At 44.5% G+C, this 72,089-nt stretch overlaps 4 protein-coding genes across 4 annotated transcripts; 2 read left to right on the top strand and 2 right to left on the bottom strand.

The window, feature by feature from the left end:
- The first annotated feature begins 31,056 nt into the window (after positions 1 to 31,056).
- On the top strand, positions 31,057 to 32,514 carry LOC123405776 (GDP-L-galactose phosphorylase 1-like). The gene is given in 6 exon segments (XM_045099337.1): positions 31,057 to 31,365; positions 31,415 to 31,657; positions 31,741 to 31,926; positions 31,966 to 32,118; positions 32,120 to 32,215; positions 32,314 to 32,514. Coding segments are annotated over 6 exon segments (1,188 nt in total).
- Positions 32,515 to 34,934: 2,420 nt separating this feature from the next.
- Positions 34,935 to 36,275, top strand: LOC123403575 (beta-1,3-galactosyltransferase pvg3-like). Its single transcript, XM_045097498.1, has one exon. The coding sequence runs from the start codon at positions 35,038 to 35,040 to the stop codon at positions 36,115 to 36,117; it is 1,080 nt and encodes a 359-aa protein (XP_044953433.1). The 5' UTR covers positions 34,935 to 35,037; the 3' UTR covers positions 36,118 to 36,275.
- A 3,060-nt stretch (positions 36,276 to 39,335) lies between these two features.
- Positions 39,336 to 43,279, bottom strand: LOC123401440 (26S proteasome regulatory subunit 7A-like). The gene is made up of 10 exons (XM_045095256.1): positions 43,089 to 43,279; positions 42,478 to 42,559; positions 41,936 to 42,027; positions 41,755 to 41,832; positions 41,605 to 41,666; positions 40,869 to 41,013; positions 40,532 to 40,750; positions 40,235 to 40,416; positions 39,855 to 40,030; positions 39,336 to 39,735 (listed from the first exon to the last, which is right to left on the bottom strand). Exons 1-10 carry the CDS (start codon positions 43,173 to 43,175, stop codon positions 39,578 to 39,580), a joined length of 1,281 nt encoding a protein of 426 aa, XP_044951191.1. The 5' UTR covers positions 43,176 to 43,279; the 3' UTR covers positions 39,336 to 39,577.
- A 741-nt stretch (positions 43,280 to 44,020) lies between these two features.
- On the bottom strand, positions 44,021 to 51,962 carry LOC123401439 (pyrophosphate-energized membrane proton pump 3). Its single transcript, XM_045095255.1, has 15 exons — positions 51,517 to 51,962; positions 50,619 to 50,821; positions 49,684 to 49,887; positions 48,721 to 48,872; positions 48,497 to 48,644; positions 48,270 to 48,402; positions 47,394 to 47,566; positions 46,878 to 46,998; positions 46,394 to 46,581; positions 45,654 to 46,091; positions 45,328 to 45,492; positions 45,086 to 45,241; positions 44,889 to 45,000; positions 44,555 to 44,774; positions 44,021 to 44,361 (listed from the first exon to the last, which is right to left on the bottom strand). Exons 2-15 carry the CDS (start codon positions 50,706 to 50,708, stop codon positions 44,262 to 44,264), a joined length of 2,400 nt encoding a protein of 799 aa, XP_044951190.1. The 5' UTR covers positions 50,709 to 50,821; positions 51,517 to 51,962; the 3' UTR covers positions 44,021 to 44,261.
- Positions 51,963 to 72,089: the final 20,127 nt, after the last annotated feature.

Genomic DNA, 72,089 nt, shown 5'->3' with positions numbered 1-72,089 from the left:
GGGGGTGGGGCCGCGCTTGGCAGTCTTGTGACCAATCCCTAAGGCGGTTGGGGCCATTTTTCGCCGCAAGAAATATAATACCCGGAAGAAAATCGTGTTAAAATTTCAGCCCAATCGGAGTTATGGATCTCCGGAATTTAAGAAACGGTGAAAGGTAGAATCTGGGAGCGCAGAATCAGAAGGACACACAGAGAGAGATCCAATCTCGGAGGGGCTCTCGCCCCTCCGACTCCATGGAGACCATGGACCAGAGGGGAAACCCTTCTCCCATCTAGGAAGGAGGTCAAGGAAGAAGAAGAAGAAGGGGGGCTATCTCCCCCTCTCTCCCGGCAGCGCCGGAACGCCGCCCGGGACATCATCGTGTGACGGCGATCTACACCAACACCTCCGTCATCTTCACCAACACCTCCATCACCTTCCCCATCTATATTCAGTGGTCCACTCTCCCGCAACCCGCTGTACCCTCTACTTGAACATGGTGCTTTATGCTTCATATTATTATCCAATGATGTGTTGCCATCCTATGATGTCTGAGTAGATTTTCGTTGTCCTCTCGGTGATTGATGAATTGATATGATTGGTTTAATTTGCTTGTGCTTATGTTGCTGTCCTTTGGTGCCCATCATATGAGCGCGCGCGTGGATCACACCATAGGGTTAGTAGTATGTTGATAGGACTATGTATTGGAGGGCAAGGGTGACAGAAGCTTCAACCTAGCATAGAAATTGATGCATATGGGATTGAAGGGGGACCAATATATCTTATTGCTATGGTTGGGTTTTACCTTAATGAACGTTAGTAGTTGCGGATGCTTGCTAATAGTTCCAATAATAAGTGCATAGAATTCCAAGTAAGGGATGACATGCTAGCAGTGGCCTCTCCCACGTAAAACTTGCTATCGGTCTAGTAACGTAGTCAATTGCTTAGGGACAATTCCGCAACTCCTATCAGCACTTTTCCACACTCGTTAAAATAACGTAATTGTTTATTTACCTAAACAGCCCCTAACTTTTATTTACGCGTTATTTCCTTTCTTGCAAACCTATCCTATCACTCCTACAAAGTACTTCTAGTTTCATACTTGTTCTAGGTAAAGCGAACGTAAAGTGTGCGTAGAGTTGTATCGGTGGACGATAGAACTTGAGGGAATATTTGTCCTACCTTTAGATCCTCATTGGGTTCGACACTCTTACTTATCGAGAAAGGCTACAATTCATCCCCTATACTTGTGGGTTATCACCTTCCTCCTCCCTCCTATATATAGTGGTGTTTTCGGGATGATTTGAGACAACTTTTGCCACGTGCAACTCAACCCTAGAACACATAGTTCTACCTCTAGATCAAATTTTTACGGAGCTCGGGCGGATCCCTACAGGAGTAGATCATCATCACCACCGAAGCATGGTCATGCTGCCGGAGAACTCATCTACTTCTCCGTCTTGCTTGCTGGATCAAGAAGGCCGAGATCATCGTCGAGCTGTACTTGTGATGAACGCAGAGGTCCCGTCCGTTCGGCGCTAGATCGGAACGGATCGTGGGACGGATCGCGGGACGGTTCGAGGGACGTGAAGACGTTCCACTACATCAACCGCATTACTTAACGCTTCATGCTGTGCGATCTACAAGGGTACGTACATCCAAATCTCCTCTCGTAGATGGACATCACCATGATAGGTCTTCGTGTGCGTAGGAAATTTTTTGTTTCCCATGCAACGATCCCCAACAGTGGCATCATGAGCTAGGTTCATGCGTAGATGTTATCTCGAGTAGAACACAAAAGGTTTTTTGGACGGTGATGTTCGATTTTCTGCCCTCCTTAGTCTTTTCTCGATTCAGCGGTATTGTTGGATTGAAGCGGCCCGGACCGACATAACTCGTACGCTTACGAGAGACTGGTTTCATCGATTGACATGCAACCTCGTTGCATAAAGATGACTGGCAAGTTGATACATCTCAAACGTATCTATAATTTTTGATGGTTTCACGCTGTTATCTTGTCTTCTTTGGTTGTTTTATGTACCTTTTATATCTTTTTTGGGACTAACTTATTAATTCAGTGCCAAGTGCCAGTTCCTATTTTTTCCGTGTTTTTGACTCTTTTCATATCTGATTTTGGAACGGAGTCCAAACGGAAGAAAAAACCCGAAATGATTTTTTCCCGAACAGAAGAAGATCAGGGGACTTGAGGGCCAAGGCAGGAGTGCCACAAGGGGCCCACAAGCCCTCTAGCCGCCACCAGGGGGGCCGGCGGCTACCAGGCTTGTGGCCCCCCTGGAGCTCCCCTGCCCTAGCTCTTTCGCCTATAAATTCCCTAAAATCCCAGAAAAAATCAGGGCATCCACGAAAATACTTTTCCGCCGCCTCAAGCTTCCGTTTCCGCGAGATCTCATCTGGAGACCCTTCCCGGTGCCCTGCCGGAGGGGACTTTGAAGTTGGAGGGCTTCTACATCAACATCATCGCCTCTCCAATGACTCGTGAGTAGTCCCTTTTTCTTTTCTCGTTGCGAGATCGCGCAAAAACTTGGTTTTCTTATTTGCCTAAAAATAGTATGGATTCTTGGGATAAGTGCAAATATGCTTACATATCCAAGTACTTTCCGCCGGCTAAGATCATCTCCTTACGTAACGATATCATGAATTTCAAGCAACTTGATCATGAACACGTTGCACAATCTTGGGAGAGGATGAAGCTTATGATTAGAAATTGTCCCGCTCAAGGCTTGAGTTTGTGGATGATTATACAAATCTTTTACGCTGGCTTGAATTTCTCTTCTCGCAATATCTTGGACTCCGCCTCAGGTGGAATGTTCATGGAAATCACGTTAGGAGACGCTACAAAACTCCTAGACAATATCATGACCAACTACTCTCAGTGGCACACTGAAAGCTCGCCTGCTAGCTAAAAGGTGCACGCTATAGAAGAGACTAACTCGCTTAGTGCTAAGATGGACGAGTTGATGAATTTGGTTGCTAGTAGAAACGCTACCGTAGATCCTAATGACATGCCACTATCCTATTTGATTGAGAGTAGCAACGCTAGTTTGGACGTGAATTTTGTTGGTAGGAACAATTTTGGCAACAACAATGCTTTTAGAGGAAACTATGCTCCTAGGCCTTTTCCTATAACTCCTCTAAAAATTATGGCAATTCCTACGGCAACACTATTGGAAATCACAACAAATTACCCTCTGATCTAGAGAGTAATATGTCACGCCCAAGATGCGACCCTATCCTCAATTTGGCAAGAGGGCCTCGTCAGGGATAGAAGCGCATCTCGTCGTGTCGCAAGAATGGATATCGTTACAAGTACATGTACTGAAAAGAAGAGATATATAGAATTGGCTTACACTCGCCACAAGCTACATCAGAGTCACATCAGTACATTACATAATCATCAAGAGTAAGAGCAGAGTCCGACTACGGACGAAAACAAACGACAAAAGAAGAACGGCGTCCATCCTTGCTATCCCAGGTTGCCGGCCTGGAACCCATCCTAGATCGATGAAGAAGAAGAAGAAGAAGCAACTCCAAATGAACAATCAACGCGCTCACGTCGAGTAACCTTTACCTGTACCTGCAACTGGTGTTGTAGTAAACTGTGAGCCACAGAGGGGCTCAGCAATCTCATTTCCAAAGGTATCAAGACTAGCAAAGCTTAATGGGTGAGGCAAGGTTAAGTGGTGAGGTTGCAGCAGCGGCTAAGCATATGTTTGGTGGCTAAACTGACGAGTACCAGAAATAAGAGGGGGAAGATCTACGCATAGCGGACGTGAGCTACAAATGATCAAATGAATGACCCTGAACACCTACCTACGTCAGTCATAACCCCACCGTGTCCTCGATCGGAGAAGGAACTCACGAAAGAGACAGTCACAGTTACGCACACAATTGGCAAGTTTTAATTAAATTAACTTCAAGTTATCTAGAACCAGCGTTAAACAAAGTATCCACGTTGCCACATAACCGCGGGCACGGCTTTCCGAAAAGATTTAACCCTGCAGGGGTGCTCCAACTAGTCCATCACAAATTACCACAAGCCACATAGAAATCCTCAATCATGAAGCTCGCGATCTCGTCGGATTCCCTAGTGGAAAACCTCAACTCTGAGATTACCCAAAGCATCACCGGAATCCCGATGCACAAGATATCTCGTCAAAGGTAAAACTAATCCAGCAAGGCCGCCCGACGTGTCGACGATCCCGATAGGAGTCGTGTACCTCGTTCTCAGGACACGACGGATGAGCTATGGTTACCACGCCAAACGCCGAGTTGCCCCGGGTAGCGTTAATAAGCTACTCTGTTTTGGACCAACACTCATGAGGAGCACTGGCCCAGGGGTTGATTAAATTATCCTCGGGGTCCGGAAAGTCCCTATGCAATTTTATTAGGTGATTAGGCAAATGTAGTACCAATGTTGGGCCTTGCCAGACCAGCTTTAATCTAAAATGAATTATCAAGGGGGTCCCCATAACAACCCCGATTGTGTTAGGAGCGCTCAGTTACGGAACATAATACCGGTAGCCGAAACTAAGGGGGCAAAGGTGGAACAAAACACCAGGCTAGAAAGGCCGAGCCTTCCACCTTTTACCAAGTATATAGGTGCATTAAATTAAATAACATTTAATATGGTGATATAACAAGGAACCCATGTAATCACATGGAAGCAACTGCACCTGCAACTAGCAACGCTACACAGGGTTAAGCAAGCGATAACATAGCCAATCAGTGGTTTGCTAGGTCGAACAGGTTGAAGGTTAACATGGTATTGTTGAGAGGCTGATATTTAACAGGTGGTAGGCAACGATACATAATCGATAGAAGCGATAAAACTAGCATGGCAATGATAGTAATGATATCTGGGGAAATGATCATCTTGCCTGAGATCCCGCTTGGAAGAAGAATGACTCCGTGAAGCAGACGAACCGACGTAGTCGAACGGGTCCTCACAATCCGACACGCTTGCGGAACTCTATCGAGACGGGGAAACCGGAAACAAGCATCAACACACGATATACACCACACAATGCAAGGCACACATGATGCATGAACAGCTCAATGATGCGAGGCAAGACAATCACAACATCCAAACACTACACATTAAGTGAAGTTCAATATTCACGAGTTGCATATTGACGAAACTCCACGTTAATTATTTAGTTCACTCCTGGTTATCTACACGGCAATGTTAATGTTGTCAAACATGCAAGAGGTGGAGCGGAAATTAAACTACCTATCTAGGCATTTTAAATGAGGTCGAAAATGACATATAGCACCTCCGAAACGACCTCACATGTTAATTTACAATTCTGTCCAGATCTGAATTAACACATTTAATTAGTTGTTAAACAGCAAAACAAATAGGTTCACGTGATTCTACGCGTCAAGGCAAGCAATCTACACATAAAGAACATCTCCAACGGAGCTACGGTTCAAAAGATACAGGCACCGCAAGATATGATGGCATGAATGCAATATGTGTGCAACGACGGCTACGAGCGCTTCAAAACAAACAACCAACAAGATAAAATGAAACTACACAAGATTCTAAGCAAGTTTCATGTACGACAAGATCGATTCGGAGCTACGGTTTAACATCTACGAGGAAATCAAGGAAACACTACAATCTGCCAAAATCAGCCACATAGCATATTCTACGCCCCACAACTACGGCTACACAACTCCGATAAACTCAAGCAAGGCATGGCACGGAAGAGGTCAAGAAGCACTACTACAAACAACTAACATCAACTAGCATGGCAGCAAGGAGCACTAGGAAAAGAAGACACAAAATGGCATTCCACACACTATTTCAGACTTAGTGAAAATTACACCTCATGAAAGTGCAATTTTCGATCTGAAGCAATATTGACAGCAGCAAAAACTATATCTACAGGACTCCAAATGGCATGAAACTTTACAGCATGCTAGAGAAACACAAGGGGTACAACTAACTCCATTGGACCAACCTCAAAAGAGCTACAGATCAAAAGATGCAAGCAAGACAAGACAGCTACAAAATATAACAGATTCCAGACTTAGAAATATTTCAGCACGTCTAAAACAGCACTATTTCTAGCAACTTGAGGGCTATCGAAACACACCTATACATGCATTTCTATTGCAACCAAAAATACCAGGGGCTAGTCTAAACACCCAAGATCAACTCTCTAGTTGACAACTGCGTCAAACAACGCACGGATTAAATCCTACGAATTAAACAAAAGGGCATCACGGTAAAATATCTCGCGAACTAAATTGCTCTAATGCTAAAACTAATTACACAGGAAAAACCATGGGATTTTTCTACCCCGGAAACATATAAAATATGTGGGGTTTGCAACACAAGATAATGCCACACAATAAAGCGGGAGAATAACCTATATACGGGAAAATAAACTAGAGGCAATTCCCTACACGTAAAAATACAATTGACCGCTCTAAAATGCGTGGATTAAAGGTCCCTAAAACATGGGCATTTATCTAAGGCATACGGGCTGTCCGAACACGCGCGAAAAATAAATACCGGACGTTCCCCTATTGGGACAGCACGCTAAACAAAGTATTTGGCACGTTAAACTACGTCAAATTAATATGCAAGTTGTAAAATCGCGTTCTACTCGCAAAACTACCCCAAAACGATATAAAGATCACCTCGATCCGACTAACGTAATAAAAGATATGTCGTTTATAATATACGAATATTTACTGGAATTCATTAATTCCTAAAAAAACATAATAAACCTACTGGGCCGAACAGGTGGGCGCAAGATAGCAAAAGGGTGCACGGGGCGGGGGGCAGAAGTCGGCTCACCTTGGGCCTCCAATTGGGCCGGCCTGGAGCTGCTGGCTTGGGGAAGTCGACTGGGCCGGGGGGCGCCCAAGCCGGCCTGGGGCGAGAGGCCCAGGCGCGCTGGAAGGGGCGGTCGCCCACGTGGGCCGCGGGGAGCGAGGCGGCAGCGAGGCCCAGGGGCGCTGGCGAGCGCTGCGCCTGGGTCGCCGTTCCCTTGACCAGATCGGGAGGCAGGCGGCGGCGCCAGATCTGCTGCGGCGGCCGGCGACAGCACGGCAGGGGGCGGTGGCGCGAGGCACGACAAGCTCTTGGCGCGGCGGTGCACGACTTGCACGGAGGCGAGGGGGTCCTAGCGCGGTCGTGCGAGGCTGGGATCCGGCACGGTCAACGGGGAAGAGAGAGGCCGCGGGCACGGGCTGGCCTCCGTCGACCCGCCGGCGACGCAGTAGGGCGGCGCACTGCGGGACCGCGGCGCCATGGCGAGGCGGGGGAAGAACCGGGCGACGGCTCCGGCGAGCTGCTGTCGGCGGCGGGGCACAGGGAACCCGGAGCGGCGCGGGCAGGGTGAACAGGGGCGACGACGGCTCGGGCCCGGGCGGCGGCGCGCAGATGGGCCCGGCGGGCCCCGGATGGGCTTCGCGGGCCCGGCGGCTGGAGGGAGGAGAGAGGCTGGCTAGGGTTAGGTGTGGAAAACGAGGAGGGATTAGGGGGAGGCTCTCCGAAAATTAGAAGAGGTCTATATATAGGCAAACGGGGGGGGGGGCTCGGTTAACCGGAATTTCGTTCCGGATCCAACCGCGGGGTCGGATTCGGACGATTCCGAACGCGGGAACGGATACGTGGCCGTGTAGGGTGGTTATCCGGAGACGAGAGGGAGAACGGGCGGCGCGGCAACGATTTTTAAAACATCGACAAACGTCCGACGGTAGACCGAATACGGTGCCGCTACGGGCGACCGTTCGGGTACCAGACGGTCTCCGATCGCGACGAAATTCGACAGGCGGCCTAGCCAGATTAAAATAAGACCGCACGTCAAATCTCGACCCGATCAGAGAAAGTTTTACGCATGCTTAAAAAACAGGGTTTCGACGGTGCCGCGGGCGCGTGCGAGTGCAGTCGGGCTCAGAACGGTCAACGACGAGAACCGACAACTAACAACGGATGCAAATTTTGAAAACGGGCGGCAACGGAGACGCCGATGCAATGCAGATGATGCGCATGATGCGATGATGATGCGACAAAATAAACAGACACACGACGAAAACGGAAAGAGAGGGGAACCTTCTGGAACGTCGGCATCGGGCTGTCACAACTCTCCTACACTACAAGAGGATCTCGCCCCGAGATCCAAGAATGAAATGGGGGAGAGGATGAGAAAGCAAGAGGTAAAAATTTAGTCGCTTCTTTGACAAACGAGTGAAACCAACGATCCTTGAAAGTTGCAAAGAGATGAGGACTGATATGAGAAGGAAGCAAGAATTCACGGAAAATTTCGGCAGCACTTCAATAGGAAAATGGGACAAAAAATTCGATAAGAAGAGAGAATTAGACAAAATTCACAACAAACAAGTAAATAGAACAAGGGAACACCATGAACTTGAAAGAACAACAAGATAGACCCAAAAGAGCAACATCACAAAGCCTCCGGAACAAGAGAATATGGACTAACTCATACGGAAGAAGAGAATGAAGAAACGAATGACAACTACCATCACAATAGAATTGAAGAGCCTCCGGATAGGGAATTGACATAGTAGTGGTTAGAAACCCAACAACAAAAAACAAGATAGTAGTGGACTTGTGACAATCATCTCAACAAATATGAGGTGACAAACAACCACTAAAAGAAACAAGGATAGATTGGGAGAAACAAGATATGAACAATTCTTACACCAAGAGGATACATTGAGAACTTGGATTAATGACAAGCACCATGATCGCAACGATCCATAGGAAAAGCTTTAGGGAAATCCAAACCAAGATAGCTCAATGAAGAAATCATGAGTTTGAAATATCTCATGATCAAAGAATTGGTGGGTTTAATTATCTCATTCTTGAGAGGAAAACTCTTCAAGACTCCTACACTAACAAGAAGGCTATAATACCACCTCAAAGGATAAAGAAAGCACAATGCACTGAAAATGGAAGAGAAAGAATACTTGAGGTACTCCAAGAGGAATGTTGAAGAACACTTTGAGGAAAAAAATCACATCCATGAAGAATCACCATGATGAGCCTCCGTATGAAAAGGACGATGCAAAGATAAGAAGGATGAAAGAATAAGATTTAAGCCTTGCCAAGATTTAGATGAAGCAACACGAAGAGACACTTGAGAAAACTTGGAACTCCGGAAAAGAAAGATAAGAACACTAGAGCAAATGAATTGATATCATGAGGCACTCCGGAAGAAGAATTCAGAATACTATGAACAAGAATAAGAATTATGTTATGCTTATCCTTCATCAAGTTAAACTGATGACAATCAACGGATTTAGCATATCACTTATTCTTCTAAAAAGATTGAGGAGAGATATGAGCACAAACTAGAAGAAATCTTGAAAGAGGCACCGGTGAGAATTGAAATGAATGAGCCAACCCTGAATGACTGGAGATACATGAGAAAGAAGAGATCATGAGCCACCTTAGAGAAAACTAGAACAAGGCACCGGATAAACGAGAGACAACGAAGAGACAACAATTGAAAAGATTTGAGGATGAAAGCTGAAAGCTGAGAACGAAGAATCTTCTAAAATGATGGCCTTCAGAGAATCGAGAATGAAACAATTCAGAAATGCACCGGACAGCAAGAAGGGATATTCATGATTGGAACAATTAAGATAATGGCACCAGGCTGAAATGATGAATCTGAAGAGAATGGACCAAGATTGAGAAAAACACTCCTTCGAATTGCAAGCTGAGAATGATGACGAGGAACAACACCCAGAATAGCTGAGACACTCCGGAATAAAGAAGAATGAAAGGTTGAGCCAAATATGAGAATTAATTCAAATAGAACTTGAAGAAGGGATATGACTGATGAAATTCATACTTACGTCATAGTTGAAAAGAATTAAAGATCTCCGGAGATGATTAAAAGAGCCAGGTAAGATCCTGGGAAAGAACCTGTGGGTTATGGGCCCACTCAAAGAAATCACCGTTGAAAATATTACTAGAAAGATTGATATAGCACCGGTAAAAACAAAGCTAGATGAGGTTTAGCAACTCAAAAGAATAAAAAGAATTGAAAACACGAAACTTCTGAGATATCTTCAACACTCCGGATGAAAAGAGAGGAATGAATAACCAAAATAGGCTGAAAGAATCTCCAACATGAAAAAGAATTACAAGGATAATTAGGATATGATGAACATGGATAGCTGAATTAAAATCACCGGTAAGGATGACAAGATTGAACAAATATGACACGAATCTGCTGAGAATCTTCACAATGAAACACCGGTTACGAAAGAAAGAAGAGATAGCGGAAGCATCACTGAAATGAAATGCAATTGGATGAAATCCAATCATTGAAGAAAAAGGGCGGGAGGGCGGGGAAAAACAAAGACAGCTTGGGACGGATGAGATGAACTCCGGAATAAGATGAGAGAATGATCTGCAAAAATTGGAGAGGATAGAATTCACTAGAGGAGAAGCACACCGGTTGAAAAAGAATTGATATGGCGACTCCGGTTGACAAAATTGATAAGACAACTGACTGAGCAAGAGGATTTGCATTCTCATATAAAAATATGAAAACACCTCTTGGAAAGATCTGAAATCACCACTTGACATCGAAGCAACTGAATTACCATATTCCAACAAAACAAAGGGTGCGGCTTGCAATTAGCCAGAACAAACTCATGAGAAAGATTTCCGTTCGATATTTTCGTGGACAGGATCGCACGGGCACGATTTACAGTAGCCATCAAGTGCAAGGCAGTGCACCCGACATATGAAGCGTCCCCGAGTCGTAGCAAGCTACAAGGACTCTTTAAGACACAACGTGTACTGCTGTAAGTCGACCGTGAACAAACGAATCCACTAGATGTCGAACCCCAACCTAACATCATGCATTTGTTGGAAGATTGTCCTATACGCAACTACTTGAATTCCCACCTATGAATTCCCGAAATATCTAGTCATGCAATCTGGTACACGGATACAAGGAGTAATAACACACAACTCCTATACTAAACCATCACTTGTATCACATCCGTCAACACATGACCAGAATCTCGGACCTTCGTCTACAATAGACCCTCGTGATCACAACGATACAAAGTATGGCAGTACTCCCGAACAATCTGCACCAGTACTGGGGACATCGGGGTTATCTCGCCACTACTAGTATTGAAGCAATTACGAACATCCTTCGTTCTGAGATACTAAGAAATCTGAATGATAACGATGTGCTCAAGAATCCCTTGGAGCTCAACTCCCCGGAAGAAGATCAAGTCAGACAGGAGGCACCAAGACAGAACTCCGTCACATCGGCATCATATAGATCTCAAAAATATCCGCATGATCCTAAAAAAAATTTGAGTGAGAAGAGGAGTAGAATAAATTATTACGTCAAGATTCCTCACCAGAGCATAGAGGAGGAGAAAAAAGAATCCTACTCTCCGATATATAACTAGACTCAAAGTTTTTTTTCACTAGACTCGACTCGGCCATGTTCGATCAATCAAGGGGGCTCCTAGGTCGGTCCTTGCTCTGATACCAACTTGTCACGCGCAAGATGCGACCCTATCCTCAATTTGGCACGAGGGCCTCGTCAGGGATAGAAGCGCATCTCATCGTGTCGCAAGAATGGATATTGTTACAAGTACATGTATTGAAAAGAAGAGATATATAGAATTGGCTTACACTCGCCACAAGCTACATCAGAGTCACATCAGTACATTACATAATCATCAAGAGTAAGAGCAGAGTCCGACTACGGACGAAAACAAACGACAAAAGAAGAACGACGTCCATCCTTGCTATCCCAGGCTGCCGGCCTGGAACCCATTCTAGATCGACGAAGAAGAAGAAGAAGAAGAAGCAACTCCAAATGAACAATCAATGCGCTCACGTCGAGTAACCTTTACCTGTACCTGCAACTGGTGTTGTAGTAAACTGTGAGCCACAGAGGGGCTCAGCAATCTCATTTCCAAAGGTATCAAGACTAGCAAAGCTTAATGGGTGAGGCAAGGTTAAGTGGTGAGGTTGCAGCAGCGGCTAAGCATATGTTTGGTGGCTAAACTTACGAGTACCAGCAATAAGAGGGGGAAGATCTACGCATAGCGGACGTGAGCTACAAATGATCAAATCAATGATCCTGAACACCTACCTACGTCAGTCATAACCCCACCGTGTCCTCGATCGGAGAAGGAACTCACGAAAGAGACAATCACGGTTACTCACACAATTGGCAAGTTTTAATTAAATTAACTTCAAGTTATCTAGAACCAGCGTTAAACAAAGTATCCACGTTGCCACATAACCGCGGGCACGGCTTTCCGAAAAGATTTAACCCTGCAGGGGTGCTCCAACTAGTCCATCACAAATTACCACAAGCCGCATAGAAATCCTCAATCACGAAGCTTGCGATCTCGTCGGATTCCCTAGTGGAAAACCTCAACTCTGAGATTACCCAAAGCATCACCGGAATCCCGATGCACAAGATATCTCGTCAAAGGTAAAACTAATCCAGCAAGGCCGCCCGACGTGTCGACGATCCCGATAGGAGTCGCGTACCTCGTTCTCACGACACGGCAGATGAGCTATGGTTACCACGCCAAACGCCGAGTTGCCCCGGGTAGCGTTAATAAGCTGCTCTGTTTTGGACCAACACTCATGAGGAGCACTGGCCCGGGGGTTGATTAAATTATCCTCGAGGTCCGGAAAGTCCCTATGCAATTTTATTAGGTGATTAGGCAAATGTAGTACCAATGTTGGGCCTTGCCAGACCAGCTTTAATCTAAAACGAATTATCAAGGGGGTCCCCATAACAACCCCGATCGTGTTAGGAGCGCTCAGTTACGGAACATAACACCGGTAGCCGAAACTAAGGGGGCAAAAGTGGAACAAAACACCAGGCTAGAAAGGCCGAGCCTTCCACCTTTTACCAAGTATATAGGTGCATTAAATTAAATAACATTTAATATGGTGATATAACAAGGAACCCATGTAATCACATGGAAGCAACTGCACCTGCAACTAGCAACGCTACACAGGGTTAAGCAAGCGATAACATAGCCAATCAGTGGTTTGCTAGGTCGAACAGGTTGAAGGTTAACATGGTATTGTTGAGAGGCTGATATTTAACAGGTGGTAGGCAACGAGACATAATCGATAGAAGCGATAAAACTAGCATGGCAATGATAGTAATGGTATCTAGGGAAATGATCATCTTGCCTGAGATCCCGCTTGGAAGAAGAATGACTCCGTGAAGCAGACGAACCGACGTAGTCGAACGGGTCCTCACAATCCGACACGCTTGCGGAACTCTATCGAGACGGGGAAACCGGAAACAAGCATCAACACACGATATACACCACACGATGCAAGACACACATGATGCACGAACGGCTCAATGATGCGAGGCAAGACAATCACAACATCCAAACACTACACATTAAGTGAAATTCAATATGCACGAGTTGCATATTGACGAAACTCCACGTTAATTATTTAGTTCACTCCTGGTTATCTACACGGCAATGTTAATGTTGTCAAACATGCAAGAGGTGGAGCGGAAATTAAACTACCTATCTAGGCATTTTAAATGAGGTCGGAAATGACATATAGCACCTCCGAAACGACCTCACATGTTAATTTACAATTCTGTCCAGATCTGAATTAACACATTTAATTAGTTGTTAAACAGCAAAACAAATAGGTTCACGTGATTCTACGCGTCAAGGCAAGCAATCTACACATAAAGAACATCTCCAACGGAGCTACGGTTCAAAAGATACAGGCACCGCAAGATATGATGGCATGAATGCAATATGTGTGCAACGACGGCTATGAGCGCTTCAAAACAAACAACCCGCAAGAGAAAATGAAACTACACAAGATTCTAAGCAAATTTCATGTACGACACGATCGATTCGGAGCTACGGTTCAACATCTACGAGCAAATCAAGGAAACACTACAATCTGCCAAAATCAGCCACATAGCATATTCTACGCCCCACAACTACGGCTACACAACTCCGATAAACTCAAGCAAGGCATGGCACGGAAGAGGGCAGGAAGCACTACTACAAACAACTAACATCAACTAGCATGGCAGCAAGGAGCACTAGGAAAAGAAGACACAAAATGGCATCCCACACACTATTTCAGACTTAGTGAAAATTACACCTCATGAAAGTGCAGTTTTCGATCTGAAGCAATATTGACAGCAGCAAAACCTATATCTACAGGACTCCAAATGGCATGAAACTTTACAGCATGCTAGAGAAACACAAGGGGTACAACTAACTCCATTGGACCAACCTCAAAAGAGCTACAGATCAAAAGATGCAAGCAAGACAAGACAGCAACAAAATATAACAGATTCCAGACTTAGAAATATTTCAGCACGTCTAAGACAGCACTATTTCTAGCAACTTGAGGGCTATCGAAACACACCTATACATGCATTTCTATTGCAACCAAAAATACCAGGGGCTAGTCTAAACACCCAAGATCAACTCTCTAGTTGACAACTGCGTCAAACAACGCACGGATTAAATCCTATGAATTAAACAAAAGGGCATCACGGCAAAATATCTCGCGAACTAACTTGCTCTAATGCTAAAAATAATTGCACAGGAAAATCCATGGGATTTTTCTACCCTGGAAACATATAAAATATGTGGGGTTTGCAACACAAGATAATGCCACACAATAAAGCGGGAGAATAACCTATATACGGGAAAATAAACTAGAGGCAATTCCCTACACGTAAAAATACAATTGACCGCTCTAAAATGCATGGATTAAAGGTCCCTAAAACATGGGCATTTATCTAAGGCATACGGGCTGTCCAAACACGCGCGAAAAATAAATACCGGACGTTCCCCTATTGGGACAGCACGCTAAACAAAGTATTTGGCACGTTATACTACGTCAAATAAATATGCAAGTTGTAAAATCGCGTTCTACTCGTAGAACTACCCCAAAACGATATAAAGAACACCTCGATCCGACTAACGGAATAAAAGATACGGCGTTTATAATATACGAATATTTACTGGAATTCATTAATTCCTAAAAAAACATAATAAACCTACTGGGCCGAACAGGTGGGCGCAAGATAGCAAAAGGGTGCACGGGGCGAGGGGCAGAAGTCGGCTCACCTTGGGCCTCCAATTGGGCTGGCCTGGAGCTGCTGGCTTAGGGAAGTCGACTGGGCCGGGGGGCGCCCAAGCCGGCCTGGGGCGAGAGGCCGAGGCGCGCTGGAAGGGGCGGTCGCCCACGTGGGCCGCGGGGAGCGAGGCGGCAGCGAGGCCCAGGGGCGCTGGTGAGCGCTGCGCCTAGGTCGCCGTTCCCTCGACCAGATCGGGAGGCAGGCGGCGGCGCCAGATCTGCTGCGGCGGCCGGCGACAGCACGGCAGGGGGCGCTGGCGCGAGGCACGGCAAGCTCTTGGCGCGGCGGTGCACGACTTGCACGGAGGCGAGGGGGTCCCGGCGCGGTCCTTCGAGGCTGGGATCCGGCGCGGTCAACGGGGAAGAGAGAGGCCGCGGGCACGGGCTGGCCTCCGTCGACCCGCCGGCGACGCAGCAGGGCGGCGCACTGCGGGACCGCGGTGCCATGGCGAGGCGGGGGAAGAACCGGGCGACGGCTCCGGCGAGCTGTTGTCGGCGGCGGGGCACAGGGAACCCGGAGCGGCGCGGGCAGGGAGAACGGGGGAAACGGCGGCTCGGGCCCGGGCGGCGGCGCGCAGATGGGCCCGGCGGCTGGAGGGAGGAGAGAGGCTGGCTAGGGTTAGGTGCGGAAAACGAGGAGGGATTAGGGGAAGGCTGTCCGAAAATTAGAAGGGGTCTATATATAGGCAAACGGGGGGGGGGGGCTCGGTTAACCGGAATTTCGTTTCGGATCCAACCGCGGGGTCGGATTCGGACGATTCCGAACGCAGGAACGGATACGTGGCCGTGTAGGGTGGTTATCCGGAGACGAGAGGGAGAACGGGCGGCGCGGCAACGATTTTTAAAACACCGACAAACGTCCGACGGTAGACCGAATACGGTGCCGCTACGGGCGACCGTTCGGGTACCAGACGGTCTCCGATCGCGACGAAATTCGACAGGCGGCCTAGCCAGATTAAAATAAGACCGCACGTCAAATCTCGACCCGATCAGAGAAATTTTTACGCACGCTTAAAAAACAGGGTTTCGACGGTGCCGCGGGCGCGTGCGAGTGCAGTCGGGCTCAGAACGGTCAACGACGAGAACCGACAACTAACAACGGATGCAAATTTTGAAAACGGGCGGCAACGGAGACGCCGATGCAATGCAGATGATGCGCATGATGCGATGATGATGCGACAAAATAAACAGACACACGACGAAAACGGAAAGAGAGGGGAACCTTCTGGAACGTCGGCATGGGGCTGTCACATAATATCAAAGAGTTCATCAAGTCTCAAAAGATTTTCAATGAGTCCATAGAGGAAAAACTACTCAAAATAGACGATTTGGCTAAAAGCGTTGATAGGATGTCTTGTGATATTGATGCTTTGAAAGTTAGATGCGCTCCTCCCAAGGTCAACTTGGATGAAACTTTGAAAGCTATGCGTATCTCCATGAATGAGAGCAAAGAAAGAACCGCCCAAATTGGCGCTAGACATGAATGGTTTAAAAGGGTGCGTTCTAGTGATGCAAATCACAAAGATATTAAAGTGCTTGGTGTGTCTCCTCTTGAATATTTGTTTTTGCATGTCAAACCTACTTATGGAGGGGCTGGATATGAATCCACTTTGGTTGAAAAACGCCCCAATGATTCGGAGTCCACCTATTGATGATAAAGGTGTGGAGAGTGGAGTAGAAGAAGTCAAAAGTTTGGATAGTAATGAAACTCCCACTTTGGATTTCAAGGAATTCAATTATGATAATTGCTCCTTGTTTGAATGCATTTCTTTGATGCAATCCATTGCAAACTCTCCACATGCTTATAGCCAAAGTAAAGCCTTTACCGCGCATATCGTAGATGCTATGATGAAATCTCTTCAAGAGAAGCTCGAACTAGAAGTCTCTATACCTAGAAAACTTCATGATGAGTGGGAACCTACTATCAAAATCAAGATAAAAAACTATGAGTGCAATGCTTTATGTGGTTTGGGTGCTAGTGTTTCCGCGATTCCAAAGTCTTTATGTGATATTCTTGGTTTTCATGAGATTGAAGAGTTTTCTCTTAATTTGCATCTTGCGGATTCTACTGTCAAGAAACTCATGGGGAGGATCGATGATGTTCTTATTGTTACAAATAAGAACTATGTACCCGTGGATTTCATTGTACTTGACATAGATTGCAATCCTTCATGTCCCATTATTCTCGGTAGACCTTTCCTAAGGACTATTGATGCTATCATCGATATGAAGGAAGGGCATATTAGATTTCAATTTCCTTTAAAGAAGGGCATGGAGCACTTTCCTAGAAATAAAATAAGGTTGCCTTATGAATCTATGATGAGGGCTACCTATAGTTTGAGCACCAAAGATGACTATACGTGATTTCATCACCTTTCGCCTAGCTAAGGGCGTTAAACAAAAACGCTTGTTGGGAGGCAACCCAACGAATCTATCCTTTTTCTTTCTGTTTTGTGTTTCCCACACTTTCATAATTCTGTTATGATTGTGTCTTTTGTGTTTCGTTTTGCGTTTGTGCCAAGCAAAACCGTTATGATTAGTCTTGGGGATGATCGTTCGATCATGCTGGAAAAGACAGAAACTTTCTGCTCACGAAAAGAATTTTCATTTTGTTTCTGTAAGAGATTTTGAGTTTATTATTTTTGCTGCTGATTGCTACGCAAATTCTTCAGACTGTCATAATTGTTCAGAATTTTTGAAGTACCAGAGGTATACGAAATATACAGATTGCTACAGACTGGTCTGCTGTTAATAGATTCTGATTTTGTTGTGTTGGTTGCTTATTTTGATGAAACTATGGATAGTATCGGGGGGTATTAGCCATGGAAGATTGAAAGTACAGTAACCCAACATCAGCACAAGTAGAATTTAAGTTTGCTACAGTACCTAAGGAAGTGGTGGTTTGCTTTCTTGTACTAATGTTATCACGAGTTTGTGTTTAAGTTTCGTGTTGTGAAGTTTTCAAGTTTTGGGTGAAGTTCTTATGGACAAAGAGATAAAGACTAGCAAGAGCTCAAGCTTGGGGATGCCCAAGGCACCCCAAGAGATTCAAGGATGCCGTAAAAGCCTAAGCTTGGGGATGCCCCGGGAAGGCATCCCCTCTCTCGTCTTCAATCCATCGGTAACGTTACTTGGGGCTATATATTTATTCACCACATGTTATGTGTTTTTGCTTGGAGCGTCTTGTATCGTAGGAGTCTTTTATTTTTGTTGTGTCGCAATCATCCTTGCTGCACACCTAGAGAGAGATACGTGCACACACCGTGATTTTGTCGAGCTTCACTTATATCTTTTGGTAGACAATTCAGCTCACATGTGCTTCACTTATATCTTTTGAGCTAGATACTTTTGCTCTGTGTGCTTCACTTATATCTTTTAGAGCACATCGGTGCGTGGCTTGGTAGTTGATCTATGCTTTGAAAGTAGTCTCAAAAGGGGTAGTTATCCAAAAGGATACGAAAACTTCCACCTTCATGTGCATTGAATAGTTAGAGAAGTTTGATTCATCTCAATTAGTTTTGAGTTGTGGTTATGGTAATATTGAAGTCATACTAGTAAGGTGTTGTGGATCTAGAAATACTTGTGTTGAAGTTAGTGATTCCCGTAGCATGCACGTATGGTGAACAACTATGTGATGAAATCTGAGCATGATTAGTATATTGATTGTCATCCTTTGCGTGGCGGTTGGGATCGCGCGATGGTTTATACCTACCAACCCTTCCCCTAGGAGTATGCGTTGAGTGTTTTGTTTCGATTACTAATAAAACTTTTGCAACAAGTATATGAGTTATTCATGACTAATGTTGAATCCATGGTTTAGATGCACTTTCACCTTCCACCATCACTATCTTCTTAGTGCCGTGCAACTTTCACCGGTGCACAAAACCCACCATTAGCCTCCCTCAAAACAGCCACCATACCTACCTACTATGGCTTTTTCAAAGCCATTCCGAGATATATTGCCATGCAACTACCACCATGACATGTGCCACCATGTCTACATTGTCATTGCATGATCGTAAGATAGCTAGCATGATGCTTCCATTGATGTCTATGCCATGCTAGATCATTGCCACGGTACACTACCGAAGGCATTCCATATAGAGTCATCATTACTCTAAGTTTTGAGTTGAAAGTGTGATGATCATCATTAATGGAGCATTGTCCCATGTGAGGAAATAAAAGAGGCCAAAGAAGCCCACCAAAATAAAATAAAAAAGAGGCCAAAGAGCCCACAAAAAAAAGAGAGAGAAAAAGAGAGAAGGGACAATGCTACCACTTTTTCCACACTTGTCCATATTAAGCACCATGATCTTCATGATTGGGAGTCTCTCGTTTTGTCACCACCATATAGCTAGTGGGAAATTTTCATTATATAACTTGGCTTGTATATTCCAATGATAGGCTTCCTCAAAATTGCCTTAGGTCTTCGTGAGCAAGCAAGTTGGATGCACACCCACTAGTTTTCTTTAAGAGCTTTCACATACTCGTAGCTCTAGTGCATCATTTGTATGGCAATCCCTACTCATTCACATTGATATCTATTGATGAGCATCTCCACAGCTCATTGATATGCCTAGTTAATGTGACTATCTTCTCCTTTTTTTTGTCTTGCAAGCTCCACCACATTCCACACTATCTATAGTGCTATAACCATGGCTCACGCTCATATATTGCGAGAGAGTTGAAAAGGTTTGAGAAAGTAAAGGTGTGAAACAATTACTTGGCCAATACCGGGGTTGTGCATGATTTAAATTCGTTGTGCAATGATGATAGAGCATAGCCAGACTATATGCTTTTGTAGGGATAACTTTCTTTTGGCCTTGTTATTTTGAAAGTTCATGATTACCTTGCTAGTTTGCTTGAATTATTATTGTTTCCACGTCAATAGCAAACTATTGTTTTGAATCTAATGGATCTGAATATTCACGTCACATAAGAGGAATTACAAAGGACACCTATGCTAGGTAGCATGAAAGCATCAAAAATTCATTCTTTATCACTTCCCTACTTGAGGACGAGCAGGAGTTAAGCTTGGGGATGCTTGATACGTCTCAAACGTATCTATAATTTTTGATGGTTTCACGCTGTTATCTTGTCTTCTTTGGTTGTTTTATGTACCTTTTATATCTTTTTTGGGACTAACTTATTAATTCAGTGCCAAGTGTGAGTTCATGTTTTTTCCGTGTTTTTGACTCTTTTCAGATCTGATTTTGGAACGGAGTCCAAATGGAAGAAAAACCCCGAAATGATTTTTTCCCGAACGGAAGAAGATCAGGGGGCCTTTGGGCCAGGCCAGGTGGGCCCCAGGGAGCCCACAAGCCCCCACTCCGCCACCAGGGGGAGGCAGCGGTGGGCAGGCTTGTGGCCTTCCTGGCCGCCCCCTGACCTAGATCTTTGGCCTATAAATTCCCAATTATTTCGCAAAAAATCAGGGGAGCCTCGAAAATACTTTTCCGCCGCCGCAAGCTTCCATTTCCGCGAGATCTCATTTGGAGTTGGAGGGCTTCTTCATCATCATCATCGCCCCTCCAATGACTCGTGAGTAGTTCACTTCAGACCTACGGGTCCGTAGTTAGTACCTATATGGCTTCTTCTCTCTCTTGGATCTTCAATACAAAGTTCTCCATGATCTTCATGGAGATCTATCCGATGTAATCTTGTTTGGCGGTGTGTTTGTCGAGATCCGACGAATTGTCGATTTGTGATCACATTATCTATGATATATATTTGAGTCTTTGCTGATTTCTTATATGCATGATTTGATATCCTTGTAAGTCTCTCCGAGTCTTGGGTTTTGTATGGCCAACTAGATCTATGATTCTTGCAATGGGAGAAGTGCTTGGTTTTGGGTTCTACCATGTGGTGACCTTTCCCAGTGATAGTAGGGGCAGCAAGGCACACATCAAGTAGTTGCCATCAAGGGTAAAAAGATGGGTTTTTTATCATTGGTTTGAGATTATCCCTCTACATCATGTCATCTTGCTTAAGGTGCTACTCTGTTCTTATGGACTTAATACACTAGATGCATGCTGGATATCGGTCGACGTGTGGAGTAATAGTAGTAGATGCAAAAAGTATCGGTCTACTTGTTTTGGACGTGATGCCTATAGATATAATCATTGCATAGATATCGTCACGACTTTGCGCGGTTCTATCAATTGCTCGACAGTAATTTGTTCACCCACCGTCTACTTGCTTTCATGAGAGAAGCCACTAGTAAACACTACGGCCCCCGGCTCTATTCACATCCATCGTTTACACCTCCGCTTTTACTTTGCTTTGTTACTTTGTTGCTTTCAGTTCTCACTTGGCAAACAATCTATAAGGGATTGACAACCCCTTCATAGCGTTGGGAGCAAGCTTTTGTGTTTGTGCAGGATCTTGTGATACTCCTCCACCGGATTGATACCTTGGTTCTCAAACTGAGGGAAATACTTACCATCACTGTGCTACATCACCCTTTCCGCTTCAAGGGAACATCAACGCAAGGCTCCAAGGCCACGGGGGAAATCCTTTGCATACTTGCCTAGGAAGTCCCTTAAGGCGTAGCCGCACCTGAAGGATTCCTGGTGCCGTCGACACACCTGTTTCTCGCGCCATTGGAAGGACTTTTGTGCATTAGCATAGCTGACATCACAGGTGCCTGTTTCTTCAACTTTAGTTGAATTGGTTATGACCGAGGCGGTCCTTGGAGAGGTTACATAGCAATTTGCACATCTCCGTTGTGGTTTTTGCGTAAGTAAGATGCGATCATACTAGATACCCATAGCAGCCACGTAAAACATGCAACAACAAATTAGAGGACGTCTAACTTGTTTTTGCAGGGTATGCTTGTGATATGATATGGCGAGTGACGTGATGTGATATATTGGATGTATGAGATGATCATGTTGTAATAGTTAATATCGACTTGCACGTCGATGTTACGACAACCGGTAGGAGCCATAGGGTTGTCTTTAAACTAACGTTTGTGTTTGCAGATGCGTTTACTATATTGCTAGGTCGTAGCTTTAGTAGTAATAGCATAGATAACACGACAACCTCGATGGCGACACGTTGATGGAGATCATGGTGTGCGCCGGTGACAAGAAGATCATGCCGGTGCTTGAGTGATGGAGATCAAGAAGCACAAGATGATGGCCATATCATGTCACTTATGAATTGCATGTGATGTTAATCCTTTTATGCACCTTATTTTGCTTAGAACGACGGTAGCATTATAAGGTGATCTCTCACTAAAATTTCGAGACGAAATTGTGTTCTCCCCGACTGTGCACCGTTGCTACAGTTCGTCGTTTCGAGACACCATGTGATGATCGGGTCTGATAGACTCAACGTTCACACACAACGGGTGCAAAACATTTGCACACGTGGAACACTCGGGTTAAGCTTGACGAGCCTAACATGTGCAGACATGGCTACGGAGCACATGAGACCGAAAGGTCGAGCATGAATCGTATAGTTGATATGATTAGCATAGAGATGCTTACCACTGAAACTATTCTCAACTCACGTGATGATCGGACTTGAGTTAGTGAATTTGGATCATGTACCACTCAAATGACTAGAGATATGTACTTTTTGAGTGGGAGTTTAACAAGTAATTTGATTAGTTAAACTCTAATTATCATGAACATAGTCAAAAGGTCTTTACGAATTATGACGTAGCTTGCGCTATAGCTCTACTGTTTTTATATGTTCCTAGAGAAAATTTAGTTGAAAGATGATAGTAGCAACTTTGCGGACTGAGTCCGTAAAACTGAGGATTGTCCTCATTGCTGCGTAGAAGGCTTATGTCCTTAATGCACCACTCGATGTGTTGCACCTCGAGCATCGTCTGTGGCTGTTGCGAACATCTGACATACACGTTTTTGATGACTATGTGATAGTTCAGTGCGTAATACTTAATGACTTAGAAGCAAGGCATCGAAGACATTTTGAAATGTCACGAAACATAAGAGATGTTGTAAGAGATGAAATTAAGATTTCATGCTCGTGTCCTTGTTGAGAGGTAAGAGACCTCCGACAAGATTCTTTGTCTACAAAGTAAAGGAGAAAATCTCAATCATTAAGCGTGTGCTCACATTGTCTGAGTGCAACAATCGCTTGAATCAAGTGGGAGTTAATCTTCCAGATGAGATAGTCATGGTTCTCCAAAGTCACTCCCACCAAGCTGCTAGAGCTTCGTGATGAACTATAACATATCAAGGATAGATATGATGATCCTTGAGCGATTCGCAATGTTTGACACTGCGAAAGTAGAAATCAAGAAGGAGCATCAATTGTTGATGGTTAGTAAAACCACTAGTTTCAAGAAGGGCAAGGGCTAGAAGGGATACTTCATGAAACGGCAAACCAGTTGCTGCTCTAGTGAAGAAACCCAAGATTGAACCCAAACCCGAGACTAAGTGCTTCTGTTATGAGGGGGACGGTAACTGAGGCGGAGCTACCCTAGATACTTGGTAGATGAGAAGGCTGGCGAAGTCAATAGAAGTATATTTCATATACATGATATTGATGTGTACTTTACTAGTACTCCTAGTAGCACGAGGGTATTAGATACCGGTTCGATTGCTAAGTGATTAGTAACTCGAAATAAAATCTACGGAATAAACGGAGACTAGCTAAAGGCGAGACGACGATAAGTGTTGGAAGTGTTTCCAAGGTTGATGTGATCAAACATCGCACGCTCCCTCTACCATCGGGATTGGTGTTAAACCTGAATAATTGTTATTTGGTGTTTGCGTTGATCATGAACATGATTGGATCGTGTTTATTGCAATACAATTATTCATTTAAAGAGAATAATGGTTATTCTATTTGCTTGAATAATTACCTTCAATGGTTTATTGAATCTCGATCGTAGTGTTACACATGTTCATAATATTGGTGCCAAAAGAAACATAGTAATAATGATAGTACCACTTACTTGTGGCACTGCCTCTTGAGTCATGTTGGTGTAAAATGCATGAAGAAGCTCCATGCTGATGGATCTTTATACTCACTCTTTTTGAAACGTTTGAGATATGCAAACCATACCTGTTGGTATAAACACATGAAGAAACTCCATGTAGATGGATCATTTGGACTCACTTGATTATGAATCACTTGAGACATGCAAAATCATACCACATGGAACAAGAAAGTAACTTGTTGGATACAATACATTTTTGATGTGTGCAGTCCAATGAGTGCTGAGGCACGCAGTGGATATCGTTATGTTCTACTTCACTGACGACTTGAGTAGATACAGGAGTATTTACTTGATGAATCACAAGTCTTAAATATTGAAAGGTTCAAAGCTATTTCAGAGTGAAGATCGTCGTGACAAGAGGATAAACTGTCTACGATATGATCATAGAGGATGAATATCTTAGTTGCGAATTTTTGGTACACAGTTAAGACAATGTGAAAATTGTTTGGCAGTTCATGCCACCTAGAACACCATAATGTGATGGTGTGTCCGAACGTCATAGTCGCACCCTATTTGATATGGTGCATAATATGATGTCTCTTATCGAATTACCACTATCATTTATGGGTTATGCATTAGAGATAACAACATTCACTTTAAATAGGGCACCGCGTATTTCCGTTGAGATGACACATTATAGACTATGGTTTGGAGAAACCTAAGTTGTCGCTTCTTAAAAGTTTGGGGCTGCAACGCTTATGTGAAAAAGTTTCAGTCTGATAAGCTCAAACCCAAAGCGGATAAATGCATCTTCATAGGATATCCAAAACAGTTGGATACATCTCCTATCTCAGATCCGGAAGCGAAGTGTTTGTTTCTAGAAACGGGTCCTTTCTCGAGGAAAGATTTCTCTCGAAAGAATTGAGTGGGAGGGTGGTGGAACTTGATAAGGTTAGTGAACCGTCACTTCAACCAGTGTGTAGTAGGGCGCGGGAAGTTGTTCCTGTGGCGCCTACACCAGTTGAAGTGGAAACTGATGATGGTGATCATTAAGCTTCAGATCAAGTTACTATAAACCTCGTAGGTCGACAAGGTCGCATAGTACTACAGAGTTGTACGGTAACCTTGTCTTGGAGGTCATGTTGTTGAACAACGATGAACCTACGAGCCATGGAGAAGCGATGATGGGCCCGGTTTCTGACAAATGACTGGAGGCCATGAAATCCGAGAGAGGATCCATGTGTAAAGACAAAGTGTAGACTTTGGAAGAACTACTTGATGGTCGTAAGACTATTAAGTAAAGATGGATCTTTAAAATAAAGACATGCGATGATGGTGAAAAGTCACCATTAAGAAAGGCTCTACTTGTCGCAAGGATGTTTCCGACAAGTTCAAAGAGTTGACTATGATGAGACTTCCTCACTCGTAGCGATGCTAAAAGTCTGTTGGAATTATGTTAGTAGTTGCTGCACATAGGATGTCAAAACACTGTTTCCTCGACGGTTACCTTGAGGAAAGGTTGTATGTGATACAACCAGAAGGCTTTGTCGATCCTCAGGATGCTAACAAGCATGCAATCTCTAGCGATCCTTCTATGGACTGGTGCAAGCATCTCGGAGTTGGAATATATGCTTTGATGAGATGATAGAAGCTTTTTGGGTTTTTACAAGGTTTATGAGAAACTTGTATTTCCAAAGAAGTGAGTGGGAGCACTATAGAATTTCTGATAAGTATATATGGTCGACATATTGTTGATCGGAAGTAATGTAGAATTTCTGTAAAGCATAAAGGTTGTTTGAAAGGGGTTTTTCAAAGGAAGACCTGGAAAGAGCTACTTGAACAATAAGCATCAAGATCTATGGAGATAGATCAAAATGCTAACAGAACTTTCAAATGAAATGCATGCCTTGACAAGTTTTTAAAGGAGTTCAAAATAGATCAGCAGAGAAGGAGTTCTTGGCTGTGTTGTAATGTGTGAATTTGAGTAAGACTCAAAAGCCCGACCACGGCAGAAGAAAGAGAAAGGACGAAGGTCGTCCCCTATGCCTTAGCCGTAGACTCTAAAGTATGCCATGTTCTGTACCGCACCTAATGTGTGCCTTGCCACAAGTCTGTTAACAGGTACAGAGAGTGATACATGATTGAATCACTGAACAACGGTCAAAGTTATCCTTAGTAACTAATGGACTAAGGAATTTTTCTCGATTATAGAGGTGGTTAAAGAGTTCGTCGTAAAGGGTTACTTCGATGCAAGCTTTGACACTAATCCGAATAACTATGAGTAGTAAAACGGATTCGTATAGTAGAGTAGATATTTGGAGTATTTCCGAATAGCACGTAGTAGTAGCATCTATACGATAATATAAAGATTTGTAAAGCACACACGGATCTGAAAGATCCAGAACCATTGACTAAAAACCTCTCTCACGAGTAAGACGTGATAAAACCCCAGAACTATATGGGTGTTGGATTCGTTAAAATCACATGGTGATGTGAACTAGATTATTGACTCTAGTGCAAGTGGGGGAGTGTTGGAAATATGCCCTAGAGGCAATAATAAATTAGTTATTATTATATTTCTTTGTTCATGATAATCGTTTATTATCCATGCTATAATTGTATTGATTGGAAACTCAAATACATGTGTGGATACATAGACAAAACACTGTCCCTACTAAGCCTCTAACTGACTAGCTCGTTGATCAAAGATGGTCAAGGTTTCCTAGCCATAGAAAGTGTTGTCACTTGATAACGGGATCACATCATTAGAAGAATCATGTGATGGAAAAGATCCAAACTATGAACGTAGCATATTGATCGTGTCGTTTTATTGCTATTGTTTTCTGCGTGTCAAGTATTTGTTCCTATGACCATGAGATCATATAACTCACTGGCACCGGAGGAATACCTTGTGTGCATCAAACGTCGCAACGTAACTGGGTGACTATAAAGGTGCTCTACATGTATCTCCGAAGGTGTCCGTTGAGTTAGTATGGATCAAGACTGGGATTTATCACTCCGTGTGACGGAGAGGTATCTCGGGGCCCACTCGGTAATACAACATCACACACAAGCCTTGCAAGCAATGTGACTAATTAAGTGTAAGTCACGTGATCTTGTATTACGGAACGAGTAAAGAGACTTGCCAGTAACGAGATTGAAATAGGTATGCGGATACCGACGATCGAATCTCGGGCAGGTAACATACCGAAGGACAAAGGGAATGACATACGGGATTATATGAATCCTTGACACTGAGGTTCAACCGATAATATCTTCGGAGAATATGTATCCAATATGGGCATCCAGGTCCCGCTATTGGATATTGACCGAGGAGTGCCTCGGGGCATGTCTACATAGTTCTCGAACCCGCAGGGTCCGCGCACTTAAGGTTCGATGATGTTTTAGAGTAGTTGAGTTATATGTGTGGTTACCGAATGTTGTTCGGAGTCCCGGATGAGACCACGGACGTCACGAGGGTTTCTGGAATGGTTCGGAAACGAAGATTGATATATAGGATGGTCTCATTTGGTCACCGAAAAGTTTCGGGCAATTCCGGCACTGTACCGGGAGTGACAAATGGGTTCAAGGAGTTCACCAGGAGGGGCCCACCCACCCGGGAGTGAGCCCAAGGCACTAGGGTGGTGCCACAAGTCCTTAGTGGACTGGTGGAGTCAGCCCAAGGGGCCCATGGCGCCACATAAGAAAATACCAAAGGAAAATAAAAGAAAAAAGGAAAGAGGGAGGTGGGAAGGAAAAGGAGGACTCCTCTTTCCCAAACCGAATTGGAGGAGGAGTCCTCCTCCTCCCCTTAGCCGGCGCACCTTGAGGGATTGTCCCTCAAGGCTAGCCCTCCCCCTCCCTCCTATATATAGTGGTGTTTTAGGGCTGATTTGAGACAACTTTTGCCACGTGCAACTCAACCCTAGACCACATAGTTCTACCTCTAGATCGTATTTATGCGGAGCTCGGGCGGAGCCGTGCAGGAGTAGATCATCACCACCACCGGAGCGCCGTCACGCTGCCGGAGACCTTATCTACTTCTTCGTCTTGCTTGCTGGATCAAGAAGGCCGAGATCATCGTCGAGTTGTATGTGTGCTGAACACGGAGGTGTCGTCCGTTCGGCGCTAGATCGGAACGGATCGTGGGACGGTTCGAGGGACGTGATGATGTTCCACTACATCAACCGCGTTACTTTACGCTTCCTCCTGTGCGATCTACAAGGGTACGTAGATCCAAATCTCCTCTCGTAGATGGACATCACCATGGTAGGTCTTCATGTGCGTAGGAAATTTTTTGTTTCCCATGCAACGATCCCCAACAGTGTCGTCCACAGCCGACACGATACCAGATCTAGGTCGAGCCGTTGTTATCGACACGAGCATGCATTGCCGCTACGCAGCCACAACATCACACATGGAGTGTCGCACCTCCGCTCGGTAGCGCCGTCCCACACCACTCACCCCCATGCGGATAGGAAAGAGAGCTCCGTCGCCACCGTTGACCGGGCTTCCCCTGGCGACGCCCTCCGGTTGCTCGCAAGAACGATAGGGGGAGGGGTGATTTGTTTTTAAGGTAATCACACAGCTGATTTTTTATCTCTCCCTAATCTTACCTACTAATAAAGCAAATAGTGCTTCTTCCGTACGTCATCCAAATTGCCCTTAAAGTTGACTAAAATTACCCACCAATGCCACATATAAGTCATAAAAAACGTTTCAAACAGGAAAATCTTCGGACTGGGCCGGCCCATGTAGTCACCTCCTATATTACGCTTTGGGCCTTGGAAAAAGATGCAGCACACCTGTTCGGGCCAGCCCATGCGTGGGCGCCTGTTTATTTAGTTTAGTTTTTTTATTTTTCATTTCAGTTCCATTTTGTTTTTCTACTTTAAATAATTTAGAACTTCAAACAACTTTTCTCAATTTTAAGAAATTTAGAATTTCGAAATAAAATATTCAAAAAAACATTTTTTTTGAGAATTCAAAACTACTCAGGATTTTTGAAAAATGTTTGCATATAAAAAAATGTTTAAACTTTGAGAAAATGTCCATAAAATAAAAAAGTCAACGATTTTAAACAAAAGTCCGTGTAAAAATCTTAAAAACAGTTTGGGCCTCTGTTTTTAGTCTCATTTTTTATTTTCATTTTTCTGTTCCATTTTTTAGTTTAAATAATTTAGAACTTTGAAAAACTTTTGCAATTTATAAAACTGGGAATTTTGAAATAAAAGTTTGAAGAAAATATAAAATGTTTGTGAATTCAAAAAATGCTCAGGATTTTTGTAAAAATATTCGTGTATTCAGAAAAATGTTCATAATTTTGAGAACAATATTGGTGGAAACGATAAAAGTCCATGATTTTGAAAAAAAAAGTTTGTGTGTTATTTTTTGAGTGCAATTGAAAAAAATGTTTGCTAATTCAAAAAATGTTCATGCATTTCAAGAAATGTCCTAAAATTTTAAAGACATAATATATCAGCACCATTGGAGATTATAATTGTTTTTCTCCTGTTGCAACGCACGGGTCCTTTTGCTAGTAATAATAATAATAATAATCTATACCTAATAATAAAGCGGCTATTGCTTCCGTCGGAAAACTCATCACGATATTTTTATAAAAAAGTTCCTGTAATTTTTGTTATTCAACCCGCGCTTCTTCATTTATCTGCAACGCAAAAGGAAAAAATGATTCGGTGCAAAAATTATGCCCGTACGCATCGCCTCCTCCCGTCGGCCCTGGGCCACCCTGGCGTGCGCCCAGGCCGCCGCCACACCACTCGGCGTCGCGGCAAACCACCACCGCTGCTGATCTCAACCCATCCGCCCCTCCGCGGCTGTACCTCTCCCCGCTCATTGCTCCCGTTGCGGCGCTCGAGCGCATCGCGTCAACCCTGGTCCATCCTGGCCTGTGCCCAGGCCGTTGCCACACCACTCGCCGCCGCGGCCGGCCTCAACCACCACTGCTGTCGATCTCAACCCACCCGCCTCCGCGGGCGTACCTCTGTCCGCTTGCTGCCCCCGTTTTGGCGCTCGAACACAGCTTCTAGATCAAATCAACGCGAGAGCTACGACGACTTGGGATGATGCGTTTGCTCGATGCAGAACGGCGGCGGCGTGCGGATAAGGCGCGGCAGAGCGAAGTACTTGCAGGTGGAGGCGGGCCTCCATGGCTCACATGGGGAACTCTGAGGTTATGACGCGACAACGACGACTCCTTATGGCCAGATAGAGGCGCCTAACCCTTGCTCTCCTCATCGTATCCCCTCCTCCGACAGGAACTCATCATCTGGTGAGATCCCCTCCCCATGCCTCCAACGGTGTGCCAAGCACCGGCTTGTTTTGTGAGAATTTGTTTGCTGATGAATGAACGTATTGAATGTAAGATTGCATTGTTGTAGAGAGAGGGAATGGAACACCACCTTCAGTTTGTCATCTGATCCCACATTCTCTATCCCATGAGTGAAATAAGATAACAGTCCATTGATCAATTCACGTAGCCTTTTTGTTTTGATTTGCTTGTCCCGCTCAATTTCTCATCATGGTGGAATTAGCAATGGACGGTTTGATTTCTCAACAAAATAGAATATGACTGACTATATTAGTTAGTTAGCTTATTATTTTAATAAATCAAAATGATTATAAAAATATTAAAAGCGTGTGGTATTTTTTTCCGTTGCAACGCACGGGCCCTTTTGCTAGTAATAATAAAGCAGCTACTGCTTCTGTCATACGTCGCCGCTGTTTTGCAAAAAACGTCCTTGATGTTTTGGATATTCAACCCGCAATCCTCGTTGAGTTATGAAAAAATGGTTCGACATTTTTTGGGGCGGCAGATCGAGCAGCGGCGCTCCCGATCCGATCGGGAGCAGGACGACGGCGGTGAGCACTTGAAGGATGCAGCGAGCACGCTGCCTGGGCGAGAGGAGGAGCAGAGGGGAGGCACGTAGGCGGGGTGTCGGACCCCCGCGCTCGCGAGCAGTCAACGCCGATGCAGTGACCGTCCATGGCGGCGAGCAGAGGGGAGGCATGGAGGCGGGGCCGTCGGACGCGCGCGCTCGCCCGCTGTCAACGCCGACGTAGTGACCTTCCATGGCGGTTCCTCTGCCGCCGCGCCCCCATACCTCTACTGTTTGCTCCCCTGTCCCTCCGCTCCGCGGTGCCCATGCTTTCTCTGTCGTCACCGAATGACAAGATCGATAGGATCCATCGCATCTCACGAGACACCCGGCTGCAGCTGCTCGTCGGCCATGCGGGGAGCACGGACGAGCTGCTCGTCGGGCATGTGGGGAACACGGACGAGCTGCTCTTCAACGTCCATCCCACAGACCTGCTTTCCCTAGCTGAATTTGCTACTATCACAGGTGTTACCTGGAGAACAGAATTTTGTTGCAACATTGATAGAAAGGCGTGACCGGAAGAAGCAGCCAACTGAATTTGGAATGAACCAAGTCCTCCAGCCATTTCATAGTGAGAAGTTCAATTTCACTAAAGTTAAACCAGAGGAGGTGATCTTCAGGTTCCAAGAAACTGAGAATGATTCTGCCCAGTATTTTGACGGAGCTCCTCCCACTGTTTCAGCTTCTCCTAGCAGCATTTTGATCAACGTCAGTGTGTCTTCATCTCTGATATTACTTCTACCTCGGACAGATTGAAAACTGATTTTCCATTTCTGTATTCTGTGTCACAGGTGAGCCCAATTGGGTACTGTCATGTGCTTTTGATCCCTCAAGTCCAGGAATACTTACCGCAAAGGGTTGATCAAGAGAGCTTCTTACTGGCCATGTACGTCACAAAGGAGGCAAGAAATACCTTCTTCAGAGTTGGCTATAACAGTCTGGGTGCCTTTGCAACAATCAATCACCTCAACTTCCAAGTTAGTCATACTCAAACTTCATTGATTATTGCTTGTCAGGCATACTATCTGAAAGTGCAATATCCAGTCGAAAAGGCGCCAACAGAGGGACTAACATTCATAGGGAACGGTGTCGGCATTTCTCAGTTGGTGAAGTACCCAGTAAGCGGCTTTGTATTTGAAGGAGGAGCGGGCCTGGAGGATCTGTCACAGGGTTGTCTCAAATGCATGTATCTTCTTGCAAGAGAATAACAGACCTTTCAATGTTCTTATCTCTGAATCTGCCAAGAGAGTATTCCTTCTACTACAGGTACAGTACTGCAAATGCAACCTCAGTTTTATTTGTGATCTAGAACTGGACTATCGGCTTAATATTTTTACCTCCCTCTGAAATGTTCGATCGACCAGTGCTATGCCGAGAAGCAGACTTCTGGAAAGGCGAGCCAGGAAATTCTCGACATGACAATCAATCCAGCAGTCTAGGAGCTCAGCGACCATCTGGTTCTGAGGAGGAGGAAGGACTACGACGAAGCATCTGAGGTAACATTATGCAGGTTTTTGGTTGAAGCATCCCTGTCTGGAGCAGAGTTCCGGGAGCTGAAGAGGTGAGGCATGGAGGCGAGTTCGAGACCTGCATGAGCCAAAAAAAAATTGGCATTTATTTTTTCATGGCGGCGAGCAGAGGGGAGGCATGGAGGCGGGGCCGTCGGACGCGCGCTCGCCCGCTGTCAACGCCGATGTAGTGACCTTCCATGGCGGCTCCTCTGCCGCCGCGCCCCCATACACCGTTTTCTCCCCCATCCCTCCGCTCCGCGGTGCCCGTGCTTTCTCCGCCGTCACCGAGTCTGGACAAGATCGACAGGATCCATCGCATATAGCGCGACACCCGGCTGCAGCTGCTCGTCGCCCATGCGGGGAGCATGGACGGGCTGCTCGTCGGGCATGTGGGGGAACACGGGCGAGCTGCTCGTCAGTGTCCATCCCACAGGCCTGCTTCTGCTTCTAGTGCAACACAAAGAAAACTGTAGTGGAGTAGCCACCGATCCGCTCCAGAAACAGGGCATGCAGCCAAACAGATGTGCAATATATTCAGATAGACACTGAAATAAATGATGGTTGTGACAAAATTCATGTACTGAATAACTTACCAACATGCCACTGAAAGGATCTGGAATAGATCACTGAAACAAAGGGCTGCCTACAGCCTGTCTGCCAAATGCAGCAGGCTATGCATGCTTCAAGATTTGATGTGTGTCTGACTTTATTGTGTCGACTGAATTCTTTTGTGTTGTTATTACAATCGTCAGTAGAGGTTTCAAAAAAATGTGAGTTGGTAAGACTAAGTTCGAATTATCATATTTAATGGGTTATAGTTTTTTATTCCAAAAGAAGATGTTACACGAAAATACATGATTGATTTGATAAATTCAGATGTTACCAAAGGTCATGCACGTCGTTGCTGCATGAATTCAACCAATTTTCCTTTGTTTGCCCTGTTGTATAATGAATGTAACTCATCCTCCCACCTTGGATCTACCCCTGTTTCAGTTTATTTTTTCTAAAAATTGGTGCTACTATCGATTGCTCATAATTTCAGTTTCGCTGATATGATACAAGCCCCTGTTTCAGTTTATTTTTTTCTGGAAAAATAATGTTACTAGCCAAGGATTAGACCAAGAATTTTCATGTTGCTGACTACATATACCTGGACATTGTGGCTTTGACTTGGTTACGGTAATTCTTGGGCATGATGCTGGAGTAATTCTTGAAGTTTCATATATTGTCCTCTTTCTTCAGTTATCAATTAGCTTAATTGCATACACATGACTAAATATGCTTGTTGCACCTAGGTGTTTGCTCCGCAATGAACCCGTTGAACACACGGGCATATTTACTAGTAATATAAAACAGGTGAAAACCCTTTATGGTAACTTGAAATCGATGTTCATTTTAGCGCCTCGATTTGCCGGTGGTGTTTTTCACTTGAAGGCATTCCCGTGGGGAGACGAGACGAGATGTATCCCGATGTTTAGGCCCTGTTTGGAACCACAATAGATTATAATAATCTGGATTATGAAGATAGATTATATAATCTGGTTTATAAAAATAATCAAGGTGGGCATGTTTGGAGGTCAGATTATATAAACTGTAATTCAGGTTTTACATTATACAATGACATGTCTGCCCTGTTTATAAAAATAGGACGATGGCGGTGGTAGTAGGTAATTATCTCCAAGGTTTACAAGGGTATAGGTCATTAGTAATCCATAATCTGATTTTAGTTGGGGTAGAGTAGATTATGAGTTTTTAATAATCTAGTCATCTAGTTTTTAAAATCTACAATATAAACTGTCCTGTTTGTAAACATAAGATTATAAAAACCATATTACATAAACTGGGCAGGGCCGGCCTTGTTTGGAACCATAATAGATTATGATAATCTGGATTATGAAGATAGATTATATAATCTGGTTTATAAAAATAATCTAGGTGTACATGTTTGGATGCGAGATTATATAAACTGTAGTCCAGGTTTTACATTACATAATGACCTGTCTGCCCTCTTTTTAAAAAAAAGAGGGTGACGGTGGCAGGAATGTAATTATCTCCAATTTTACAAGGATAATGGGTCATTAGCAATCCATAATCTGATTTTAGCTGGGGTAGAGTACATTATGAGTTTTTAATAATCTATCCATCTGGTTTTTATAATCTAGACAATAATTTGTCCTGTTTAAAGACAGAATAGATTATAAAAACTGGATTATATAATTTGAATGGTTCTAAACATGGCCTTACTCGGTTGGAGAGCTGGTGTCACACAGGACGTTGTCACCGGTTCATTCGCTGCAGTTTGACTGTTGACCAAATAAATAGAGAAGGGGGAGAGGTTGATGTGCGCTTGCCGTAGCAAGCTAGGCACGCGCGTTGACTCCATGCGCCCGCTCCCCCAAATATCCGGCGCCCTCGCATGCCGCGCTCCGCATACCTTTACGCAAAGGGTGAGGCCGTACCGTGCATCCCAAACTCCCCCACGTATCAGTGTATCACACGAGAAGCTAGCTAGCTTCATTACACCGAAGCCATCAAGCTCGCGATTCATTCAGCATCTTCTTCTTGGACCAATAATCAATGCCGGCGCCGAGCAACTTTCTCAAGTCCATGGCCGCCGCCGCCGCGAAGCACGGAGGAGAGCACCACCAGGCCGCGGCGGCGAGGAAGCAGCAGCAGCAGCAGCACGTCGGGTTCCCGAGGCTGTCGACCTCCAGCAAGGCGCTCGTCCTGCTCCCCATCCTGCTCCTCGCCTTCATCTACCTCTTCGTGTACCCCAAGGAGTTCGAGCTGCAGTCGCTGATGAGCTCCTGCGTGCCGCCGCCGGGCACCTACACCGCCAACGGCTCCACGGCGCTGTCGTCGGCGTCCGCCGTCGCGTACGCCCGGAAGCCCGACTTCCGGCTCCTCATCGGCATCCTGACCCGGGCAGACGTGTACGAGCGGCGCCACCTGCTGCGCATGGTGTACGGGCTCCAGCTCGCCGCCGACCCGGCCCTGGCGGCGCAGGTGGACGTGCGGTTCGTCTTCTGCCGGCTCTACAAGGACGACCAGCGCGTGCTGGTCCCGCTGGAGATCCTGGCGCACGGCGACGTGATCGTGCTGGACGGCTGCGAGGAGAACCTCAACGGCGGCAAGACGCACACCTTCTTCACCGCCGTGGCGGCGCTCTACGCCGACGCGCCCTACGACTACGTGATGAAGGCCGACGACGACATCCTCATCCGGCTGCCGGCGCTGGTGGCGTCGCTGGGGGCCATGCCGCGGGAGGACATGTACTACGGCGCCACCATCCCCTGCAACAGCATGGACCCCGGGAGGGGGTACATGTCCGGGATGGGCTACGCGCTCTCGTGGGACCTGGTGCAGTGGGTGGCCGGCGCCGGCGAGGTCACCCGGGGCCGCACCGTCGGGCCGGAGGACAGGATGACCGGGGAGTGGCTCAGGGTGGGCGGCAAGGGGAGGAACAGGTTCAACGCCAAGCCGGCCATGTACGACTACCCGCTGCCGGTGCCCGTGGACGAGTGCTCCCACGAGTTCGTGCCGGACACCATCGCCGTGCACCGCCTCAAGGACAACCCCAGGTGGGCGCACGCCCTCAAATACTTCAACTTCACCGCCGGCCTCAAGCCCTCCAAGTTCTACAAGTTCGACCCCTAGCTGTTTCGACCTTCTTTTTGCCTTTTTGGATAATTTTTTACATTTGAAAAGAGACGCTTATTTCTTCTACTACTTGTACTTACATATGTCATCATTGATTTTGGAGAAACTTGTATGAGCAAATTAAACGGAGCATACGGAAGATTGCCAGGAAATTACACACAAGAGCTGACGTATGTTCTAGTACAGTACTAGATTTGTTCTCAACGGCCCAGCGCAACCGACGAATGCATTTTGGCTGGCGCTTTTTTCATCCTCGGACGAGCGAGTTTCGAGCCGCGTCGTTAAGTTTCGGTCCCCAAACATCAACTATTTTAAATTTATGTTTTTCGTTGCTAAAAATACGTCACTAGTTCGGCGATCAGCATGTCATAATTCAGCGATCAAACACACTCAATAGTTCGGCAATGAAAAGGAAGGAATAATAGATATGAAACTAATCAAACGGTCGGCTCGACATAGTGCGTCTCCTCTGCCGCGGGACTGGACGGGGTCGGGCTCATAGTAGCGTAATCGTTGGTGTTGCCGTCGTGGTCGTCACCGTGGTCGCCGTCGGCACAGGCATCTGGTTTAAGATTAGGCCGCGCTCCACCTAAACGTGAGAATGGTTATTAAAAACCGGGTGTAACGGTTCGGTTCTTACTTTGGGTTTGATTGGTTCAGGTTTTATTCGGCTGAGATTTTTTTAGTTTGGTTTTGGTTTAGGTATGTGGAGAAACCAGTTTGGGTATAGTTGATTATGGATTTAAACGGTTTGGTTATTAGCGGTTATAAACTATGGGTCCAAACCAGTTTCTAGGCATTGGTTATATGCAATAATCAACTATGACCGAGAACGAGTATCTTTGATCCGCGTGCATGCTGTAATGCACTATGTAATTATGTATTATGGGGAAACAACAGATGAAAATCGGAAGTGTTTTTTTGTGCTTTTGCTAAGCAATTTAGTTTTAGTACACTTGTTAGTGAGCTTATCAGCCATTGACATGTTCTTTTTTGCCTCTTACTGTGTGTTGACTGTATCTCAAGGATTACTTTGTTTCTAAACTGTTGTAGATGCACTTATGCTTTTTCTATCTTATTTGTTTCTTAACATGTCAATTTGTGCAATCATATGTACATTAAAGCAAACCCATGATTATGTACTGGGTTTAAACCCATGGTTATGTTTTGGGTTTAAATTGGTTTGGGTGAAAAAAATAGTGGGTTTGGTTTTGGTTGGGCTAAAAAAGACACTACATGGGTATGGTTCAAGTATGGTTTTGAGAGATAAATGAACGGGTATGGTTCAAGTATGGTTCAAGTATGAAACCATTTTCAGGTTTAGCTCCACCAGGTACCATGCCTTCACCTGCTCGTTCATCGTCGACATGTCTACTCCCATCAAGAACGTCAGGTCGGTGTTCCTCTTCTTCGCGGCGACGTTGGTACTGAGAAGGTCGAGCTTGACGTCCTGCTTCGTCATCAACGCCGATCATCGCGCAACGGATTTCTCCTTCCTCTTGGCGTCGGCGATGCATTGCTCGATCGAAGATTGCAGCCATTCGGCAGCGGGCGCCGCGTCCCTCGCCGTCGTGGCTTTTTTGGTGTCATCGGGGCGCCCTTCTGCCGCAGTCGGGGGCAGACGCGTCCGGATTGTAGGTCTCCTTGGACTTGGCGAGAGCGAGCCGAACTTCCCTCCACTTCTCGCACGACTCGATCCTAGAGAACACGTGAAGGAACTTGAACTCTTGGTCGTTGTTGTCTTGGCGATACATGCCGAACATCCGAACCATCTGCACAGCTCCAGACAAAACGTGTTGGCAAAGCACATGGCGAAGCGGCGAACTGGGCCGGCGAACTACGTCCATACCTGACCCTCAACGTTGGTGTCGCTTCCCCGGGCGAGCAACGACCTCCTCGACGATCCCATGCCACTTGTTGCAGGTTGTCTGGATCGTCGTCCAGTGGTTCGCCATGGCCTTGTCGCCGCGGTCCAAGTGGATGTTGGCGAAGTCGGGGTCGACCAACTTGCGTTCGTCGAACACCCTCTTGATTCCCCCCAATACGTGTTGGTGTTCTGATTCGCGTCGGTGATCGGGTCGATGTTGACGGTCCTCCACGCTTCGGCAAGGCACTCGTCTTCCTTGGACGTCCACTTGATGCGGGGTTTGGCTGGCTTGGCGTTCGATACCCGCTTCTTCTCCCCCTCCTCCTCCTCGGCACTCGTTCCGGTTCCACCTCCGTCTGCTCTTCCTTCCCCCATCCACCCCGGAGTCGTCAATCTCGTCGTTCATGTCGCCGACGGTGCCCATTGTTTCATCCTGCATGTCGAACCCGGGCAGGATGCGGCGGCGACAGAGCCGCTCGTGATGATCTCGTCTATGTCGGCATCAGTGTGGTTAAACTCTAGCGCCGAACCGGGCACGAAGGGAAGGGCACCACGGTGCAGAGGCGGCGCAGGCGAGGCTGACAAGTACGCCTGCGACGAGTAGCTGTACTGGGTGTTGAGGTCGGCGTTGAACACAGGGGGAGGGAGTGCGCGGGTCGTGGCTGAAGCCGATGGGGGAGAAACGTTGCGGTGAGCCATGCGAGAAGGTAGTGTTGGGGTTGAAACCGCCATGCGCGTCGCCGTCGGAGTAGCCAGGTGAGGGCGCGTACCCCCCAGGGCGGCATCACCTGCGAGAGGTTGGTCGGCGACGCTGTTGATGGCTTCATGCGGCCTACGGGTTACTGTCGGGCGGATTCATCATCCCCGCCTGAGACGCGTCTTCCTGATCGACAGCCGCCGCCGCGTCCATGGCCCTCTTGCGTCGAGCTTTCTCCTCCGGTCGGTTGTGACCGCTTCCCGGCGCTGGACATCCGCCCTCCACTGGACGTCCGACATGCCCAACGGTCTTGCCATCGTCGGGGCGGTGTACCTCTTCGATGGCATGGCGGCTGAATGGCACGAGCTAGAGGAGAATGGCGGGAGCGGCAGGGGAAAAGGGAGAAATGAAGGGAAAAGGGAGAGGAAACGACGGAAAAGGGACCCACTCGACTTTTCGCTTCGGCTCTAATTCCCCAGCTGTTATTTGGGCCCAAACCAATGGTAAACAAGGAATTGGAGGTGCGGCTGGACCGACTTTTAGCCGCCGACTCTAGAAGAGGCGCCCTGGGGGGCATTGACGGGACGAGTGGAGATGCTCTTAGTCATATGGCTGCGTGTACATACAAAGTTCTAACAAGAGACACTTCTCTCCAAATAAAATGTATGCAATTAATTCTGATTAGCAGACAAGCTGAAAACTGTGTTTCGACAAAGCTTTATGAAAAGCTAGAGTGATTTCACTGGGGTTCCCAGATTACAGTGACATACATGAACCGAAACACCACCGTGCTGTTTACAACCAACGAGCACACAGAAAGGATGTGAAAACCAAAGCACTGCTGCTACGGTATGGATGCAAACATGCACTGAAACAAAAGGAAGCCTGCTTGCTCAATTGTACACCATGTATTTCGGGGTTGCGCTGAATTTCTGATACCCCTTGATAACCTTGTTGACCGAGTCGAGGAAATCCTTCTCCGTCACAGTCTTCCTGCGGGCACGGATGGCGTACATGCCGGCTTCTGTGCAGACACTCCTGATGTCCGCACCTGAAACAACAAATCAGACAGTCCGATCAAATTGTTCAGAGGCTGGATACTATGTGCCTGAAACAGCCGAATCAAAACAAACAGGAAGACTGTTCAGAGTGCAAAGTCCATGTACTCACCGGTGGCGTTGGGGCAGAGTCGCGCCAGTAGCTCGAATCGGATATCACGCTCACAGTTCATTGTGCGTGTATGTATTTTGAATATCTGGGTACGGCCTTCCAAGTCAGGTAAGCCAAATTCCACCTTTCGGTCCAGGCGACCAGGACGTAGAAGTGCAGGGTCCAGTGTATCAGGCCTGGAAAACAAGACAAGACCGATGTTTTAGCTGCAATTATTTTCTGATTGAGGCGTAAAGAGTTTTAAATAACACGGACCACCTATGTTTCTTAATCGCAAGTCCCATCTATAAATAGCTTACAAGTAGGATGTTCAGAATGTAAGGTGAGCATCATGCCATATTGGACCACATGGGAATGCACACGAAAGGAAAGGTATGTACCTGTTGGTGGCCATGAGAACCTTGATATTCCCCCTAGCATCAAAACCGTCAAGCTGATTGACGATTTCAAGCATAGTACGCTGAACCTCATTATCGCCCCCAGCTCCATCATCAAAGCGAGCACCACCAATGGCATCAACTTCATCGAAGAATATGATGCATGCTTTCTTCGAGCGAGCCATCTGACAAGCAATAATATATTTCAATCACAACGATTCTTAATAAGACGGAACACTCAAGTCAAAGAAACCAGATGAATCCCTGTAGCCTGTAGGTTATCAGCAGAGCTGGATATACCTGAAATAACTCCCTAACCATCCGAGCGCCTTCACCAACATACTTCTGAACTAATTCGCTTCCAATAACACGGATAAAACAAGCATCCGTCCTATTGGCAACAGCTCTAGCAAGAAGAGTCTTGCCAGTGCCAGGAGGACCGTAGCAAAGGACACCTTTAGGAGGATCAATACCAAGCTTCACAAACTTCTCTGGGTGAAGCATGGGGAGCTCGACAACCTGTGAAAAGTTGTTAAGGAAGCAGTAAATAAAGCAGGTCCAAGACTAAAATGTACTAGCATGCACAGGTTCACAGATTAAGCACAAGTTCTGAATCAAAGGGAATTTTTTGGCATACCTCACGCATTTTTTCAATCTGCTCCTTACACCCGCCAACATCATTATACGTGACATCTGGTTTCTCCTCAACCGTCATCATAGTGACGCTGGGGTCAATCTTCGGTGGCAACGGAATCTGAATCTGGTACTTGTTCCGATCAACACTGCATTAGGCATGAATCACAATTCCACAGTGAGAATGATAGTGTGCAAGCACAGAGAATGATAACAATTCTGGGTAGCATCAGTGACGATTTATCCAAAAAAATAATGCATTGATAAAATCAGTATTGGTTTAGCAAGATATAATATCTCCAAAAAACAAGTAGGGGAGTAAGTTTCATACTCCCATCTTCTGCTTTCTATGAGCAACCAGAAGGAACTTATACCTAAACCAAGGAGATGACGAGATACTGCGTCAGAGATCCAACATGTTCTTAGTTAATAATCATTGCCTTTCAATCAATGATACTCATACACTAGGGGAACAAACGAATGATAAATTAATATCCGCCAAGTATTCAGATAGCACGGGATGATATAACCACAGTAGCAAGCACCGGTCCACTCCTCAGTTTAAAAAGTTTTCTCCGCTTACATGATGGCATATAACACATCCTACATTTATAGTATATGCTGCAACCTTATAACATGGTTTAAATCAAACACACAAATCAGCAGGTGTGAATTACTCAGGTTGATCTGAATGAAAGGTGTATGATACAGTAAGACCAAAAGGACAGGTAGTAACCTACCCGACTCTCATCCCTTCCTCAATATCAGTTGGGGAAACTTTATCACCCAATCCAACAACAAACTGCATGATCAAAAGATAAAGCATGAGAAGAGGCTGCTGTGATTCTATTGTTATATGGTTGAAATAATATAGGATAAGCATGGTATACCTTTGCAATTTGTTTTACATTGATCATGTATTTGGCATCGTCGGTATTAGGGTTTATAATCTTGGTGCACCTTGCTACCTACAGCATGAGGAAGGTAACTTAGACCCCCAACAATTATGCATGCTAAACCACAACTGTAAAATTGAGAAGTAGTAAGAAAACTTTGGGCCAGGTAACATACTTGCAGTGGCTGCTCCTCCTGCATCATCTGTTTGTCTGACACTAGATCCCACTGGCTAGGTGGAGCTAGCCCAGTATCAGACTCCTTTATCCCTGAGATTTAATAAGTGCATAATGGGTCAGGCAAGCAAATTAAAAATGTTTACCCTCCAGCTGCACAGTTGTATGGAAGTTCGAAAGTTAATCGTACATTCTGAATGTTCATGAAACCGCTAAAACAAAAATTCTAAAACACGAACCAAACAGGGAGAACATTGCAAGCAAGAGCAGCAGTCAGATGCCCGTATCATCAAACAAATGTTTTACTAGTTGAGTCTGTCAAAGCGATAAGTGCATTCATACACGTTAAATTCTGAACCACTTAACACGCTTACTAACCACAAACACTATCTTCAGTAGGTACATGCCTCGATATTTATCATATGATTGAAGCCTAGTGAAAGTGTGAAACAACAAAACAAAGTGCAGACAACTGGTCTCTATCTAGCCCAGGAACAAATTCTAGAGCCAAACCAACAAAGAGATTACCAGGTCCTTACTCACCACAAAGGTCATTGATCCTCTTGGCCAACTCCTTGATCTCCTTCTCGGCCGTCTTGATGCTCGTGGAGTATGGCCCAAGCCCCTGTCAAGTGTCAACGGCAGCCAGAATCAGCAAACTTGAGCAGAAACCCTAGAAAGAGCACTCCACATCTCGCCTAAGCACCCCGAATTCCGCCGCAGAAAAGAGGCAAGCAGCACAAAATAAACAGCACCCCGTCGCCCGCATCAAAGCCCTAGCAGAATCACCAGCCCTCCCACATAGGACTGCGAAACACCCAGACACAGGCCACGGGGCCTCCCCCGACAAAATCACAGAAGGCGACGACCAGCTTCCCCGGAGGACAGGAACCAAAACCCTAGGCTGTCCGCGAGCGCAGACCCGGCCGCGCCCAGCCCGAGACCAGATCGCAAATTCACAGAACGGGCCCTCCCCCCTACAAATCCACAGAGGGCGACGGCAGTTTGTTTCCCCAAGAGAACCCTAGACTAGGCCGGTAGGTCGCAGGCGCGAACCCGTGCGCCGCGCCCAGAACGGGGGCAGATCGCCGCCAGACGGAAACGCAGATTCGAGGGGGCGTGGGGAGATCCGACGGGGTCGCGGCGGCACTCACGTAGGTCTTGAGGAGCGCGATGTCATCCTCGTCGAGGGGGCGCGGGTTCTTCTCCGCCATGATGTCGTCCTCCGGCTCCGGCGCCATGGCGTCTTCTCGGCGGCGGGCGCTGGCGGTGTCTGGCTCGGCTGCGTGTGCGAGAGGCGAGACTGCGGGCTTGTTGGGTGCGCTGGGCCTGCCCTCTGCTGGCTACTACTAGTAGTAATCAACTTTTGCTCCAAGAAGAAGGCAGGCCGGGTTGGATACGTATATCCAGAACCCGTGTCCCCAGGACGGAAACGGATTCCGACAAAATTTCGTATTTCGACGCAAGTCTGGCAGGCTGCTTTTTTTTTTTCCTTTCTTTCTTTTTGATTTGATGACTGCCAGTGCCAGGTGAGAGGCGTCTGTAGATTCAAATTGATAATTCGAACCGAGAGCACTTGGATATGTTGGTTTGTAAAATTTTATTGCTCAAAGATTTGTGTGGTGACCGTTTTGAAACGCAACGTTATTGGTTTGTGAAACTAACAGATTACAACATCTAGATAGTGTTACGGCATGTATAATGGTTGATAAGATGGTTGTATTTTAAATTTTGCATGTAATTTAAAAACAACAACAAAAAATGTCTTATAATGGGTCATTTCATAGTCTTATATCTTCAATAACTAACTATTCCTAAAAATATGGTGAGACATATTATGCTAAAAGAGGAGATCATCTGTTCTCTCTTAAATTAGAAAAGACAAATATTTTCTTATGAGTTCTCTTTCCTTCACCTCATCATTTATCCTATATAACACATCTAAGATAGCACCATTATACATGCCCTTAGCGCTTCGTTCCATTGCAGCTAGTGCTCTGGTCGCGATATTTTGAAAGGATGTATTTGGAAAGAAAGTAAATCTCAAGGATATAAACAATTAAGAGATCTGTGCATACAAGGCATATGAATTTTCAAGTCCATTCTAATCTCTGTCACAGCATATATATTCTCCAACGTCTGCATCCTTTTGTCCAAATAGCAACGGTAAAATACGGGCACCATCAAAATGGGCAGCACAGAACCTCTCCTTTCAATGTGGCAAAACAATACTAAAAGCGAATCATTACATCCCATTCACGTTAATGCCTCATCTACAATAACCATAGATATTTCTCTGCGGGGTTAACTGCGAGCTCGACCGATGATTACAAAAAGATCGGAGCCATGACCAGTGTGATCGTGGCGAGCATCTTGATGAGAACATGGATCGAAGGCCCCGCCGTGTCTTTGAATGGATCTCCAACCCTGCAGCGTAACATACTCGTAAATGTTACTTCGGATCGCATGATCGTTAAGAATGAACAAAATCAGTGCTAGGTCACATAACATGTATACGAAAAGATCATTGCTATTCAGTTTAGCATGTGTTGATCAATAGTAGAAACTCAGCTCAATAAACCAAAAGCAGCGGCACACAAGTGTGAAACGAGAAACTTACGTATCACCAGTAATTGCAGCCTTGTGAGCCTCACTGCCTTTACCACCAAGTGCACCAGTCTCGATGTACTTCTTAGCATTATCCCAAGCACCACCAGAGGTGTTCAAGAAGAGCGCCATAAGGATACCAGTAACGGTCGCAAACATGAGCATAGAGGCGACAACTTTAGCTCCAAGGAGAGGCTGGCCGGTAGCATGGCCCAAAATCCGGAAGATGATGCCTGCAGATCATATCAATTAAATTTCGGGAAAACATCAGATATCGTAAATTGAGTTTCAAAAAGAACAAAATATCAGAACCATGGTACCGCAACTCCCAGACCCATATAACTCACCAACAGCCATGGGAGACAAAATCGCTAAAGCCCCTGGCTTTATCATTTCCCTCAAGGATGCAGAGGCCACAATTGCAACACAACGACCATAGTCAGGCTTCTCTTTGTAGTCCTGTAATGATAATAGTATCTTGTAAGTTAGCATTATTTTTTCCAGGCATAAAAGCTCAACTACTTGGTCATAAACAGGTACTCACCATGATTCCAGGCCTCTCAATGAATTGTCTCCTGACCTCAGTAACAACTTCTTGTGCAGTTCTGCCAACGGCTGAACAAGCCCATCCACTAAACAAGAATATAAGCATCGAACCTAGTAAACCACCAACAAAAACCTCTGGAATTGCTATGTCAACCTGCAATCCATTGTGTACAACCAGTCATGTGTCATAAGCACCTAATCTCAACATTACATGTATATAGAGGTAATAATAATACATACCTCTTTGAATGGCAACTGTGCAAAAGCAGCTACTTCATCCATATATGCGCTGAACAGGAGAAAGGAAGCCAGTGCTGCTGACCCTATAGCAAATCCCTTTGTGGTAGCTTTCGTAGTGTTACCCACAGCATCTAGAATGTCTGTGATTTCTCTAACACTTTCAGGCTGCAGAAAAAATTCCATCAGGTGTTAATGATTAAACAAAACATAAATAGTTTAAACCCATGTATAAACATGACCAATCAAATGGTACAGTAACATTTATTTACAGCCATTACAATTTTAGATGCTTCAAATATGTACAGTAAAATTTGCGTGTGTAATACCTGCTGACTCATCTCCACAATACCACCAGCATTGTCAGCTATAGGACCAAACATGTCCATGGTGAGAACATATGCTGCAGTACTAAGCATCCCCATTGTAGCTACAGCTGTCCCAAAAAGACCACCAGTTGGATTGCCAAGCTCATCTACCAAGCCACAGGTACGTCCCAACCAAAATGCTGATATAATGGCTACAGATATCACTAGAACTGGCAATGCTGTAGATTCCATTCCCAAGCTTACCCCAGCAATAATATTAGTTCCATGTCCTGTGGAACTTGAAAGAGCTAAAAGGCGGACGGGCTCATGTTTATAATCTGTATAATACTTGGAAATCCAAACAAAAGCATATGCTGTGATGATGCCCACCAAGCCACACAAGGCAAAATTGAACCATGCAGTAGGTGCTTGTTCAGTGTACAGGAGCCAACGAGTAGACTGCAAATATAGCACATGTATAAGTAATTAAAAAACATCTCCAAGGGAAAAAGAATGTAAACTAGGGTTTTTACCGAAATGTGACAAAACAAACATATCGAATGCTCAACTGATTTATAGTTCACAATTATTTATCCTTTTAAATATGGATTGGTCATGATTACTGGACTAGGGACACCCCAAATGCTTTGTTCAGATCGTGTTTGATGTTTTTCCCCTGGGATCATTTTTTGTATAATAAAATATGTCCACAGAGTGATATTACAATAGTCAAACAAGAGAAGTTGAATAACTAAACTTACCCCTCCAAAGGTAAGAATAGCAAGCAGTATAGTAATAGAATAGCCTTTCTGCATAATTGCCATGGGATCTTCAATAGGGGATATTAATCCAGAGTCACGTGTTCCCCTAATTGAGAGAATTCCAACTGATGACACCACTAGGTCAAAAGAATGGACAACAAGAGGAAACAGAATAAAGCCAGAGGGATCTGCAACAGTAAACAATTTTGATTATAAATCAGTGTAGTTACAAGGATTGTTGACCCGCAAAAGAAAAGGTGATTGTAATTTTATTCAAAGCTAAGCACATCCCATGCACCGAGAGTCATCCAGCACTATTTCTCAACAGTCCCTAGATTAAAGCTAATTTATTATATTACCCATATTAACAACTACCTGTGGCCAGTGCTCTTATGGACCAAAGTACATTCATAAGAGAAAAACAAAAACAATGTCACTCGACATCCCAATCAGAGATCTAGCATGGAAAGCAAAAGAGCCTTGCCTTCAATTTTGCAGCGCTGTGCCATTGTTGCACCAAGTATCATTGCACTGATAATTTCTGCTGCTATGCTTTCAAAAAGATCTGCGCCACGGGCAGCACAATCTCCAACATTGTCACCAACCTGTGTAGTTTTCTTATTATTAGCATATATTGTAGCAATAAATGAATTATAAGCTAATAACAATCTGATAATTAGTTTTAGAGACAAGCAAATCTTGCATTCCAGCACAGGCCACAAATATTTGATCATTGGAAATGCATCTACTGAACTAAAGAATTCTACAGCACATTGGACCACAACACTAGTCCACCCCTTGCAGAAACAACAATTTGTTTGGGTTTCAGAAAGAATGCAAGCTGTTACGGTCATATTATCTCTGATAAAACTTATGGAGCTCATCATTATTAAATATTATCCCTTATTCTAGGTATATTCCATGAAAAAAATAAGACAAAATTCAATTAAGAGCATGAAGAAAAAATATTCCAGTTTTTTTATTAAAGAAACACCATTACCAAGTCAGCAATGACAGCAGGATTACGAGGATCATCTTCTGGTATTCCCTGCTCAACCTTTCCAACAAGATCAGCTCCAACATCAGCTGCTTTGGTGTATATGCCACCACCCAACTGAGCAAAAAGGGCAACAAACGACGCACCAAAACCGTACCCCACAAGGAGAAGAGGCACTACACAAAAACACATGAAATCAGCAACAGCAATGTTCTTTTGAATTGAAAACGCATCTATAAATTTGCAACTACAAGCATATCAGTAATGGATCAACTACATCTATAAATTTGCAACTACAAGCATAACAGTAATGGATCAGTTACCGGTGTCCAATTAGGACTTAACGTTACTTTTCTTTATAGAATATCTTTTATAATGAGTCATTTTATCCACTCAAGCTTCCAGTGTTGATCACATTGTGGTACTTACCAATAAATAATTATTCCCATCTTTTCTTTTGAAGGTTTGACCATAAGTTCAAAACTATGTAAGGAGGCCATGAGAAGATTAAATAACTACATTTACTGTTAAAAATGTTTCTAGTATTAGTTATTTTTACTTGATAATATAAGGACTAACGTTGTAAGAAGTAATGTTCAAAGTCACATCTTGGTGTTGTAAAAGGTCAAAATGCAAACAAAAATAATGTAAAGACCACATTGACAATCTTTGAAGCAAAGTATTTTTCCTTGCTCAACATTACTCCTACAGAATTGTCATTTATGAACTCATCATTGGTCACCAGTTTAACAAAAAAAAAATGTATGAACCAAATTTGCAATCTCTGACCATGTACACTAGACCATATAGCTCAACTGGCAATTCAAGCAGAGTTCTATTGTCCCAGGTATTGAATATATCATGTTTGAAATAACTTACAGTCTGTAACCTTCATCGAATCAGGTGAATCTACTCCAAGCCAAACATAAAATGTTGCATAGAGTAATGCCACACCAAATACAGCCATGCCAACAACTACGATGGCCGAGAAACCACCTGCACGGACAGCAATCTGTTTCGAGAAATCAGTCATGATTTCAAACTATACCGTACAGGGGAAACACATGAAACATGAAAGATAATATATCAAGGATGCGAAACAAAACCTGCAATGCTTCCCTTGCAGACCGTCGAGCAGCACTTGAAACTCTAACATTTGCACGTACGGAGACCCACATCCCAACATATCCAGCTAATCCAGAACACACAGCTCCAAGGAGAAAGGCAATAACTGTAATATATGCAGATGTTGTCCTGTGTAGCGATGAAATTTATGAGACAACAAAAGATGGGTACAACTGAGATTTCATAATAACAGGTACAAAATCACCTTCCTAGGCCTGATGCCTCCTGCTGCGGAGTGGTAGTGCGAAAGAGATAAATGAAAAGGATAACAAGTGCCAGGATGCCAGCCATTTTAGAAATAGCCCCATACTGTGTCCTAAAAAATCCTTCAGCGCCATCTCTTATGGCATCAGATATCTGAGCAGTACATGCAACATGACAGATCAAAACCTTGACAACCTTACATACAGAACTCACAAAAGTAGATGCATAGATAAATAAAATTACTGGAAAACAGGATTTCCAAAAGGGGCAACGTTGATGTAAGCTACACCATGACAGTTGATGCCCATTTCACAGGTCCAAATAAAATTATTTACAGAGAAGAACTTACACTTACTTATTAGCAACATGAGTAGTCACAGCATAACAGTGTTGAGTGTACATGTGTTGCTTTGTGCATTTAAGAATGTCATTAAATAAAACAAAAACATAAAGCCAATGCACAACAAGCTCATACTTTGTACGAGTGTATGACTTCCTTCCAACACAAAATAACCTCCTGAAATGGGATCGTGCTAGAATGTGTGATATGTTAATTTGGTAAAAATGCTATGATATGGGATATGTTCTCAATTTGCATTGAACTGTCTAGCTTCCATACAGTGACACATGCTGCAGCTAAATAGCATCCTGCAACCCCGATCAACACATACAGGTAGCATTTTACACTGTACGTCCTAATCCTATCGATGATCTAGCATATCAAATATCAACACAAGGACTAAAACCAAACCATTAAACCTTAAATGTAAATTGCACAATAAATGGGCCGGTAGTTTCATAGGTTGGTATGGTTAACTGTCAAGCAAGAGATGACAGAAAATATGTTATACAACATTTTGTAACATTGAAACATGCCGAAGAAACCAATAATTTGAAGTGAACATTGAGAAAAATGAAAGCGCTTCTATATCCTCCATGAGCTAAACACAAGCATTTTCAATACCTCGGACATTTCTGGAGGTCCTTCATCCTTGGCGAGAACCCACTTTGTGAGGTAGAGAGAGAAGAATAAACTGAGAGTGCATATACAGAACACGAAGACTATAATTGGTGATGTACTGGCTCCTAAGTAGAACACACCACAGACAACCAGCAGAAGAACAACTATCAGGGCACGAGGATTTATCTTCATCAGCACACGGAAGACCTGCAGCAGTCAGGATAGCAACTGAATGAGAAACAAATAAATTGCTCGTAACAGGGCAAAGAAAATCCAACCAATCGATCGGTAGAAATGTTTAAACACTTCAAGAATTTTACTTACTGAACTTTGAATTTGTAAAAATATGCACATAACATCTACATGAAAACAGCTACTTAGGTCAAATCATTTCAAAGCCTGCAATAACTTCGAGACAAATAAACAAGCAACAGTAGTGTACACTTGTAGTGGTGTACACATTGAGCTTTTGACCTTTTATTAGCAACATAACATCTTTTGTTTTAGTTACAAGCAGCAATAAATAGAGCAGAATTCAGTTGTTTAAAGCAATTACATCAGTTAAGAGAGGAAAATTCTACATGGTAATAAATATATAAAGTTAAACGGAGGAAAGAGCAATCATGATGCAGCATTGTGTGGTATGTCAATTTTTTGGTTGGTGTGTACTTCAACTCGTAACGTTGTAAGAAAAAAATGGTGAATGCAGAACATGATACTGTGGATATTTTGACAAAATAAACTTATGGACCATTCAAACTGATAAGAGATTAAGTTGAAAGAGCTATCACCTCCCGTGCAATTGCATATACTACGCACAGCAAAAAAATATGTGCGAGAATGACACATGGAAAGATGAAAGCGAACTAAACTGATACTCCTAGTAACTGCTAAGCTCGGTGTGTAAAAGGGGGAGAATACTTAGCAATAGGTCATACCAGCGGTATAGATGATTTACTTCGTACAGTGGAAAAAGTTCTTGGTTTCTCCTGATACGGTCTTCCTTTTTCCATTTCACTTTCCATCATGATGGAATAAGAGTTTGCCCTCTTCGTTACTAGAAAAGGAGCGAACTCCCCACCTTGGGGCAGGTCACTCCCAGATACTGGGCGCTCAATTTTGGATGGTCTGTATCAAACACCTTCAGAACACAAGCAGTAAGTTCAAAAGGTCAAGCACATCCAGCTCTTAGGCGTCAACCATCAACTACACTTTGCTAAAAGGGACCTTTTCCCTCAAAATTTTACGAGATAAATACTTCATCTTATACGAAAAGCATTGAAAAATGATCCACAATCTGCATAATCATTGCCTAATTTACATCAAATGCTAGGGCATGAACTCGAGTTATGATGTGAAATCAGGCTATAGGTAAATCAGACAATATTTACACAGAGAACATGGTATGATTACCATACAAGAGCAGTAGAAAATGATAAATGTCAATCAAACACTGATAGTTTCTGTGATAAGCAAAGCAATAGCCTCGTTCTGAATGCCAGCCTTGACCACCGGAAATTTGGTTTACTTGAATATATAACAATACCTCCACAATCACAAGCATCAATTGTGCAGCCCAGGGAAACTAGCGACCATGGACGTGTAGTACGGAAGGGCGATAACCATGAATGAACCATCTACATCGAGTGCGCAAACCCCAAAAACAAGTAAAACCACGAACAGCTCGTCCTTGACACCAGACTATCACGGATCCACCTAAGTCAGTAACGGACGCAGTACCAACGTCCAGAATTGGCATGCCTAGCATTGTGCGGTCGCCGCGAATCAACCTGATCTACCAGCACCTACGCAGATCGAGCAGATGCGGGTCCGTACCTAGGGCTTTCGGTGGGGCGGAAGCCAGTCAGCCAAACGTCGACGGGAATGAAGGGAAGTAGAGCCCAACGCTGCCGCCGCTCCTCCGCGGGGCCGCCCGAGATCTCCCCTCGTTGACGCGGTCGCGTTCCGGTCGCTGCCGTGCCCGCCTCGTCGCCCCGCGCGGTCCCCGGCGCTGGCGGCAGTGGCGGTCCCGTTCGTCGGCGCGGCCGCCGGCGGTCGCGGTCCCACGCGTCGTCGCGCGCACTGAGCTGGGTGGAGGGAGGGGAGATGGGAGGGAGGGGTGCGATGCGGTTGGAGTGGAGATGCGGGGGAGAGAAAGGTCGGGACGGGAGGGGGGCTGGGAGGAAAACGGAGCTCGTTGCGGGCCGTCTGACGCGAGTCTCGGCTCGGCTTGGTCACCAAATCAGCCGAGCCTTTTAGCCAGCTTGCATTTGCTCCGTGGCTCATCCACCTCGGCTGGGAAACGCCCCTACAAAAGATACGAACATAAGTTATACGTGCCCGTGCGTTGCAACAGGAGAAAAAAATATCACACACTTTTAATCTTTTTATAATCATTTTGATTTATTAAAATAATAAGCTAACTAACTAATGTAGTCAGTCTTATCCTATTTTGTTGAGAAATCAACACGTTCATTGTTAATTCCACCATGATGAGAAATTAAGCGGGACAAGCAAAGCAAAACAAAAAGGCTACGTGAATTGATCAATGTACTATTATTTTATTTTACTCATGAGGTAAAGAATGTGGGATCAGATGACAAACTGAAGGTGGTGTTTAATTCTCTGTCTCTATAACAATACAATCTTACATTCAATACATTCATTCATCAGCAAACAAATCCCCATAAAATAAAATTTCTTGTCGGTGCTTTGCACACTGTTGGAGGCATGGGGAGGGGATCTCACCAGATGATGAGTTCCTGCCGGAGGAGGGGATACGATGAGGGGAGCAAGGGTTAGGCGCCTCTATCTAGCCATAAGGAGTCGTCGTTGCCGCGCCATAACCTCGGAGTTCCCCGTGTGAGCCATGGAGGGCCGCCTCCACCTGCAAGTACTTCGCTCCGCCGCGCTGCCGCCGTTCTGCATCGAGCAGACGCATCATCCTAAGTCACTGTAGCTGTTTCGTTGATTTGATCCAGAAGCTGTTCTCGAGCGCCGAAACGGGGGCAGCAAGCCGGCAGAGGTACGACTGTGGAGGCGTGTGGGTTGAGATCGACAACAGTGATGGTTGAGGTCGGCCGCGGCGGCGAGTGGTGTGGCAGCGGCATGGGCACAGGCCAGGGTGGACCAGGGTCGACGCGATGCTCTCGAGCGCCGCAACGGGGCAGTGAGCGGGGAGAGGTACGACCGCGGAGGCGGGTGGGTTAAGATCGACAGGGGTGGCGGTTGAGGTCGGCCGCGGCGGCGAGTGGTGGGCCGGCGGCCTGGGCACAGGCCAGGGTGGCCCAGGGTCGACGGGAGGAGGCGATGCGTACGGGTATAATTTTTGCAGCGACTCGTTTTTTTCTTTTGCGTTGCAGATAAATGATGGAGCGCGGGTTGAATAACAAAAATTAAGGGGCTTTTTATAAAAATACCGCGGTGGGTTTTCCGACGGAAGCAATAGCCGCTTTATTATTAGGTATAGATATCGTGTCCGGCAAAGGTTAAAGTCTTTGCGTGGCGTACGGTTTGCATTAAAATCTTCCGTGTCGTGTTACTTGCCACAAACACATGAAAATGGGCCAGAAGATACAAAGCATGTGTTGTTCCTATGCGAGAAAGCAAGGGAGGTTTGAAATAAAATGCGCAATATCTTTTTATACCACGACTCGACAATGCTCGTGAAATGATTGCCACGCTCCTTGGTACTTATGATGGGATGGATCTAGATTGATCTATGAAGTGAAGTTTCAAGATACTCACCGGACATTTTATGGGGGTCGTGCTATATCGACAAACTTTGCCAATGCTCACGTCCTTAATGTTACCAGGAAAATGTGGATGCTTAATGTGGATGTATCTTTTTAATCATGACCTCCTTAGGGGCACAACAAGAACAGTTTTTGGACATGACAGATAAAAATTCATTGTTGGCGGATACTAGAAGATTGATTGGTGTGCGGATGCTTTGACGGCAGAAGCTCTGGCTCCTAGATTGATCTTATCTCTTACACAAAAGGTGGAATGTAACCGGTTTGTTATTAATCCGGACAATATGGAAGTAATCGATACAATGAAGAATGAAGGACGGTCTGCGGGAATGACGGAGGCGGTTTTTGACAATTGCTATTTCTAGCTTGGGATTTTCCCCTTACTAGTTTCGAACACTGTGATAGGGAGGCGAATAAGATCGCTCATGAACTTGCTAGATTAGGATTTTTTGCAGACAATAGGGACTGTTTGAGGAGCCTAATTGGACCTTTCAAACCTAGTTTATTCGATTTATTCGACGCTCCTTAAACCTAGCTCATGTGATGCTGAATTTGAGGTTGTTCAGACACATTTGCCATGTCGAACCAACCCCGGATTTTCGAGATTGGTCGTGATATGTCTCCAATGTTATAAATTTTGATTGTTCCATGCTATTATGTTATCAAACTTAGATGCTTTATAAGCATTTATATGATTTTTTTTATTATTATTTAGCACTAACCTATTAACCTAATGCTCAGTGTCAGATGTTGTTTTCTGCATGATTTTTGGCCTTTCAGAAACATTGTACCAAACAAAGTCCAAAATCCAAATACCTCAAAACTTTTTGGTGATTTTTTTGGACAAAAATAAGACCGGGAAGCTTCGGAGGGAAACCGGAGGCCACATGGGGTGGCGCCAAGCTAACAGGGCACGCCCACGGGGTGGACGCGCTGTGATGGCTTGGGGCCACCTCCCATGGCCTCTCAACCTGATCTCTTTGTTATAAATTCACATATATTGGGAAAAACCTAGAGAGCCTCCCAAAACACTTTTTTCACCTTCGCAAGTCTTTGTTCCTCCGTGTGCCCATTTGGAGCCCTGTTCATGTCCACTGTCGAAGGGCGATCGATCACAGAGGGTCTTTACATCAACCTTGCTGCTCTCATGGTGTTGTGTGAGTAGTTTAACACAGACCTATGGGTCCGTAGTTAGAACCTAGGTGTTCTTCATTGCCAAGAACACTACGATTTCCGTAGTGATCTATGTTATGTAATCACTCTTTTTGTGATGTGTTTGTTGGGATATAATGAATTGTGGGTTTATGTTCAGATTATTCATGAAAAGTATTTGAGTTATCTCTGAACTCTTACATGCATGATTATGATAGATTCGCATTTCTCTTCGATCTATCGATTTGGCTTGGTCAAATAAATTTATTTATCTCCAGCAGGAGTGGTGCGTTGTAATAAGTTCAATCTTGCGGTGCTCAATCCTAGTGACAAAAGGGGGCATGACACGTATTTGTATTTCTAACATTAAAGATAAAACGGTGGGGGTTATCCATGTTAGTTGGATTTACTTTGTCTACATCATATCATCTTGCATAAGGTGTTACTCTGTTTCACTTAATACTCTAGATCCATGTTGGACATGGGTCGATGAGTGGAGTAGTAGTAGTAGATGTAGGCAGGAGTCAGTCTACTTGCTTACGGACATGATGCCTATATGTGGTGTTCATTTCCATGAATAAATATTGCATAACTATGCGCTTTTCCATCAACTGTCCAACAATAATTTGTTTGCCCATTGTATGCTTTCTACGAGAGGGAAACCTCTAGCGAAAATATGGCCCCGGGGTCTTTACAAATCAAATTTTAAAGACAATAAAACTATTGCTGCCATTTTTTTACCTTTATTTTATTGTATATTTATATTTATCTATTATTTATCTATCACTACTTGTCGCTTGCAAGTAACGAGTTCAAGGGGATTAACAACCCTCTTACCCGTGTTGGATGCAAGTGTGTGGTCTTTTGTGTGTAGGCGCTGAAGATGGGCGTTTGTGTGGTCCTCTCATTGGTTCGATAACCTTGGTTCTCACTTAGGGAAAATATTTATCTCTATTATGCTACATATCCCCTCCTCTTCGGGGAAAATTCCAATGTAATTTACAAGTAGCGGGAAGAATTTCTTGCGTCGTTGCGGGGGAGTATCACCGAATTATCATTCACTTGTTTTACTTTTTATTTTTTGTTATATTTTACTTGCTATAAAAATCAAAAACAAAAAATGCTTATCTTTGCTAATTTACTTGTTTGCTTGCTATACTTGATAGCTTACTTGTTACTTTGCTTGTTTCGTTACTATGTCTCAAGACAATACCAAGTTGTGCCACTTCTCGAATACTAATAATAATGATTTTATTAGTACTCATATATACCACCCGCCACTAGTGCGGAGTTTTATGATATTAATGTTGCATTGCTAAATCTTGTTATGAAAGAGCAATTTTCAGGAAGTCCTAATGAGGATCCGGCTTGGAATCTCAATACTTTTGTTGAATTATGTGATATGCAAAATAAAAAAGGATATGGATAATGATGTGGCCAAATTGAAATTATTTCGTTTTTCACTAGGAGACAAAGCTAAAGCTTGGCTTTCATCTTTACCTCGTAATAGTATTAGAACATGGGATACGTGTAAATATGTTTTCATTGCCAAGTATTTTCCTCCCGCTAATCAAATTCTAAATTTTAAACAACATGAGCAAGACCATGTTACACAAACATGGGAGAGAATGAAATTGATGATTAGAAATTGCCACACGCATGGCGTGAGTTTATGGATGATTATACAAAATTTCTATGCGGGACTAAACTTTGTGTCTGGAAACCTTCTAGATTCTGATGCAGGTGGTACCTTTATGGAGGTGACATTGGAAGAGGCCACCAAACTTCTGGATAATATCATGACAAATTATTCTCAATGGCACACCGAAAGAGCTCCAACTGGTAAGAAGGTAAATTATGTTGAGGAAATTGCTACTTTGAGTGATAAGATGGATGCTCTGAATATGGTTGCTAGTAAGCATGCTAATGTTGATCCCAATGATATGCCATTATCTACTTTTATTGAGAAAAATAATGATGCTATTGACGTGAACTTTGTCTCATGAAATAATTTCAACAATAATGCTCATAGAGGAAATTTCAATGATAGACCGTACCCCGGTAATTCCTCTAATAACTATGGTAATTCCTATGGAAATTCTTCTACTAATAATAATAGGATGTACTTTGATCTTGAGAACACAATTAAAGAATTTATTAGTTCTCAAAAAGTTTTCAATACTATGGTAGAAGAAAAGTTGCATAAAGTTGATGATATGGCTAGAAATATAGATAGAATTTGTCATGATGTGGAAACTCTTAAAAATAAAATTTTGTCACCCAAGCATGATATTTATGATTCCATCAAATCTATCCAAGTCTCTACTAATGAAAGTAAGGAGAGGACCGCTAGGTTGAGCTAAGTGATAATTCTTAGAAAAAGCTCTTCCACCCGGTTTTTACCGTAATCATGATGAAGATATTAAAATGAGAGTAAAATACACGAGAGGTCCTAAAAGTATTCCAAGTGTGTTAAGTAGGTCCTAAAAATTTGAAACCGTTCACCGCGGGTCCTAAATGTGTGTAAATCGTTCACTGCATGTCCTAAAAGTATTCCATTAATATGATTAGAGCATGAATGTAACATTGACTTCAGCCTCCCCCAAGATAGATAGATACTTTCTCCTTCACGAGGCCAAAAATTATAGATAAAATGTCGGGGAATGTTGCATGGAAAACAAAAAAAAACGTACGCACACGCAAGACCTATCCATGGTGATGATCATCTACAAGAGGAGAAATTGAATCTACATACCCTTGTAGATCGCTAAGCGAAAACGTATATAACGCGGTTGATGTAGTGGAACATCTTCGCGATCCAAATCGCAGCCCGTCCCATGATCTCATCACGATCCATCCCGATCTAGTGCCAAATGGACGACACCTCCGCGTTCAACACACGTACAACTCGATGACGTCTCCGCCTCCTCGATCCAGCAAGCGAGGGCGGAGTAGTAGATGAGTTCTCCGGCAACATGATGGCGTGGTGGTGGCGGTACTATCTCGGCACGGCTACGCCTAGCGCTACCGAAACCGCGAACGAAGGAGAAAACGGTCTAAGGAGAGAGAGGGGCGCCAAGGGCTTCGTGTTGTTGGAAATATGCCCTAGGGGCAATAATAAATTAGTTATTATTATATTTCTTTGTTCATGATAATCGTTTATTATCCATTCTATAATTGTATTGATTGGAAACACAATACTTGTGTGGATACATAGACAAAACACTGTCCCTAGTAAGCCTCTAGTTGACTAGCTCGTTGATCAAAGATGGTCAGGGTTTCCTGACCATAAGCAAGTGTTGTCACTTGATAACGGGATCACATCATTAGGAGAATCATGTGATGGACTAGACCCAAACTAATGAACGTAGCATGTTGATCGTGTCATTTTGTTGCTACTTTTTTTCTGCGTGTCAAGTATTTATTCCTATAACCATGAGATCATATAACTCACTGACACCAGAGGAATGCCTTGTGTGTATCAAACGTCACAACGTAACTGGGTGACTATAAAGATGCTCTACAGGTATCTCCGAAGGTGTCTGTTGAGTTAGTATGGATCAAGACTGGGATTTGTCACTCCGTGTGACGGAGAGGTATCTCGGGGCCCACTCGGTAATACAACATCACACACAAGCCTTGCAAGCAATATGACTTAGTGTAAGTCACGGGATCTTGTATTACGGAATGAGTAAAGAGACTTGCTGGTAAACGAGATTGAAATAGGTATGCTGATACTGACGATCGAATCTCGGGCAAGTAACATGCTGAAGGACAAAGGGAATGACATACGGGATTATATGAATCCTTGGCACTGAGGTTCAAACGATAAGATCTTCATAGAATATGTAGGATCCAATATGGGCATCCAGGTCCTGCTATTGGATATTGACCGAGGAGTTCCTCGGGTCATGTCTACATAGTTCTCGAACCCGCAGGGTCTACACACTTAAGGTTCGGCGTTGTTTTATGCGTATTTGAGTTATATGGTTGGTTACCGAATGTTGTTCGTAGTCCCGGATGATATCACGGACGTCACGAGGGTTTCCGGAATGGTCCCGAGACGAAGATTGATATATAGTATGACCTCATTTGATTACCGAAAAGTTTTTGGCATCATCGGGAATGTACCGGGAGTGACGAATGGGTTCCGGATGTTCACCGGGGGGCCAGCCAACCCCGGGGAAGCCCATAAGCCTTAGGGGTGTCGCACCAGCCCTTTTTGGGCTGGTGAGCAAACCCAAGAAGGCCCCTGTGCGGGAGAGAAAGAAAATCAAAGAGAAAAAGAAAAAAAAGGGGAAGTGGGAAAATAGAGAAGGACTCCACCTTCCAATCCTAGTTGGAATAGGATCGGAGGAGGAATCCTCCTCCCCCCCCTTCGGCCGACCCCTTGGGGATCCTTGAGCCTCAAGTAAAGGTCCCTCCCCGCCCTCCTATATATACTGAGGTATTAGGGCTAATTTGAGACAACTTTGACACGGCAGCCCGACCACATACCTCCACGGTTTTTTCCTCTAGATCGCGTTTCTGCGGAGCTCAGGCGGAGCCCTGCTGAGATTAGATCACCACCAACCTCCGGAGCGTCGTCACGCTGCCGGAGAACTCATCTACCTCTCCGTATCTCTTGCTGGATCAAGAAGGCCGAGATCATCATCGAGTTGTACGTGTGCTGAACGTGGAGGTGTCGTCCGTTCAACACTAGATCGGAGCGGATCGTGGGACGGATCGCGGGACGGTTCGAGGGACGGTTCGCGGGGCGGATCGAGGGACGTGAGGACGTTCCACTACATCAACCACGTTTATTAACGCTTCTGTTGTGCGATCTACAAGGGTACGTAGATCGGAAATCCCCTCTCGTAGATGGACATCACCATGATAGGTCTTCGTGCGCGTAGGAAATTTTTTGTTTCCCATGCGACGTTCCCCTACATTGGCATCATGAGCTAGGTTCATGCGTAGATGTTATATCGAGTAGAACACAAAAGTTTTTGTGGGTGGTGATGTGCGATTTGCTGCCCTCTGATATTTGCTGTGTATCCCTTGCAACGGCGCCAGAAATAGTTGTGTCGACGGCACCAGGAATCCTTCAGCTACGGCTACGCCTTAAGGGACTTCCTAGGCAAGTATGCAAAGGATTTCCCCCGTGGCCTTGGAGCCTTGCGTTGGTGTTCCCTCGAAGCGGAAAGGGTGATGTAGCACAGTGACGGTAAGTATTTCCCTCAGTCTGAGAACCAAGGTATCAATCCGGCGGAAGAGTATCTCAAGATCCTGCACAAACACAAAAGCTTGCACCCAACGCTATGAAGGGGTTGTCAACCCCTTATAGATTGTTTGCCAAGTGAGAACTGAAAGCAACAAAGTAACAAAGCAAAGTAAAAGCGGAGATGTAAACGATGGATGTGAATAGACCCGGGGGCCGTAGTGTTTACTAGTGGCTTCTCTCATGAAAGCAAGTAGGCGGTGGTGAACAAATTACTGTCGAGAAATTGATAGAACTGTGCAGAGTCGTGACGATATCTATGCAATGATTATTTCTATAGGCTTCACGTCCGAAACAAGTAGACCGATACTTTCTACATCTACTACTATTACTCCACACGTCGACAGCTATCCAGCATGCATCTAGTGTATTAAGTCCATAAGAACAAAGGAACGCCATAAGCAAGATGACATGATGTAGATGGATAATCTCAAACCAATGATAAAACCCCCATCTTTTTACCCTTGATGGCAACTGCTTGATGTGTGCCTTGCTGCCCCTACTATCACTGGGAAAGGTCACCACATGGCAGAACCCAAAACCAAGCACTTCTCCCATTGCAAGAATCATAGATCTAGTTGGCCAAACAAAACCCAAGACTCGGGGAGACTTACAAGGATATCAAATCATGCATGTAAGAAATCAGCAAAGACTCAAATATATATCATAGATAATCTGATCAAAGTCCACAATTCATCGGATCTCGACAAACACACCGCCAAAGAAGATTACATCGGATAGATCTCCATGAAGATCATGGAGAACTTTGTATTGAAGATCCAAGAGAGAGAAGAAGCCATCTAGCTACTAACTACGGACCCGTAGGTCTGAAGTGAACTACTCACGAGTCATTGGAGGGGCGATGATGATGATGAAGAAGCCCTCCACCTCCAAAGTCCCCTTCGGCAGGGTGCCGGGAAGGGTCTCCAGATGAGATCTCGCGGAAACGGAAGCTTGCTGCGGCGGAAAAGTATTTTAGAGGCTCCCCTGATTTTTTGCGGAATATTTGGGAATTTATAAGCCAAAGACCTAGGTCAGGGGGCGGCCAGGGAGACCACAAGCCTGCCCACCGTCGCCTTCCCCTGGTGGCGGAGTGGGGGCTTGTGGGCTCCCTGGAGCCCACCTGGCTTGGCCCAAAAGCCCCCTGGACTTCTTCCGTTCGGGAAAAAATCATTTGGGGTTTTTTCTTCCGTTTGGACTCTGTTCCAAAATCAGATCTGAAAAGAGTCAAAAACACGGAAAAAACTGGAACTGGCACTTGGCACTGAATTAATAAGTTAGTCCCGAAAAGATATAAAAAAGGTACATAAAACATACAAAGAAGGCAAGATAACAGCGTGAAAACATCAAAAATTATAGATACGTTTGAGACGTATCAAGCATCCCCAAGCTTAACTTGTTGGGGAACGTCGCATGGGAAACACAAATTTCCTACGCGCACGAAGACCTATCATGGTGATGTCCATCTACGAGAGGGGATGTGTGATCTACGTACCCTTGTAGACCGTACAGCAGAAGCGTTAGTGAACGCGGTTGATGTAGTGGAACGTCCTCACGTCCCTCGATCCGCCCCGCGAACAATCCCGCGATCAGTCCCACGATCTAGTACCGAACGGACGGCACCTCCGCGTTCAGCACACGTACAGCTCGACGATGATCTCGGCCTTCTTGATCCAGCAAGAGAGACGGAGAGGTAGAAGAGTTCTCCGGCAGCGTGACGGCGCTCCGGAGGTTGGTGATGACCTTGTCTCAGCAGGGCTCCGCCCGAGCTCCGCAGAAACGCGATCTAGAGGAAAAACCGTGGAGGTATGTGGTCGGGCAGCCGTGAGAAAGTCGTCTCAAATCAGCCCTAAAACCTCCGTATATATAGGTGGGAGGGAGGGGAGGAGGCAGCCTCAAAACCTAAAGGTTTGGCCGAAATTGGAGGTGGAGGAGTCCTACTCCAATCCTACTTGGAGTAGGATTCCACCTTCCCACTTGGAAACTCTTTCCACCTTGTGTTTTTTTCCTTCTCAAACCTTATGGGCCTTAGTGGGAACTTATTCCAGCCCACTAGGGGCTGGTTTATCTCTTCGCATAGCCCATGAGACCCCTTGGGGCGTGACACCCCTCCCGATGGTCCCCGGCACCCCTCCCGGCACTCCCGGTACACTACCGATGAGCCCGAAACTTTTCCGGTAATGCACGAAAACCTTCCGGTAACCAAATGAGGTCATCCTATATATCAATCTTCGTTTCCGGACCATTCCGGAAACCCTCGTGACGTCCGTGATCTCATCCGGGACTCCGAACAACATTCGGTAACCAACCATATAACTCAAATACGCATAAAACAACGTCGAACCTTAAGTGTGCAGACCCTGCGGGTTCGAGAACTATGTAGACATGACCCGAGAGACTCCTCGGTCAATATCCAATAGCGGGACCTGGATGCCCATATTGGATCCTACATATTCTACGAAGATCTTATCGTTTGAACCTCAGTGCCAAGGATTCATATAATCCCGTATGTCATTCCCTTTGTCCTTCGGTATGTTACTTGCCCGAGATTCGATCGTCAGTATCCGTATACCTATTTCAATCTCGTTTACCGGCAAGTCTCTTTACTCGTTCCGTAATACAAGATCCCGCAACTTACACTAAGTTACATTGCTTGCAAGGCTTGTGTGTGATGTTGTATTACCGAGTGGGCCCCGAGATACCTCTCCGTCACACGGAGTGACAAATCCCAGTCTCGATCTATACTAACTCAACGAACACCTTCGGAGATACCTGTAGAGCATCTTTATAGTCACCCAGTTACGTTGCGACGTTTGATACACACAAAGCATTCCTCCGGTGTCCGTGAGTTATATGATCTCATGGTCATAGGAACAAATACTTGACACGCAGAAAACAGTAGCAACAAAATGACACGATCAACATGCTACGTCTATTAGTTTGGGTCTAGTCCATCACATGATTCTCCTGATGATGTGATCCCGTTACCAAGTGACAACACTTGCCTATGGCCAGGAAACCTTGACCATCTTTGATCAACGAGCTAGTCAACTAGAGGCTTACTAGGGACAGTGTTTTGTCTATGTATCCACACAAGTATTGTGTTTCCAATCAATACAATTATAGCATGGATAATAAACGATTATCATGAACTAAGAAATATAATAATAACTAATTTATTATTGCCTCTAGGGCATATTTCCAACAGTCTCCCACTTGCACTAGAGTCAATAATCTAGTTCACATCACCATGTGATTCCAACGAATCCAACACCCATATAGTTATGGGGTCTGATCACGTCTTGCTCGTGAGAGAGGTTTTAGTCAAGGGTTCTGAAACTTTCAGATCTGTGCGTTCTTTACAAATCTTTATGTCATCTTATAGATGCTGCTACTACGTGCTATTCGGAAATGCTCCAAATATCTACTCTACTATACGAATCCGTTTCACTACTCATAGTTATTCGGATTAGTGTCAAAGCTTGCATTGACGTAACCCTTTACGACAAACTCTTTAACCACCTCCATAATCGAGAAAAATTCCTTAGTCCATTAGTTACTAAGGATAAATTTTGACCGCTGCTAGTGATTCAATCATGGATCACTCTCTGTACCTCTCAACATACTTTGAGTCAAGGCACACTTCAGGTGCGGTACACAGCATGGCATACTTTAGATTCTACGGCTAAGGCATAGAAGACGACCTTCGTCTATTCTCTTTATTCTGCCGTGGTCGGGTTTTGAGTCTTACTCAAATTCACACCTCACAACGCAACCAAGAACTCCTTCTTTGCTGGTCTATTTTGAACTCTTTCAAAAACTTGTCAAGGCATGCATCTTGTTGAAACTTCTATTAAGCGCTTTCGATCTATCTCCATAGATCTTTGATGCTCAACGTTCAAGTAGCGTAATCCAGGTACTCCTTTGAAAACTTCTTTCAAACAACCTTGTATGCTTTACAGAAATTCTACATTACTTCTGATCCACAATATGTCAACCACATATACCTATCAGAAATTCTATAGTGCTCCCACTCACTTCTTTGGAAATACAAGTTTCTCATAAACCTTGTACAAACCCAAAATCTTTGATCATCTCATCAAAGTGTATATTCCAACTCCGAGATGCTTGCACCAGTCCATTGAAGGATCACTAGAGCTTGCATACTTGCTAGTATCTTTAGGATCGACAAAACCTTCTGGTTGTATCACATACAATGTTTGCTCAAGGAAACCGTCGAGAAAACAATGTTTTGACATCCTACGTGCAATATTTCATAAATAATGCATCAACAACTAACATAATTCTAACAGACTTTTAGCATCGCTATGAGTGAGAGAGTCTCATCATAGTCAACTGTTTGATCTTGTCGAAAACATCTTTGCGACAAGTCGAGTTTTTCTTAATAGTGACTTGTCACCATCATTGTCTGTCTTCCTTTCAAAGATCCATCTTTACTCAATAGTCTTATGACCATCAAGTAGTTCTTCCAAAGTCTACACTTTGTTTTCATACATGGATCCTCTCTCGGATTTCATGGCTTCCAGCCATTTGTCGGAATCTGGGCCCACCATCGCTTTCTCCATAACTCGTAGGTTCACTGTTGCTCAACAACATGACCTCCAAGACAGGGTTACCGTACTACTCTGTAGCAGTACGCGACCTTGTCGACCTACGAGGTTTGTAGTAACTTGATTCGAAGCTCAATGATCACCATCATCAGCTTCCACTTCAATTGGTGTAGGCGCCACAGGAACAACTTCCTATGCCCTGCTACACACTGGTTGAAGTGATGGTTCAATAACCTCATCAAGTTCTACTACCCTCCCACTCAATTCTTTCGAGAGAAACCTTTCCTCGAGAAAGGATCCGTTTCTAGAAACAAACACTTTGCTTTCGGATCTGAGATAGGAGATGTACCCAACTGTTTTGGATATCCTATGAAGATGCATTTATCCGCTTTGGGTTCGAGCTTATCAGACTGAAACTTTTTTACATAAGTGTCGAAGCCCCAAACTTTCAAGAAACGACAGTTTAGATTTCTCTAAACCTCAGTCTATACTGTGTCATCTCAACGGAAATACGCGGTGCCCTATTTAAAGTGAGTGCGGTTGTCTCTAATGCATAACCCATAAACGATAGTGGTAATTCGATAAGATACATCACATCATGCACCATACTAAATAGTGCGTGGTATGACGTTCAGACACATCATCACACCATGATGTTCCAGGTGGCATGAACTGTGAAACAATTTCCACATTGTCTTAACTGTGTACCAAAAACTCGTAACTCAGATATTCATTTCTATGATCATATCGTAGACAGTTCATCCTCTTGTTACGACGAACTTCACTCCGAAACAGAATTGAACTTTTCAATATTTCAGACTTGTGATTCATTAAGTAAATACTCCTGTATCTACTCAAGTCGTCGGTGAAGTAAGAACATAATGATATCCACTGCGTGCCTCAGCACTCACTGGACTGCATACATCAAAATGTATCACTTCCAACAAGTTACTATCTTGTTTCATCTCAATGAAAACAAGGCCTTGCTCATGTGGTATGATTTGCATGTCACTAGTGATTCGAAATTAGGTGAGTAAAGATCCATCAGCATGGAGCCTCTTCATGCAATTCATACTAACATGACTCAAGCGGCAGTGCCACAAGTAAGTGGTACTATCATCATTTAACTCGTATCTTTTGGCACCAATGTGTAACACTACAATCGAGATTCAATAAACCATTGAAGGTGATTATTCAAGCAAATAGAGTAACCATTATTCTCTTTGAATGAATAATCGTATTGCAATAAACACGATCCAATCATGTTCATGCCTAACACAAGCACCAAATAACAATTATTTAGGTTCAACACCAATCCCGATGGTAGAGGGAGCGTGCGACGTTTGATCATATCAACCTTGGAAACACTTCCAACACGTATCGTCACCTTGCCTTTAGCTAGTCTCCGTTTATGTCGTAGCTTTCATTTCGCGTTACTAATCACTTAGCAACCGAACCGGTATCCAATACCCTCATGCTACTAGGAGTACTAGTAAAGTACACATCAACATTATGTATATCAAATATACTTCTTTCGACTTTTGCCAACCTTCTTATCTACCAAGTATCTTGAGTTGCTCCGCCTCAGTGATTGTTCCCCTCATTACAGAAGCACTTAGTCTCGGGTTTGGGTTTAATCTTGGGTCTCTTCATTAGTGCAGCAACTGTTTTGTCGTTTCACGAAGTATCCCTTCTAGCCCTTGCCTTTCTTGAAACTTAGTGGTTTTACAAACCATCAACTATTGATGCTCCTTCTTGATTTCTACTTTCGCAGTGTCAAACATCGCGAATCGCTCAAGGATCATTGTATGTATCCTTGATATGTTATAGTTCATCACGAAGCTCTCACAGCTTGGTGGCAGTGACTTTGGAGAACTATCACTATCTCATCTGGAAGATTAACTCCCACTTGATTCAAGCGATTGTCGTACTCAGACAATCTGAGCACACGCTCAACGATTGAGCCTTTCTCCTTTACTTTGTGGACAAAGAATCTTGTCGGAGGTCTCGTACCTCTTAACAAGGGCACAAGCATGAAATCACAATTTCATCTCTTTAGAACATCACTTATGTTCCGTGACGTTTTACAACGTTTTCGGCGCCTTGCTTCTAAGCCATTAAGTATTTTGCACTGAACTATCGTGTAGTCATCAGAAACGTGTATGTCGGATGTTCATAGCATCCACAGACGACGCTCGAGGTGCAGCACACCGAGTGGTGCATTAAGGACATAATCCTTCTGCGCAGCAACGAGGACAATCCTCGGTTTTACAGACCCAGTCTGCAAAGTTTTGCTACTATCAATTTTCAACTAAATTTTCTCTAGGAACATGTAAAAACAGTAGAGCTATAGTGCAAGCTACATCGTAATTCGCAAAGACCATTAGACTATGTTCATGACAATTAGTTCAATTAATCATATTACTTAAGAACTCCCACTCAAAAAGTACATCTCTCTAGTCATTTGAGTGGTACATGATCCAAATCCACTATCTCAAGTCCGATCATCACGTGAGTCGAGAATAGTTTCAGTGGTAAGCATCTCTATGCTAATCATATCAACTATACGATTCATGCTCGACCTTTCGGTCTCATGTGTTCCGAGGCCATGTCTGCACATGCTAGGCTCGTCAAGCTTAACCCGAGTGTTCCGCGTGCGCAACTGTTTTGCACCCGTTGTATGTGAACGTTGAGTCTATCACACCCGATCATCACGTGGTGTCTCAAAACGACGAACTGTAGCAACGGTGCACAGTCGGGGAGAACACAATTTCGTCTTGAAATTTTAGTGAGAGATCACCTCATAATGCTACCGTCGTTCTAAGCAAAATAAGGTGCATAAAAGGATTAACATCACATGCAATTCATAAGTGACATGATATGGCCATCATCACGTGCTTCTTGATCTCCATCACCAAAGCACCGGCACGATCTTCTTGTCACCGGCGTCACACCGTGATCTCCATCATCATGATCTCCATCAACGTGTCGCCATCGGGGTTGTCGTGCTACTCATGCTATTACTACTAAAGCTACATCCTAGCAAAATAGTAAACGCATCTGCAAGCACAAACGTTAGTTATAAAGACAACCCTATGGCTCCTGCCGGTTGCCGTACCATCGACGTGCAAGTCGATATTTCTATTACAACATGATCATCTCATACATCCAATATATCACATCACATCGTTGGCCATATCACATCACAATCATACCCTGCAAAAACAAGTTAGACGTCCTCTAATTTTGTTGTTTGCATGTTTTACGTGGTGACCATGGGTATCTAGTAGGATCGCATCTTACTTACGCAAACACCACAACGGAGATATATGAGTTGCTATTTAACCTCATCCAAGGACCTCCTCGGTCAAATCCGATTCAACTAAAGTTGGAGAAACCGACACTTGCCAGTCATCTTTGAGCAAAGGGGGTTACTCGTAACGATGAAACCAGTCTCTCGTAAGCGTACGAGTAATGTCGGTCCAAGCCGCTTCAATCCAACAATACCGCGGAATCAAGAAAAGACTAAGGAGGGCAGCAAAACGCACATCACCGCCCACAAAACCTTTTGTGTTCTACTCGAGAAGACATCTACGCATGAACCTAGCTCATGATGCCACTGTTGGGGAACGTCGCATGGGAAACAAAAATTTCCTACGCGCACGAAGACCTATCATGGTGATGTCCATCTACGAGAGGGGATGTGTGATCTACGTACCCTTGTAGACCGTACAGCAGAAGCGTTAGTGAACGCGGTTGATGTAGTGGAACGTCCTCACGTCCCTCGATCCGCCCCGCGAACAATCCCGCGATCAGTCCCACGATCTAGTACCGAACGGACGGCACCTCCGCGTTCAGCACACGTACAGCTCGACGATGATCTCGGCCTTCTTGATCCAGCAAGAGAGACGGAGAGGTAGAAGAGTTCTCCGGCAGCGTGACGGCGCTCCGGAGGTTGGTGATGACCTTGTCTCAGCAGGGCTCCGCCCGAGCTCCGCAGAAACGCGATCTAGAGGAAAAACCGTGGAGGTATGTGGTCGGGCAGCCGTGAGAAAGTCGTCTCAAATCAGCCCTAAAACCTCCGTATATATAGGTGGGAGGGAGGGGAGGAGGCAGCCTCAAAACCTAAAGGTTTGGCCGAAATTGGAGGTGGAGGAGTCCTACTCCAATCCTACTTGGAGTAGGATTCCACCTTCCCACTTGGAAACTCTTTCCACCTTGTGTTTTTTTTCTTCTCAAACCTTATGGGCCTTAGTGGGAACTTATTCCAGCCCACTAGGGGCTGGTTTATCTCTTCGCATAGCCCATGAGACCCCTTGGGGCGTGACACCCCTCCCGATGGTCCCCGGCACCCCTCCCGGCACTCCCGGTACACTACCGATGAGCCCGAAACTTTTCCGGTAATGCACGAAAACCTTCCGGTAACCAAATGAGGTCATCCTATATATCAATCTTCGTTTCCGGACCATTCCGGAAACCCTCGTGACGTCCGTGATCTCATCCGGGACTCCGAACAACATTCGGTAACCAACCATATAACTCAAATACGCATAAAACAACGTCGAACCTTAAGTGTGCAGACCCTGCGGGTTCGAGAACTATGTAGACATGACCCGAGAGACTCCTCGGTCAATATCCAATAGCGGGACCTGGATGCCCATATTGGATCCTACATATTCTACGAAGATCTTATCATTTGAACCTCAGTGCCAAGGATTCATATAATCCCGTATGTCATTCCCTTTGTCCTTCGGTATGTTACTTGCCCGAGATTCGATCGTCAGTATCCGTATACCTATTTCAATCTCGTTTACCGGCAAGTCTCTTTACTCGTTCCGTAATACAAGATCCCGCAACTTACACTAAGTTACATTGCTTGCAAGGCTTGTGTGTGATGTTGTATTACCGAGTGGGCCCCGAGATACCTCTCCGTCACACGGAGTGACAAATCCCAGTCTCGATCTATACTAACTCAACGAACACCTTCGGAGATACCTGTAGAGCATCTTTATAGTCACCCAGTTACGTTGCGACGTTTGATACACACAAAGCATTTCTCCGGTGTCCGTGAGTTATATGATCTCATGGTCATAGGAACAAATACTTGACACGCAGAAAACAGTAGCAACAAAATGACACGATCAACATGCTACGTCTATTAGTTTGGGTCTAGTCCATCACATGATTCTCCTAATGATGTGATCCCGTTACCAAGTGACAACACTTGCCTATGGCCAGGAAACCTTGACCATCTTTGATCAACGAGCTAGTCAACTAGAGGCTTACTAGGGACAGTGTTTTGTCTATGTATCCACACAAGTATTGTGTTTCCAATCAATACAATTATAGCATGGATAATAAACGATTATCATGAACTAAGAAATATAATAATAACTAATTTATTATTGCCTCTAGGGCATATTTCCAACATAACTCCTGCTCGTCCTCGAGTAGGGAAGTGATAAGAATGAATTTTTGATGCTTTCATGCTACCTAGCATAGGTGTCCTTTGTAATTCCTCTTATGTGACGTGAATGTTCAGATCCATTAGATTCAAAACAATAGTTTGCAATTGACGTGGAAACAATAATAATTCAAGCAAACTAGCAAAACTAATCATGAACTTTAAAAATAACAAGGCCAAAAGAAAGTTATCCCTACAAAAGCATATAGTGTGGCTATGCTCTGTCATCATTGCACAACGAGCTTAAATCATGCACAAACCCGGTATTGCCCAAGTAATTGTTTCACACCTTTACTTTCTCAAACATTTTCAACTCTCACGCAATACATGAGCGTGAGCCATGGTTATAGCACTATAGATGGTGTGGAATGTGGTGGGGGTTGCAAGACAAAAAGGAGAAGATAGTCACATTAACTAGGCATATCAATGAGCTATAGAGATGCTCATCAATAGATATCAATGTGAATGAGTAGGGATTGCCATACAAATGATGCACTAGAGCTACAAGTATGTGAAAGCTCTTAAAGAAAACTAGTGGGTGTGCATCCAACTTGCTTGCTCACGAAGACCTAAGGCAATTTTGAGGAAGCATATCATTGGAATATACAAGCCAAGTTATATAATAAGAATTTCCCACTAGCTATATGGTGGTGACAAAACGAGAGACTCTCAATCATGAAGATCATGGTGCTCAATATGCACAAGTGTGGAAAAAGTGGTAGCATTGTCCCTTCTCTCTTTTTCTCTCATTTTTTTTATTTTGGTGGGCTCTTTGGCCTATTTTTTTATGGGCTTATTTGGCCTCTTTTATTTCCTCACATGGGACAATGCTCCAATAATGATGATCATCACACTTTCAACTCAAAACTTAGAGCAATTATGACTCTATATGGAATGCCTTCGGTAGTGTACCGTGGCAATGATCTAGCATGGCATATACATCAATGGAAGCATCATGCTAGCTATCTTACGATCGTGCAAAGGCAATGTAGACGTGGTGGCACATATCATGGTGGTAGTTGCATGGCAATACATCTCAGGATGACTTTGAAAAAGCCATAGTAGGTAGGTATGCTGGCTGTTTTGAGGAAGGCTTATGGTGGGTTTTGTGCACCGGCGAAAGTTGCACGACACTAAGAAGATAGTGATGGTGGAAGGTGAAAGTGCATCTAAATCATGGACTCAACATTAGTCATGAATAACTCATATACTTGTTGCAAAAGTTTTATTAGTAATCAAAACAAAGCATTCGACGCATACTCCTAGGGGAAGGGTTGGTAGGTATAAACCATCGTTTGATCCCGATCGCCACGCAAAGGATGACAATAAATATACTAATCATGCTCAAATTTCATCACATAGCGGTTCACCATAGGTGCATATATAACCACAACTCAAAACTAATTGAGATGAATCAAACTTCTCTAACTATTCAATGCACATGAAAGTGGAAGTTTTCGTATCCCTTTGGATAACTACCCCTTTTGAGACTACTTTCAAAGCATAGATCAACTACCAAGACACGCACCGACGTGCTCTAGAAGATATAAGTGAAGCACATAGAGCAAAAGTATCTAGCTCAAAAGATATAAGTGAAGCACATGTGAGCTGAATTGTCTACCAAAAGATATAAGTGAAGCTCGACAAAATCACGGTGTGTGCATGTCTCTCTCTCTAGGTGTGCAGCAAGGATGATTGTGACACAACAAAAATAAAAGACTCCTACAATACAAGACGCTCCAAGCAAAAACACATAACATGTGGTGAATAAAAATATAGCCCCAAGTAACGTTACCAACGGATTGAAGACGAGAGAGCGGATGCCTTCCCGGGGCATCCCCAAGCTTAGGCTTTTACGGCATCCTTGAGTCTCTTGGGGTGCCTTGGGCATCCCCAATCTTGAGCTCTTGCCACTCTTTATCTCTTTGTCCATAAGAACTTCACCCAAAACTTGAAAACTTCACAACACGAAACTTAAACAGAAACTCGTGATAAAATTAGTACAAGAAAGCAAACCACCACTTCCTTAGGTACTGTAGCAAACTTAAATTCTACCTGTGCTGATGTTGGGTTACTGTACTTTCAATCTTCCATGGCTAATACCCCCTGATACTATCCATAGTTTCATCAAAATAAGCAACCAACGCAACAAAAACATAATCTGTTAACAGCAGACGAGTCTGTAGCATTCTGTATATTTCGTATAC

Source organism: Hordeum vulgare, chromosome 6H (assembly GCF_904849725.1).
Source record: "Hordeum vulgare subsp. vulgare chromosome 6H, MorexV3_pseudomolecules_assembly, whole genome shotgun sequence".
Taxonomy (NCBI): Eukaryota; Viridiplantae; Streptophyta; class Magnoliopsida; order Poales; family Poaceae; genus Hordeum; species Hordeum vulgare.
This window is presented reverse-complemented; position numbering and strand designations above follow the sequence as displayed.

Bases quoted from the DNA above. Each gene is read 5' to 3' on its own strand.
- LOC123403575 (XM_045097498.1), top strand. From the start codon at position 35,038: ATGCCGGCGCCGAGCAACTTTCTCAAGTCCATGGCCGCCGCCGCCGCG.
- LOC123401440 (XM_045095256.1), bottom strand. From the start codon at position 43,175: ATGGCGCCGGAGCCGGAGGACGACATCATGGCGGAGAAGAACCCGCGC. The intron at 42,560-43,088 runs GTGAGTGCCGCC...GACACTTGACAG, and splicing joins TCGCGCTCCTCAAGACCTAC to GGGCTTGGGCCATACTCCAC. The intron at 39,736-39,854 runs GTGAGTACATGG...TTGTTGTTTCAG, and splicing joins ACTCTGCCCCAACGCCACCG to GTGCGGACATCAGGAGTGTC.
- LOC123401439 (XM_045095255.1), bottom strand. From the start codon at position 50,708: ATGATGGAAAGTGAAATGGAAAAAGGAAGACCGTATCAGGAGAAACCA. The intron at 48,403-48,496 runs GTTTTGTTTCGC...TTCTCGAAACAG, and splicing joins CTGCAAGGGAAGCATTGCAG to ATTGCTGTCCGTGCAGGTGG. The intron at 47,567-48,269 runs GTAAGTTATTTC...GTTTTTGTGTAG, and splicing joins TTCGATGAAGGTTACAGACT to TGCCTCTTCTCCTTGTGGGG.